General features: G+C 34.9%; 5 protein-coding genes across 10 annotated transcripts in view; 2 read left to right on the top strand and 3 right to left on the bottom strand.

Annotated features, from left to right (window-relative positions):
• The first annotated feature begins 11,908 nt into the window (after positions 1–11,908).
• On the top strand, positions 11,909–21,160 carry LOC128244947 (valacyclovir hydrolase-like). 2 transcript variants are annotated; one of them, XM_052963114.1, is made up of 8 exons: positions 11,909–12,078; positions 13,698–13,754; positions 13,989–14,089; positions 15,171–15,337; positions 16,309–16,462; positions 18,548–18,679; positions 18,967–19,090; positions 20,441–21,160. In XM_052963114.1, the coding sequence occupies exons 1-8, from the start codon at positions 11,981–11,983 to the stop codon at positions 20,529–20,531; spliced, it is 924 nt and encodes a 307-aa protein (XP_052819074.1). In that variant the 5' UTR covers positions 11,909–11,980; the 3' UTR covers positions 20,532–21,160. The 2 variants fall into 2 exon arrangements, with proteins under 2 accessions (XP_052819074.1, XP_052819075.1); XM_052963115.1 differs by lacking the exon at positions 18,548–18,679 and adding an exon at positions 18,363–18,494.
• A 2,910-nt stretch (positions 21,161–24,070) lies between these two features.
• LOC128243679 (coactosin-like protein) lies at positions 24,071–32,377 on the bottom strand. The gene is made up of 4 exons (XM_052961578.1): positions 32,161–32,377; positions 29,334–29,419; positions 25,774–25,931; positions 24,071–24,978 (listed from the first exon to the last, which is right to left on the bottom strand). Exons 1-4 carry the CDS (start codon positions 32,235–32,237, stop codon positions 24,868–24,870), a joined length of 432 nt encoding a protein of 143 aa, XP_052817538.1. The 5' UTR covers positions 32,238–32,377; the 3' UTR covers positions 24,071–24,867.
• Positions 32,378–34,380: 2,003 nt separating this feature from the next.
• Positions 34,381–47,093, bottom strand: LOC128244950 (probable aminopeptidase NPEPL1). Its single transcript, XM_052963117.1, has 13 exons — positions 46,999–47,093; positions 45,583–45,754; positions 44,658–44,840; positions 44,083–44,337; positions 43,320–43,401; positions 41,525–41,667; positions 40,681–40,758; positions 39,925–40,025; positions 38,868–38,922; positions 37,928–38,009; positions 37,302–37,465; positions 35,902–36,012; positions 34,381–35,637 (listed from the first exon to the last, which is right to left on the bottom strand). Exons 2-13 carry the CDS (start codon positions 45,727–45,729, stop codon positions 35,464–35,466), a joined length of 1,575 nt encoding a protein of 524 aa, XP_052819077.1. The 5' UTR covers positions 45,730–45,754; positions 46,999–47,093; the 3' UTR covers positions 34,381–35,463.
• Positions 47,094–48,211: 1,118 nt separating this feature from the next.
• Positions 48,212–54,794, top strand: LOC128243612 (uncharacterized). Its single transcript, XM_052961486.1, has 6 exons — positions 48,212–48,301; positions 49,262–49,460; positions 50,097–50,268; positions 51,558–51,681; positions 52,117–52,245; positions 53,402–54,794. Exons 1-6 carry the CDS (start codon positions 48,273–48,275, stop codon positions 53,766–53,768), a joined length of 1,020 nt encoding a protein of 339 aa, XP_052817446.1. The 5' UTR covers positions 48,212–48,272; the 3' UTR covers positions 53,769–54,794.
• An 8,078-nt stretch (positions 54,795–62,872) lies between these two features.
• Positions 62,873–67,829, bottom strand: part of LOC128244894 (uncharacterized) — an 11,755-nt gene continuing 6,798 nt past the window's right edge. For all 5 annotated transcript variants that reach the window (XM_052963011.1, XM_052963010.1, XM_052963012.1 and 2 more), the window contains 4 exons: positions 67,599–67,705; positions 64,803–64,916; positions 64,391–64,558; positions 62,873–64,191 (listed from right to left, as the gene is read on the bottom strand). In XM_052963011.1, the coding sequence (XP_052818971.1) occupies positions 63,584–64,191; positions 64,391–64,558; positions 64,803–64,916; positions 67,599–67,698 (990 nt within the window). In that variant the 5' untranslated portion in view covers positions 67,699–67,705 and the 3' untranslated portion in view covers positions 62,873–63,583. The remainder of the gene's footprint in view (positions 64,192–64,390; positions 64,559–64,802; positions 64,917–67,598; positions 67,706–67,829) is intronic.

Raw genomic sequence — 67,829 nt, 5'->3', positions numbered from 1 at the left:
AACTTATACAATTCTGTATGAGTTTTAAGCTATGTTTAAGTGCTTTTGTGGCTAGCATTATACTTTTAGACACAATTTTAACTGAAATCCTCTTAAACTTGGTGAGAATTTTGCTAGGTAAACATTTATGTTTTCTTACTCGTAATGTTCATAATAAATCATAAACAAATATATTCAAATGAGCGCCTTTATCAATATCTTTGTTTTAAAAAGTGATCTTTATTCGGTCTGCGACATGTTTCTTAGGCTAATGCAACTGTTATAAAATAAGCCAAGTCGTTCCCATGGTGCCAAATCTATACTTCGCTTATCTGAAACACAGATATGGGACATTGCAGTCACTGCATGTATGTCCATTCATATTCTTCATGGTAGAATGTTATTTACGTCATGAAACTTATTTTGATGATATATATATATATATATACGCAATTATATGTGATTCGATCGAGTGTTTGCACTAGCGGATCCAGTGCCAAACTTTGCTTGTAGCCCCTGGATCAGGAACCGAGGAAAATAGGCGCTTAACGTACAGGCGTTAATAAAACCTAACTGTCCTATTTTTATCGGTCCCTAGACCACATGCCATAATTAAGCTGCGCAGCCCATGGTCTAGCTGTTTCCGTGAAATGGCATAATAACAAATTCAATACATTTTACATTTGTTTAGAAACTAAACTTGTTGCAAACCGTACTCTTGATAGAAAAATTCTGAATATTCGAAAGAAGCTTGGTCAATATCTACATGTACCTAGTAATTTTAACGCAAATCCGTTTGATCGAAATATGCAGTTACTAGTTACTACAGTTCCACGTACCCACCACAGCAACCATTTTTGCAGACGTTTACGTTTCTTATGCAATTACCATGTAGTATGCATTTGACAGGGTCATAGGAATGGTTATGTCAGCGATAACAAATTTATGACCTGTGACCTGCTGACTTCTTTTCAACGATAGACCTTGACATTGACAGATGCAATTCGTATCTTACGGATGCTCAAGATCTAAAGAACGATAAAACAATGTTGGCAATTACCTTGACATTTATTTACATGCAAAGTGATGACTTCTGATCAAATGATAACGAAAACAAAACAAGTATAGCAATAAATAAAATCGATTTATACTGACACGTGTTATGTATGGCAATGAAACACACTAATGAAAGAAAATCAAACAAATGTTATTGTCGAGAGAAAATGATATTATCGTTAAGCTTAAGTTAATCCCGACCGTTAATGTCTTGCACACCAGGGATTTTAGAGGGGATCTCTGTGCACACTACCATCTTTCACAGTTTTATAAGTCCGCCGTCTCCGAAGCAAACAAACGAAGTTATTATTGAAGAAACAGTTTCGACACAATGCAAGCCTTACAGATGTTGTGACGGTAGTATTTTCACAATAACGCTTTAAATATTGTCAATAAAAAAGTATACTGTTTTAACAGATCATCAAGATACTTTCTTGTTTTCTTCCTCTGCAATACTGTCTTCCAAAAACCCGCTGTCCAGACTTATTTCAGTCCCGTTTAAATCCGTATCCTTCTCTGCTTTCCGTGTCTCCAAACGAACTTCGAAGTGTTTTCCATACGTAAAATCTACGAGATCGGCACTATCCTGACTTGTGTTGTCAAATGTTACATCAGAACTATCCTGTAGGACATTTCCAACTATGACACCGTTTTGTTCATGAACACTCACATTCACAGCTATCGCACTAACGTTCAGTTCACTTACTTCATGGTCATCTTCATCATCGTAGAGCGAGAAATCAAAATCAGAATAATCCAGTTCGGAGTCAGAAAGGTCATATTCTTCGTCGTCATAATAGATCGAGTCATCCTCATCTTCTTCCATTTCAAACCGTTCATGCTCCTGCTGTATTTTTTTTCGTAACTCCACTATATGGTCCGCTTTTTTGCTGGCGTACGCATAATACATGTTCCTTATGCCTTCCATCACAGCAATTCGCACGCGCAACGTATATCTCATGGCTCGTGCATGCTCTTTCATGGCGAAATCGTACCGCACTTGAAGGTCCGAAAGCTGTCTGTTGAGAACAATTATTTGATTGCAAGCTTTTCGGAAACATTTTTCTGCTTCTGTAATTTGCTCGAGCAAACTTTCGAATAATTCGGACATACTTAAGAAGCTTATTTGTGTCTTTAGGTCAAAACTGTATTCCGGTTGTTTCAACAGTGACGGTCACACGAATGATTTAAATGTGCCTGTCATCTTCAGTATCTTTAAGCAATAACCAATCACACATTTTCAAATTTCCGTCTTTTCCCGTGAACCAATCAAAGCGCTCGGTATCCTTTTGAACATTTTCGCGTGGCGATGAACGCCTGCGGGGATGTTTTATCGCAGAAAGACACCATAGGTATTTATGGTCTTTACGCCTTAGTGTCAAAGGGATTTTGAAAATCTTGGCTTGGCATATGTTTTCCTGCGAATGAAGTGTTTAAGTACGCACTTCAATAGTGGACAAGTTGGCACTCTTGATCTTATAACAAATGGCACATGTGCTTATATTTGAAAACTTATTCAGAGAACCAGTATCCCGATGGCACGTAGACCTTTTCAGACGTCACTAAAAATGCTACATCCCGTTGCGAATCCATTTCGACTATAAAAAAAAATCAGAGAAAAGAAAAAAAACTTAGACATTATTTTTAATCGTTTGAATAGTACAGGTTTTATCTATGAATATGATTAACGTACTGTCTAAATCGTTGAACAGTACAAATGCAATGCTATTATAATTCTTGGGGTATTAAAACGCAAATATTTTTAGTCAATTACAGTATATCAGGATGATATAGGTTTGATTTTGTTATAAACTTTTATTTACCGTTGTTTCGGTACAGGATAATGATTATTTAAAAAACATTTTAAAATAGTTAACTGTATAAAACATGTGTAAATTTATGTTACATTTTTTTTAATTAAACTGAAATATCATTAACTAAAATAACATAATTTGTTCTTTTACAATTAAAAACATAGAGAAACGAGCAAAAGTATTGCATGAATGGTAAGGGGAGAAAAAAATACACAAGATATGAAAAGTTCAATCCTTTATCTTAAAAAAAATATATGACTAAATAGCTAATGAAAATCAGGAAAAGAGTTCCGCGACGCGTCAAACGGAATAAGTTCTTTTAGCATGAAAATATTACAACAAAATGTCCATAATTCCGAACTTAAAAAATCCATAACTTTACTTTCAGTTAAGATATTTTCACAATTTAAACAGTTCTGTAAATGTTTTTAAACTCTTTCTGTATGTGTTATTTTCTGACATGTAAATTAACTTTAAAAAAAGTCTGATGTTGCTATAATTAAAATGGAATATAATACAATTTACTCTACGATACTGTTGTAAAATATATATAATTATTTACATATTTTAGTTTAATTATTTGGAATAGATTTTATTAATAATTGAAACCATTGATTTACAATGTGTTGATCGGAACAATGAAATCATAGATTCAATAAACTTTCTTCCTTGTCATAAATTACGTAAACTGTAGACTTTTATTTAAAACGATTAAACAATTAATACCAGTTAATGGCCCATAAATGTTCAAAAGGGCCATGACTAATTTATGACCATTGCACATTTATTGTATTTAACAACAACCCTGGGGTAAAACACCTTTTTCTATGTGCGTGTGACATCTTTGAAAGCGCCTCAACAATTCAGCGTTGATAGGTTTTAATTTGAAACATTATCAAATATCCTGAGGAGAAATTGTGTGAATGTTGTAACAAGATATACAAGATATATACAAATTGATGTTAATCTATCATCCTTATCTCGGAGGAGACGCCTATCATCTAAAATGTAAATACTAGACAGATAATAGCGCAAACCCGTTACTTCCGGGGTTTTATAATAAATACCGGATAACAGAGGATTCCTTTAATGCAATTGCGAAAATGCCACCATATGTTGAAGCCACGGAGCCGAAATTCAATATTAAATGATTATGCATCTCTTTGAAAAGCATCTATAAACGAGTCCACGTAGTCATATTTACATGTACCTTGTCATTTTTACCTTTTGAAACACACACACACACACACACACACACGCACGCACGCACGCACGCACGCACGCACGCACGCACGCACACACACACACACAACAACATCATGTAGATGTACGACCAAACTCGCTTTAACCTTTGAATTTATATCTCTTTCTGTTTCCCCCCTCCTCCCCCCCCCCCTTCTCTCTCTCTTTCTCTCTCTCTCTCTCTCTCTCTCTCTCTCTCTCTCTCTCTCTCTCTCTCTCTCTCTCTCGTTTTAAATTTGTATTATATGATCATAAGTGTACGATTCTTAATACTACATTAAATTAAAAAGCAAACAATGTATAGCCTGTGATATCAATAATTAGCACTCTCTCCTTTTCTTTTTTGAAAACAACAACAACAACAACAAGAACTCACAAAGTCAATGACGTCATTACAACAGATTGAAAGTTTGGACACGTATCAGGATCAAGCGTTTCGATGATCGAGATACGGCATCCCCTGCACATTGAATCTATATAGGGAACGCCTCATTAAATGGAAGTCAGTCAATGGTCAATGCCATAACACTATGCTGGACATAAGCTGAACTTGTTGTGGCGTTGGAGTGTAAGTTGGTCACTACGTAGTAGGTATAACAACAGATATAAAGAGGTGTCGTCATTCAAAATGTTCTTTCTCGATCCAAAGAACGGTATAAACGATTAAAAATCATGCGCAAATAGAACACGTTTTTATGCAAAATCAATAAAGTGCATACCACTTTCGTTTTTATATACATTTATAAAACGTATTTTGGCGGGAAATTTTAAATACTTGAAAACGGTCATGAGGACGGGGACAGTCCGATGATTTGATTCATCAGATGTACTTGGAGTGTACTAGTAATTTTGACAAGCCAGTTTCGCATGGTCAACTAAACAGATCATACATTTTTTTAGAAGATTATACTGTTTGATCACGTTACATGATGATACATACACATGCTAGTCCTGAAACAAATTTAGGCCAAAAAGACTAAGAAACATATGTTGCTATACTTAACTTATTTAAAAATCTCATAAAATACTTGTATACTAACATAATCGTTTAAAATAATAAGGTTATCTTAATATCAAGTAAATAATTAAAAAAGATTTTTTAAAACATTAAGCCATATCATTACTTAATGGATATTATTTATATGCAAATTTGAAGAATAAAGAACTTTGGATTTATTCAATTGATATACTATTGGGACCTCTAGTATTAGTATGCAAATAGCTGATTTAGTTATATGCTACAATTTCATTCATGAAACAAGTATGAACTACACTGCGTCGCATAGTAACACACTTGATAAGACAGAACCAGTTTGACTGGCTGATGACTTTTCTCAACGGACTTTCTTATCTTCCTGGTTGGCACACACAACGCAGAATGGACGCAAATAGACATCAATGGGAACGGCTTTGTCCTACTTATTTGACATGTTTGCACATCCCTTCTGTATTTGCCGGCACGTGCACGTCTAGATGGGGGTGCGGACTCCATATAATGTCGTTAATGTTATGAATTTAGATTATTATTTATTTATGTATGAGTTTAGACGTAGAGATGTGGCCAGTAGATATATACCTTCAAGCAATATTGCTTTGATACGTTAAATAAAAGTTCCTATGTATACAGGTAAACAACTGAAAAATACTAAAGAATATGAAGTACATAGATAACATTTAGCCGAAAATCTCTTTGCATCCACTTCGAATTCTGACAGGTAGATATGCGAAATATTTTGTTGTTTTCACAACAGTAATGCACCAGTCAATTGTAACCACGCCCCCCCCCCCCAGGTCCGGAGAATAGCGGGGACTTTGACTTACGGTCCAGCCAACCCCGGGTAAAATCTCCGTCCTGCGGGGACGTACTGATGGTCAAATCCCCGCCAAATGCCCCCGCACCCCAGGGAGCCTAGGTAAGGCAAATTCCCCGCTATATTTTGCGCGAAGACAAAACCACCGCATTCACCCGGCACTTCGGGGCCACCTAAAAGGTAAAAACACGGCCCATATTCCCAGCTATCCCCGGACCTGGGGGGGGGGGGGGGCGTGGTTACAATTGACTGGTGCATTATACTGTAGATATTGAAGATAAATTCCACAGTGTTCCATTTATTTTTGAATATATCCCAGTTAAGTTGATCTTAGAAGAAATATATAAAACTTTATCATTGTGTGTACAATGTGTTTCATTTATTGAAATGAAATGAAAATAATGGAATAATTAAACTTCCATTTTATGGAAGAAATATACCTCAGTGACATTTGATTGATAGATGCTTTAGTTCAACCTCAAATTCATATCATTTTGAATTACTCCTGTATGTTGTTGCCTAATAGTATACTACAGTAAACACGTTTGAATGGTATATGTTATACGACAGTTTAAAATGTCATACCATTGTATGCACGTTGAACAAAATATATGAAAGTATGTATATGTCTTGTAGATGATGTACGTTGTACAAGCCTTAAAGTAACACTCTTATTCAAAATCAGTCCATACAAACAAACATTTTGACTTATAAACCTTTTACTACTTACTAAATAATGCATTTATGGAAAATATTAATTACTGATAACAAGATCGTAACCGTGTATTTAATAGCAGAACACGCAAAAAATATTAAATAATTGGTGAGTGTTAAAAGATTTACTGTGATCTACTATCATCCCTTAAGGTAAAAATACCGTGTTTTCTGCACATTTCTTACAAATTAAACTTAGTATCCTTCATAAGAACCATTGTTTTCGACATTTATTAATCCTTTTTCGTATATTAAAATAATTGAATTAATTTTGGTCAATCTGATTTGGGAGTAAGAGTGCATCTTTATTAAAATGACTTATGTTCATTCATCGCAGGTCTCGCGGCGTTTTGGGTCGAAATTTACTATTTTGGCGAATACCCAATTTCTCCTTTGAATTCTAAAATTTGTTTAACGGGAGCAAGCCATAATGCAGCCATTAATGGGCGCTGACAGACCTTTATAAATTCAAAAAGAAGAAGAAAAAGAAGGTACATATGAAGCCTCAAACTATGAATGATTGATTGGCTATAGAAATGGAGCCTCCACCCCCCCACCCACCCCCCCCCCCCCCTCCCCCGACGGATGAATTGCCTGTTTTGAAATAGATAGATATCTTAGTCGATTTTAGTCGTAATTTAAAGTTTGATAAGTATTTGTGAAAAATAAACTTTATTAGCCAGTATTAAAAATGAATACCCAATTAAAGAAAAAACAATACTATTTTGACACTTATGATACAGATTTCAGATTAATGAACGGTTACGACTGAAAACCTTTAACAATAATCATCATCACGAAAGTGCTTTCTGATTCTTAACTCATTACCAATATAACGACATTGCAAATGTCTTGTAAAAAATGCAGTAAATGAACATTGCTCTAAAATAAGAAAATTTACTTAACTGTTTTATGCCTACCAGTAATAGATTACCTTAAGTCAAATATTACAAAGTATGTTTTGTTATAAAATAAATATAAATAGAAAATGAAATTTAAATTTATTTATCACGCTTTTCTGTAAAAAGAGTTGAAATTGAAATAAGGCCTTAGTCATAAAGCAACTTAAATGTTTTACTTAGTAGAATATTGCCTTTTTCTAAGCCTTATTTAAACAAAACTTATAATGATTGTACACTTTGTAAAATAAAAAAATAAAGATATAAAAGAAAATGGTCTAAATGCTAAAGTAATAGACATAATTTCGATGGAAGATAGATGTGATTTAAAATAATTGTTGCCAAAAATTAAGACAAAGGAACTGAGTTGAACCGGCTCACTGTCTGATATAACAATTGTTGAGAACTTTATTTTTGAGCAAGTTGATGTCAGTCCAAATGAAGTATTTGACAAAAACATTGCACAATTGTTAACCTCTTCTAATATGGCTGTAAACCGCTCTTCTAAAGATACAGTTGTAAACAGGCTCCAACCTTATAGAGTTCTGTAAAAGCAACTTTTATCTTTTAATAATGAATGGAGGAGCATTTATTTTCTGATAAAAAATGTTGGTAGTTTTACTTGTAAGAATGCTTCTGTGGTAGATTATATTATTGCCTCTAAAGAATGTCTTAAACTGTTTAGTCACTATGAATTTGCTGACTTTTGTCCATTGTTTTCAGACATTCACTGCCCTATTATTTTTTATTGTAAGACACTACTTGTCGAAGAATACGTCACTGGCAAAATGACAAGTGTGAAGAATTTGTAACAAACCTAGATGTGCAGAAAATAAACGATATTATAAATGTTCTTGATAGTAGCAATACTTTATTTGATAAGGTAAAAATAAATGAGGTTGTTTCAAAAATAGGAGATGTACTTACATCGTCTGCAAAAAATACTTTTGCCACTTACGACAAAGATACTAAGAAACCGATAAAGAAATACATAAAGAAAAAATGGTTTGATTACAACTGTAATAATGCCCGTAAAGAATTTCACAATAGTTAACAAAATTATACGTCTTGCAAAGCGGATATAAATAAACAACGTATGTTAAATGCTAGCAAATCATATATAAAGCAAACTATTAAAACTTCTGTTGAAAATTATAAACGTAAATTCAAGAAAGAAATTAGAAACATGCAGAGTAAATCTCCAAAAGATTATTGGAAATATGTAAATAGTTTAAATAACAAATCTCCAAATGCATCTGTTGACGAAGAAGTGTTTTTTGAATTTCTTTAATAATTTGAACGCTACAAATAGCGAAAATGTTGAAGAACCTATTGCAGACTTCCCAGATGTTGATGTATTACATAGTTTAGATAACAGCATTACCAAATCAGAAGTTACAAAAGCTATTGATAAGTTGAAAAATAATAAAGCCTGTGGTCAAGATCAAATAGCAAATGAATACATTAAATCAACGCGTCATATTTTTTATTGATGTCTATGTTAAATTGTTCAATGTTGTGTTGCAAACTGGTATTCTACCTGAATCTTGGCTTGTTGGTGTTATACTACCGATCTATAAAAATAAAGGAGACATGATGTCCCCGGAAAACTACATACCAATTACAATCTTAAGCTGCCTTGGTAAACTATTTACTGCAGTATTAAATGCTAGGCTTACATCTTTCATTGAAGACATGAGTTGTTGTTAAAAAATCAAGCTGGCTTTCGAAAAAATCATAGCACTATTGACAATATATTTATTTTGCATTTATTGTTAAAATATTGCAAGCATAAGAAAACCAAACCATTCTGTGCATTTATTGATTTTAGAAAGGCGTTCGATTCTGTATGGAGAGCTGGGCAAAACTAGTTAAATATAATATAAATGGGAAATTGTTCAATATCATAAAAAAATATGTATAATAACATTAAATCATGTTTACTGTTGAATAATAACACAACAGAATATTTTCAATGTTGCAGCGGTGTCAGACAAGGCGAAAATTTATCTCCTATACTGTTTTCTTTGTTTTTAAATGATTTAGAGCATTATGTGCTAAGTAAAAGCAACTCATGTATTGATATAACTGAGGTTGACCTTGATATATACTTGAAAATAGTAGTATTATTGTATGTAGATGATACAGTACTGTTTGCTAAATCAGAAAATGAGCTTATTTCTTTAATGAATAATTTTGCTGATTACTGCGATAGATGGAAGCTTGATATTAATGTTGAAAAGACAAAAGTTTTAGTATTTGGTGACAGACCAAGACGCAATAGAAATATCTTTGTTAATAACAAACAATTTGAAGTTGTAGACGCTTTCAAATATCTTGGAGTAACTTTTTCAAAAAATAGAAGGCTAACAAACTGTAAAAACATGTTGTGGAGCAGGCTAGAAAAGCTTTATTTTGCCTTTATGTGAAGATTAGAAACTTATGTCTACCATTAGATTGCCAAATTAAGTTATTTGACAATACGGTTGCACCTATGTACTCTATGCTTGTGAAGTTTGGGGCTATGGTGACCTTAATTTAATAGAAAAGGTGCACACTGATTTTATGAAGCATATTTTGAATGTTAAAAAAGCACCCCTCATATAATGCTTTATGGTGATCTTGGCCGATACCCTTTAAGTATTATGACTAAGAAACGCATAGTAGTATTTTGGTTTAAACTGACCCATAACCATTACAATATGTCATCCATTTTGTATAAATTTCTATTGAAAGATTTTACCGCTCATGAACATTATTATGGATGGTTGAGTAATGTCAAAGCTATTCTTGATGAATGTGGTTTCAGCTATATATGGCAGAACCAAGATTATACTGCTTCAAAGCAATCTTTGTTAAATCTAGTCGAGACTTGTTTAAAAGACCAGTTCAAACAAGCCTGGAATAGTGATGTCTTTAACTCCTCCAAATGTACCAATTACAGAATTTACAAAATTGAATTGGAACTTGAAAAATGTTATCTTAATGTAAATGAGAACCTTGTCCAATCTTTAATTAATTTTAGACTTTGTAATAATCATTTACCAATTGAAAAAGGAAGATGGCTCGGCATAGACAAAAATGATAGAAATGTCAATTGTGTACTCTAAATGAAATTGGTGATGAATTCCACTATCTTTTACTGTGCCCATATTTTGTTAATGATAGGAAAAGATACTTACCTTATGTAAACATGCATAACACTAATATTTTTACTTTCAAAAATATTATGTGTGAAAATGATCTTTTGAAGCTGAATAACCTGAGCAAATTTGTCAAAATTATATGTCAAGCTTTTAAAACCCCACCTGGCAACCCTTAACCAACATTACTTTATTTCTCGAATTTTAGCATCCACTGTCCTTATAAATAGTTCTATCTGTTGTACTCAATCTTTTGTTTGAACCTATTTAGTATTTAGTACTACATTACTAACTATACAGCCTGGTTAATATATATTATTGTTCTTTTACATGTGTATATACAACATTTTGTATTATTCATGTTGATGACCTCAAAACACATATTTGTATTATGTGATGAGAGTAAATAAAATCTGAAACTGAAACTGGAATTTTTCATTGAAGCACAGCCAGAAAATTGGAAACATTACTTTGTTTCAAATGCTAAATCCTTGAGTTAATGACGTTTTCTCAATTTGACACCGTTCATTCAACTAAGAGCGAATTTACGACGGATCTCGGTGTGTTAGCAACATCAGGCCCTAATTTCTCGAAACTTCGTAAGGTTAACAGGCTTAAGTAGCTTATTTCATTAAGCCAAAATTCATACTTATGATTTTGATGAGTGAAAAACGGTTGATTGTAATTATCATAAAGCCAAATCCTATTTTATTTCTAAAATATCTTAAAGAAGTCATTCAACCACAAATGTTATAAAAACAAAAATAGTGGGCTTAGCTTAATCCTGCTATCATGAAGAGATTTAAGAAGTTTCGAGAAATTTCGGCCAGGAGAAATGTATAAGTATCATCGAAACTCAACAGCATTATTTTAACTTTAAAAGATTTAATTATTTACTGCGTAATTTACTTTCACCTGCGCGAACACCTCGACTACTAAAAGATGCGACTACATTGGCGGAACCACAGTCGGTCCTGGGGTGTGCGTCTAGCAGGGATGATTTCATAACTCACAAGAGACCACGGGGCGGTCAGACTAGTCAGCCATTTTAAAAAATAGGACGGAAACATCATCAGCAGTGGCTTTTCAATGTGGACATCAGCCATTTAATATAGAGCGGAAACACCACCAGCAGTGGCCGTAAACCATCGCCCTTTCAATATGGACATCAGCCACAACTAGCCGAGGAGTTCCGATTGCCACAATGAGAAATAGTAGAGTTTAACCTGAATATCGATGATAAAGTTAACCGAGCAGACTAGACTGTATGTCAAGGCCACTTGCGGCTGTAGAATGCAAGGTTAGCATTAATTTTATGCAAAATGCTCGCCAATTCAACCAAACGTTTTGGGCAAAGTTTAACAAAATGTTTTCACACGAGTTGTGCACAAAACATCACCAGGGAGTCTCGAGATCCAAGGTACAGTATGTCAAACGTAGAAACTTTAATTGAACGATCTTGGGTCAAGGCCGTTTGTGTTTATAAACAAACTATTTTATGTCAATTTACTTTTTGGGATTTTGATTGGTATTTTTTGAACTGACGAGAAGGGGGTGGTTTTGGGACTCACAGCAATCGTTTGAAACAGGTTTAAAATTACGAAAACTGTACTGTAGATCATACAAATTATTTCAACTACTTCGAAAATTATTATTTTGACTACTGTACTTTTGATTTTACCTTTAATTACCTTGATACATGAATCAAATCACATATCATTATTTTTTCACAATGAGTGAGCAATATTGAAACTATTTATTTCAATTAAACCATCCGTAATTATTTTAATTCAGTAAACACCGTATTTTTTAAACACCGTCTCGGTGGCCTAGTGGTTAGCGTCCGCCTATGGAGCGGGAGGTCGTGGGTTTGATCCCTGGCCCCGTCATATCAAAAGACGTTAAAAATTGGATAAGTAGCTCCCTTGCCTGGCGCTCGGCATTTAAAGGGTAGTGCTTGGAAAAGTGGTGTACTCAGTACTGGTTTAACCCAGGAAAGTTGTACCCCGTGTATCGGTGCTTTACACCGAGCACGTAAAAGAACCAAGGGGTCTCTTCGAAAAAGAGCTAGGGTATCGCACCAGGACTTCCTTGTATCCCACCACTGTCTCTTCAGCGTGCTGTCCCTTCAGCAAAAACAAAGGACTCCGTTGGAAATAAGTGCTTGCACTTTCACGGGTTATCCTTGACCGCAAGGTCTAAAGAAATACATACATACATACATACAAAGGACCATTTAGTTTGTCTTTGTTTACATACATTAGCAATTAATGACCAGGCCGTTTCTGAATTATATTTTCATAACAAATTTTTCTTTTGGCCATTGAGGGAGATGGTCGCCTCTCTTGCCACCATAGCTCTGGTACCTTTTGAATAATGAAAATTGATGTTGAATCAAGCAAAGGACTGCTTTCAGTTGTGTTTGGAAAAAAGACATGTTCTGTTAAACTGTAAAATTATGGCAATTACCATAACCAGTAAAATGTTACATGTATACACACATCTCTCAGTATGAAGCATTGGTAAAAATGCGGAGGAACCAAAATTGAATTTTATACAATGGTTAAGCGTAAATGAGCATCATAGCATTTAGATGATTTTTGTACTACACAGACTCGATAACAAAGCTATTGTAACGGTCTGCTGTAGGCGGTGGATGTGCGTTCATATCAACGTAATGGTCCACTGTAGGCGGCGGATGTGGGTTCATAGTATAACATTCTGTTAAAGACGGAAGTACGTTCATAGGACGTATGTTTACTTGGTTGGTAATATGCAAATTAGTAAAGCCTGGGATCCGTGTGGATTGAGAATTTACTGTATATAAAGACCAGTGGACCCATTCAGGGTCGAGCATGCTTTTCTTTGAAGGGATCTGTTGGTGTTTCTTGACGTCGCTCGTTACAATGTTTTTTCTTCAATAGAAATGATAAAAACTCTGAAATATTGAATAAAAAAAAAGCAAACATACCATGCGTGTGTTGAGGATATATGTTTGAACATATTTTTTTATAAAGTTTTCGGGTTTTACTGTTTCAGATTTTTTACACTTTATCAACATGCAAAGTCACGTCTGTTGGATGACCAGAGGAAAAGGTAAGCATGCAGCTCAAAAAGTTTCTCTTGGAATAGGCCCTGTACCAGAAAGGAACAGGACTGGAAAGGACCCGTTCCAAAAACGTACCTGAGTGAATACTACATTCATGTTAAAATATACATCTCATTATTTTAAGGAGTTTTTCACAGTTTCATAATATGAATTTGATATTTGATAGTTTCTCTTCAATTAATTAAGAAATAGATTATATTGGTAGCTGAATTATTTTGCAGCGGAGTGCTTTCACACAAGATGGAAGTCAACAGAGTGAGACTTCACTTTGAAATGACTGGAGATGGCGACCACTATGTCATACTTCTGCCTGGAGCGCTAGGTAAATTGTAAGCTGATCATTCGTCTCTCATTGCTTCTACCATCTCCCCTGTTCTAATGAACTAAAACTCATTTATTTTTAATCTCTCTGCTTTTATGATCTTCGATGTAATGAATTAAAATTCTTTTATTATGCCCCCGAAGGTGGGCATATTAAAATCGCACCGTCTATCCGTCCGTCCGTCCGTGTGTCCGGCTCAATTACTCGTGTCCGGGCTGTAACTTTCCCTTTCATGGACAGATTTTAAAATAACTTGCCACATGTGTTAGACATACCAAGACAACATGTTGCGTGCAAGACCTGGTCCCTACCTCTATGGTCAAGGTTACACTTAGTGTTTATTCACAATAGAGTGCTGCATATAAGGACATAGAGTATAGGTTGTCGTGTCCGGGCTGTAACTTTCCTTGTATGGACAGATTTTAAAATAACTTGCCACATGTGTTCCACATACCAAGATGATGTGTCGCATGCAAGACCCTTGTCCCTACCTCTAAGGTCAAGGTCACAGTTAGTGTTTATTCACAATAGAGTGCTGCATATATGGACATAGAGTATAGGTTGTCGTGTCCGGGCTGTAACTTTTCCTTGTATGGACAGATTCAAATAACTTGCCACATGTGTTCAACATACCAAGACGACATGTCGCGTACAAGACCCATGTCCCTACCTCTAAGGTGAAAGATACACTTAGTGTTTATTCACAATGGAATGCTGCTTATAAGGACATAACAGTGAAGGTTGTCAAGTATGGGTGGTATTTTTTTATGTTCAGAGGCAATTTAAAATAACTTGCCATATGTATTTGACACGTAAAGGCAAGATCAACTTTTCATGTACTGACCTTGTTCATAGAGGGGGCGTTCTTCACATACTGTTTATACAGCTCTTGTTTTTTATGTTCTTAATTTTGTTGTAGTTCCTTTAGCAGCATCAAAGTTTCCTGGCAATTTGCTTAGTGACTAGTCCAACAACATTTCCTCTTTGAAGTCATTTTTTTCAAAGTATTTTCCATGTTCCCAATTCTTCCCTTACGTAGTTTTCAGTTGGGCCAACTGACATATATTTCAAACCTTTGCAGGTTCAACAAGAACTGATTTCAGTCATCAATTGCAAAATTTTAACAAGACTGACTTCACGTTGATAGCCATCGACCCACGGGGCTATGGACAGAGTATTCCACCGAATCGTGACTGGCCCTTGGAGTTTCTTCAGAGAGATGCAGACGATGCTTTTGAGTTGATCAAGGTGTGGAATTAAAATATTATATGGTCATCTATAGATTATTATATGTAGTGTCACATGTTGCAATTCAAAAAAGAGATGTACATACCTTGACATCAGTGATTTTTCTTGGTGCAGTTTACTGCATCCTTTAAGCTGTTTCCTCTTTGCATACAAGTGTCCATTCCCCCCCCCCCCCCCCCCCCCCCCCCAAAGAATCTTATTTCTTCCCTAATTGGTAAACGCAGTTTCCCTAAATGAATAAAAAAATCACTATTTCTAGAAATACAAACAAGATCTTTACAAGACCAGCTCTAATACAGTAAAGTGTATGCATAAAAGAAGTCAAAACATGTCTAAATGCTACAATATCAACTATTTTATCATGGTTTTGTGTTTTTCCAAAGTCGATTTGTGTCCAGTTATTGCACAGGGGGTGACTCACCTGTATATAGCTGATGAATAATTGACTTACAGTAAAAAAAAAATGAAAATATTGTTCATTTCCATCTTCGTAGTGATTTTACAGACAATTTGATTCTGTATAAATTTCTTTACACATTTTATAAATGCCTCAGAACTTCTGTAATAGGAAGTTCAGAAGTTTATTGCTCCCTGGAAATGGGATGAACCTTAGAAAATCAGGCCATGGAAGTACAGAAACTACATTTTAATTAAAACTTCCAAAGGTGAAAGCTAAGAGAGTTAAGAAAATCAAAACCTCAGGTGTTAATCTTACATGTTCAATAAGTCTTGAATAAAAATTAATTGTTTAAGTACTATTTTGTGGAGTTATCATGTTCATGTTGCACATTATTTTATATTTTTTTTCTGTAGAGAAATCTTCATAGTTCCAGAGTCTCTAACACCCAGAATTGATGGCATGGAAATTTGAGTAGAAGGAATTCAAGTAACTTCATACTTCTGGTTTCAAATTGGTAATGGTAGCCTTGATTTTTGTGTATTTATAACCACACTTTTTTATCTGTGAGCAGAAGCTGGGGGTAGAGAAAGTGTCGATCCTGGGTTGGTCTGACGGGGGAATATCAGGGATGATTGCAGCGGCTCGCTACCCACAAATGGTCAACAAACTTGTTGTCTGGGGATCAAACGCCTACATCACAAAGAAAGATATGGATGTGTACAATGGTAAACTGTTTATGATTATGGTTATATAGTAGTTACTAATCGTAATACATGTATATCAAATCCGGATTATGAAAACAGTTATAAGCTGATATGAGTCACTTTCAAGTCCATTCACTGACAGTAGAAACCAATACTGAGCCAGTATTCTTCATAAAAGTTTTACTTAAGTCATTTTGCTAAGTTAAGAATCTCTCTGGTCATAAGATATATATATATATATATTTTGAAACACATTAAATTCATTTTATGTACATGCCTTCATGTTTACCTTGTACTTTTCTTTAAATTTGACTACAAAGGTTTCGGAAATTGATCTAAGTTAAGAAATTACTTAAGATGTATTATGAATACCAGCTCTAGCCCCAATGTCTTTAAAAATCTCAAGCTAATAGGCTTCAGAATCTCATTTCATGGAGCCAGATTACTTCATTTGTTTAAACTTATTTATTTTAAAACGATTGTGAAACAAGTTATTGCAACATTATATTAATCACTCTTTGTTAGCACGATGTTACACGAGAGTTTTTTTTTCGTCAGACAAAGTTATGCAGAGTTATGGCCCTTGACTTATTAAAAAAAGCTGTTGACGGAAAAAAATTCTCGGTCCTGGGATAACTAAAAAAGTATCCAAGCTAGGTTAATGAAACTTAGTATGTGGAAAGAGGGCAATATGGAGATTATGCCAGTTAGTTTAATTTTTTTCTTCAGATAAGGTAAAGCAGAGTTATTTCCCTTGACATTAATAAATATAGCCAATTTGGTCCTGTGATAACTCAAAAAGTATCAAAGCTAGGTTCATGAAACTCAGTATGTGGATAGAGGGCAATACGTCAAAAGTAGACATGGGTGATCTGGTAGATTTTACGGCTAAAAATGTTGCATTTTGATGGATAAAGTTTACCATTAGTTCACTATCACATGGGCTTTGGTGACTTAAACAACTTTGATTTATTGGTAGGATTTGTTAAACTTTTCATGGATATTCTCTTGAGACACGCTCTTCCTTTTCACAAGGCTTTAAACTGGAAGGGGACACTTCTATCATTTTAATTAAGAATTAAAATATTGAATTATATTGACAGCAGATTTTAATAATTTTTAGACTTTCAAATATTGACTCTTGTTTCAATCTACTTTTATTATTTGATTGATAATACCAACAAAGATTATGTATTTTTAGTTAAAAATAGATCCCAGTCAGGGAAGGGTTTTATACGATACAAAAACAAACGCATGTTGATTGGTGAAAGTTGACATGTTGACTTGTTTAGTTAAAGTTTTCACTCATAATCTTTATATGATTTTAAATATAAATGTTGACCCTTTATTGACTTAAAAATATTTACAATCTTCTTGGGAAGGTAGGATAGGTCACCATGAAAATATGTTAGGTACTGAAGGCTATCTGTACAGACAGGTCAAAATACTACTGGCTTATCTGTCCAACGAGGTCATCCGGGGACATTTGTATCGTTTCTGTGCTTCTGTGACATCTCTTGCTTTGTTTACATTTGTAATCCCGTTCAATTAAAATATAGCTACACAAGACAAGAGGTTGTATCTGAAAATGATCATTTATTTTTTAGCAAACCAGTTGTAATTGCACTTACAACCATTTTGCACAGTTAACTTTGTGTTAATAAAGATTGAGATAGGATGTAACTCCAATATGTTGATAACATCATGATTATTTCACATTGTTTGTGCAAACACTAATTAAGATTGATGAAATAAAAGTGATAACACTTGAATTAAATTCAAAAGAAAATGAAAAAAATATGTTTGAACTTCAATTGCAACTTTACAATTTTATTTTCATTTAGAGAAAAAAAGTAATCAGGTTTTGCCTTCTTCAGAAAAAAAACACTTACATATCTTGGAATTGAAAATTTAATTCTAGGTATCAAAGATATTTCGAACTGGAACGAGCGGACAAGGTCACCATTCCTGGCGATTTACGGGGAGAGGTATTTTAGGGAGCAATGGCATAACTGGGTGGAAGCCGTGGAAAATTACCTTGACAAGAGAAATGGTACGGGTGTGCTGTAGTGGTAGACTTAGCATACATAGTGGTCTTAATTTCAGGTATTAAGGACATCTCAAACTGGAGTGAGAAAATGAGATCACCCTTCCTTGCTTTGTATGGGGAGAAATATTTCCGAGAACAGTGGCAAAATTGGGTTGATGCTTTCCAGAATTATTACGACAGCAGAAATGGTACGTTGAATACTTCCTAGGCAGTATGCTTTATACGGTCTATTATATTTCTAAATCTTATTTGAATGGCTTTTTGGTGAATAGTCATCGCTATTTGACAAAGGTCAGCCTAGTGAACTGTTGCCTTTGTCATTCAAGGTATTAATTAGTTGCAAATTGGTGTTGGAGAATGTGAATTTTCCACGTTTCTAGTGCATGAACTAAATTCTGTTATTCAAAACAATGTGAATGTTTAAACTGTGGATATTCTCATTTTTATGTACTTTCTATACCATCTTATATTTCAGGTGATATTTGCATTCAAGAGGTTGAGAAAATAAAAGCAAAGACCCTGATAGTGCACGGTCTGAAGGACCCACTTGTGCCTTTAGAACACCCAGACTTCCTGCATCAAACCATTAAAGGATCCAGGTAGGCGGTATGCATAGCATGGCATTGTCACAGAATCATGTCGGCTCTCTAACTTGTTATCCAACCTTTCCTAACCTAAGAACAACGTTTATGGGCATTATATGCAGACATTGTTCAATCAACAGCCAGATTTACTTTGTCCTCTCTCTAACTTGAGTACCGATATGTCTTATTCCATCTTTACCAAAAAAGGTTACACTGTTAAAGGGCATAATATGACGCCTGATTACGGGCGATTGCTGTCTGCAGAATCAAATCTGTAGTTACGACCCTTGATTTGGCAATACTTAACCAATGTCACATTGTTTGCTCTCTAACTTAAGCATTTGTTAGCCAATGTTCTCTACAGTCTTTGATTAATTAAGGATGAAATATCGTGAACAATATGGTCAAAAGCCATATGAACATGATTCACTCTGGAGTTATAGCCCTTGAAATGTCAAAATTTGACCTTATTCATCTTGTTCCCTCTAAGTCAAGCAATTCTTATCCAATTCTGTATAAATGTGGGGACGACAATGGGAATGATATCTCACTTTTGTCGGAACCACAATGCAATATTTTTTGCAGAGTGATGGTCAATAAATTGTCAAAACTTATCAAAATTTAATATGTCTGCTCACTTAAGCATTTCCTATCCAAACCTTACAAAATTTGGTCACAATGTTTACATGCATAGTATCTAATTTGATTTCTATCACCCTTTTCATGCTGATTTTACAACCCTGTAATTGTCAAACTCACTATTTCCTCCCTTATTCAATCATGGCAATGAACATAGACATAAAATATGTATATGCATTGAAGTTTTATTGCCTGCCAGATTGCAACATTGGAATTTGAGCTTTTGGCCTTGATTTTTCAAAAATGACCATCTCTATACATATATATTAGTGTAACATAGTATGTTAAAATTTGTTTGAACTATGTGATACACATCACTTTAGTAATATCAGCCCATAGATAATAAATGTTTGAATATTTTCCATTCCTAAAATTTGTAGCTCCAAGCAAGTGGCATATTCAGTTTGTGGTATTCTAGTTTTTAACTTATTATAAAAGTGCACATCATGTCAGTTATCTTAAGCAATCTCTTCAATTGTGTCTCATGCAATATATGGACGATGTCGGTAGTGATTTGAGAATTTGTGCCATGTGTTTGAAGTTAATGGGCTAAAATGATTGAAACAGTTATATTATATTTTGATAAACTCACTGCTTTAAACAAAGTCTAAAATGGCAGGTGTATGTTCAATAAACCACTGAAAAGCATAAAATAAAGTAAGCGGATTTAAGCATAACATAAAGTAAGCTACTTTTCCTAAAAGCTATAATGTAATTATGTTTCAGGTTGTACATCATGCCAGAAGGGAAACACAACCTTCACCAGAAATATCACAGGGAATTTAACTTCCTAGTGGAGCATTTTCTTAAACAGTAGACTCCCTTTGTTAAAGTCCTGCTATTGAAAATTGTAAATGACTTTGTGTTTTAAGTGCCCAGAAGACTTCATTAACATATTCATAATATTAACAACAAATAATACTTCAAAGTATTTAAATTCCCTTTCCTTGTAGACGTTCCTCCATTGACGACTTGAATGTTGTATCAGAATTTAAGTGCTAAAAATATTTTTCTAAACTAAAGTGCTTTAATTTATGTTCCTTTAATCTCATGTTTTTTATGTTCAATATATTCATTTACACACATTAATTTATGCAAGTATTTATTGTTTAAAAGATGCTACTGTAGCCTATGTTTCCTGTAGCAGATAGCCATAGTAAGTTCAACATGTACATTATTCTGAAATAGAATTTGAAAAATGTAAAAAATGTTTTCTCCTTGTGCAATGGTGTTCGATTATTTCTGCCTGTTTATATAACTTTTGAAGTTTTTTTAACTTTTACTAAACGCCAACTGTATTGGTTTTATGAAAAAAGTTTGTAAAATTGAAGGAAAGCTGAGGAGTTCAGTAATTAATTAATAAAAAGATTTAGATTGTTTTAGTGTACAATTTTACTGTGTCATGTAATAGATTGAACTTTCTTAAAAATAAAGTTATTTTGATAATTTACAAAAATTATTATTTGTTGCGACCAATCAAAAAAGAGGAGGGAGTTTACTTCCGGTTCCGTTAATAATGATGTGGTCAGACCATGAAACAATTGTTATAATAATTGTGTGACCCTTACTATACCAGCTATATATGTGTTATATAGATTCCATGTCCCGCCACAATATATTATGTCACATGTTGCTCAAAAGTATTGCATCTACACTCATGAAATTTTATAGCAATATAGCTCAGCATTTTTGGGACATTTTACTTTGTCTAACAAGAGTTATGGTGCTTTAATAATAATCTTAACACATGAAACTTCAAAGCAAGTTTGGTCAGCAAGGGAAATTGTGCAACTGCGATTTTATGTGACATGTACCTTCCAAAATATTGCAATAACACACATGGAACTTCATAGAAGAACTGGTCAGCATGATAAATTGTGCACCTGCAAATTCAATCATATCTCAAAAATGCTATTGCTTTGACTTAAAAATTGGTCTAAAAATGTTAAGAAAATAGAAACCTGATGATCAGTTTTATAATTCACATGTCCAAAGCACGACATTAAACCATTCCTGTGTCCAGGTGGCGTCTACAGGTTCACAACCACCATTTAAAATCATGCTTAAATCCCATTACCAACAACTGTCACAAGGTACGCCCGGCGAAATAACTCACTGTTGTTGTTGTTTTTTAATTATTGCAATTTAAGCATGGCGACATGCATGGTTATCGAACCTGGTCGAGATATGCCGCCCACACACATATTGTCCAAGTTTCGAAATGATCGACAAAAGCTCCTCCAGATACAGCGCGGACATCGGGTTTGTGTAATTTAATTAAGTGAATTGGGCATCACGGTTGGTTTTCATACCTGGCCGAGATATTCTGTCATAAACATATTATAAAGCTTGATGATGGTCGCACAACAGCTCTTGGGAGTAACAGCACGGACAACATACAGTTTGTTTTATTTAAGCAATTTAAGGATCATTACTCTAAAATGGACGACATGTCTGGTTATCGAACCTGGCCGAGATATTCTGTCCATACACATACTATCCAAATTTGGTGATGATCGGACAAAATCTGATATAGTTACAACGTGGACAACATACAGTTTGTGTAATATAACTAACTCAAGGGTCATAACTCAAAAATGTTTGGGGCTACATGGCTGGTTATAGAATCTTACCGAGATGTTCTGCCCATGCACATTTTGTCCTTAGTTTGATGATGACCGGACACATTCATATTGGTACAGCGCGGACAACATACAGTTTGTGTGATTGAAGCAATTCAAGAGCCATAACTCTAGAGTGACTGGCGCATCATTATCGCGCATGACCGAGATATTCGGAACAAACTCCATATATCTAAGCTTGATGATGGTCGGACACAGCTTCTCGACTAACAGCGACATGGCTGGTGATCAAGCCAGGTCGAGATATACCGCCTATACACATTGTCCATATTTGGTAATTGTACACAACTCATAGAACTAGCGCGCTGACAAGACTTAGTTTGAGAAATTGAAGCAATTTTAAGCATTTAGTTCTGAAGTGACATGAGCGAAATTGCTGAAACTAGTCGATATATTCTTCCCAAACGCATGTTGTCATAGTTTGGTGATGCTCGGAGATGTTTTTCGAGTTAGAACGTGAGCAGCTCAATGAACGCCGCCCGCCGCAAGTGAATCCATTATCAACAATTCGTTGGGACGGTGACTGCATCTGTCGCCCGCATCCCATTATTTCGCAATTTAAACGGAAGCGGTATTTCATGTGGTCGCGAACAGAATACAGAACACCATTGTAAATGTAGAAATAACACCTGGTCGTGAAGAAGTCTTTTATTTCAATAGCCACAATTTTTATCACATTTATAGCTACAAATGTTTGACAAACTTGCTTTATTTTGGTGTTAAAAAAAAACAAATTGAACAAAGATAGTTCATTCTCCGTTGCTTTTTGAAACTGTTTTCAAGCACTCTACATCACTTGTTTTGACAGAGAGAAAAGTTTTTGCCCATTTTTTGTATCATTTTTAAGTCAAACCCTGTACGCGAACATATGGAATAGACCAAACAGCATTAAAATGGTTCGATTTAACTTACAGGGACAGCGGATGCGTACAGCGTGCACATGGAATACCGGCCTAAGACGGGCGTATAATAACTGGAACATTGTCTCAAAATCCAAATATACTTAATTTAAAGTGCACAAAATATACACATTGTAATCTGAGAGCCCATGACGTTATAGTTACGAACATGAATAGTAAGCTTGTCATTGGCCAGCTCTTTGCGTATATTGTAAGAAAATGTCAAGGTTACTGATGGCTATAACTTTTGTCACTGTCATCTACAGACCGCTGTTAAGAAGGACAATGCAAATTAGCAAATACCAGGGTAATATATAAGTCGGGGCAACACGGAGGACATAGTAGAAACCTTGCTCATGACCCGAATACCCTTTGTCAGTGTCACTATCGGCTCCACGGGGGGGGGGGGGCACTTTCACATTTTTACTTGGGGGAATACCCACAAACCCCCCTGCAAACATTATAACATTATAAGCCAAATAGAGTTCGGATCAGAGGGACGTGCGCAAGTCAAAAGGTATTACGCACCTAAATTACACCCCCTCTAACGTCGAATCCTGGACCCGCCCCTGAGTGTGGTATAAAAAGTTTGTTTTAACACTTGTTATGACCACTTGTTGATAGGATGTCTCTTGTCCCTATGTACTTAAACTTATATATACTGCCTGGTGTGAGGAATGTTATCAAGAAATACCATTTCCTGTTCACTTGGAGTATAAACAGTTGTGCGTCTCAAGGTAAGTGTGATCTGAAAAAGGCTAAGTGGCTTTTTCGTTTGCTTTGTCGACACTTCAGATATATTACTACTTCAAAACTAAACAAAATATTTATTAATCAGCATTTAAGATACAAATAGATACAGTTTTGTCCATAACTTATTGGCTATGTACACAGGATGATATTGTTGAAGTGTTTACTGAAACATCACAACAGAGAGTAATAAGGTAAACCATCCATCATACATACAAACAATGCTAATGTTTCATTTTACAATTGCATAATATTAAGTGTCAAAAGGTTTTCATGGACAGCCTTTTTATACAGACAGAATGTCATTTGAGAAACAAATTTTTAAAATTGCTTTATAATCATAGTGAAAATTTATTTTATTACCTCCCTTTAATATATCATATCTTAATATAAGCGTCAATATCGTGTTATTCAAAAATGATATTCAGGCAAAAATGACATAATGGTTAATCAATATAAATTAAACATAGCAATACTTTCCATGTTAATATCTAAAATGTACTACTAGTAACACATATTTGCATCCTAATGATGAATGGCTTACCTTAACAGGCTGGAATGTTTACAGAGACGTTTAAATATACATGTATAATATGTCATGAAGTCAGTTTGTGAAATTTTACAACATACCAAAACGCTTGTAGTTGTATTCAAGTTGCTGTTATTGTTCTTCATTTTTTTTTTATTAAAATAACATCAAAATCATTCATATATTGCACACATTTTCACAGATAACAGTTTTCAAAAACTCAGCATTTTTCATGAACAAAGTCGAGTGTCGAATCGTTGTTGTGGAATTCCATGTAATCGATGAAATGACAATGAACAACTTATAAAACTAAGGGTCTAAGGTCTAGAAACATTATGATCTCCCTGTGCCGTAGTTGGCCCCACCAGCTCGGATCATCTCTTCTCGGATTTTCTCGTATTTTACGTCGTGAAGATCGTCAAATAACATCTCGACGGCAAAGTTCTGGAAAAGAAATGCCTGAGATGAGTCTAGCTGCCGGAAATATGTTTCCACAAACCTTTGTACTATTCAGTACAGTTTATACATGGTTATTTCACAACGGAAGACGTTAAAAGCATCGTCGGATACGTCCGATTCACAAATGCCCTATGCTTCTTTGTGCTCCGTGGGCGATTTGGCTAAGTAATCATGAATCATTAAACAGGCAGTTTCATTGGTTTCGCAAAGAATCCTCTAAGGTAATCTGACTGTCATATATGCACAGAGACTCATACTAGTATTTTATCGTAGAAATATATTCACTCCTATGCACAGGGTGCAGAAGGTAGAAAATTCAGCTCTCTATATGCTTATCAAATAATCCTCACCATGAGCCAATTTCTGACCACTGTGCGCAAGAGTGTATTCAGGCGAAAGCTCGAATAGTAAATTAATCACTACAAATAATTTAAACTGCTACCTGGACCACTCGCCTGCGAAGACAACTGATATAACCTGGTTATTGGAGAGTATTTAATAACAGCATGCGATATTGGAAGACGAGTTGTTTCCCCTGCTTCATGCACCCTCATATATACCAGATTTTGTCAATTTTCCCACGGTATGTATGACGTATAAGGAAAGAAAGTACCGTGATTAACGACGGTGGTTTTGAATGTCGTATTTATTAATGAAAGAATAATACAATTATATCTCGCGTCTTTATATTTTACTACCTGTAATATAAGTACACATTCCCAAAAACCATAAAATGTACTTTTTTTCGAGATTGATATACATGTAAGAAAAAAATCTTACCAAGAAGACTTGTTTAACAAATGCCTTCTCTGTGCTCATTTTGGCCTTCTTCATGGCGGAAACGCGAGGGCCGACCCACATTATCAGTGCAAATTTCATTCGCTTGCTCATTTCATCACCAGTCTGGACTCGCAGAAACGCGTACACCCGTTCATCCTCTGGAAATAAGAAAACAACGATCTGTAAAACACAAGCATACCCATTCTAACCTGGCCGAGGAAATCGAGATTACCTTTTTGTGCTATGTATATATTGGGCCAATAGGGCCCAGTAACCATTTTGGCCTGGCCTAATTCGACCTACTATTGAACTTGTTGGATGTTTTAGGGAAAATATATACATTAAAACTAAGAAAAGAAGGCCGAATTGGACGATTGGGCCGAAATGAATCGGATTCTTCCGCAACCCATGTATTTCAGTTCACAATTTGCAGTTTGTGCTCATATCACGGATGTTATAAAGCACTTAAAAGTGAGTGTTTTTAACTAACGAGCAGTTGTGTGACATATGTTATCCTTTTATCAAATGTTGAAAGGATGTGGGGAACGTACTGCAAGTATTACTTATGAATTTCATACATACATGTACAAGTTAATGGTAACGTATATAGGCGGTTTATATGGCCAATCATGACGATCTTAATAGTTGAGGATTAAGAGTATAAATACAGCAAAAATACATTTAATACAGTGTTAAAAACTGTTTGTTTGAGGTTACCCGACCTACCCTATGTGTTTTCCCCGACCCTAACCCTTTTTATTGCATTGAGAGATAATTTTTATCATTTGTTTGATTGTTTCGTTTAAATGTTTAAAATGAAGCTTGAAACAGACATATCATTTATACCGCCTTTAAAATTTTATATTTGCTGTCACGAATCTATTACTAGTCGTTAGACTGAACGTTTCTCCCTATGGGCTAACTTTTGTAACGCCCCGCGCGATGTCGCGGTGTTTTTTCTCCCATTTGCGCTTTGATCTATACATAAGGAGGATGAATTAACATGTTGAGGATAATTTTAAAACTTGTATTGTTATACACTGAATTCAAATGAAGAACAAAGCCATTCGAGATATTTTCCTAACTCAGATTTCATCAAGAACGGTTTCATTAGGGCATACTCATATAATAATATTTCGGGTATTTAACAAATTTGTTCATGCTGAAAGTTAATTTAAAATTTAATATTTTGAAATATTTAAAAAAAAATAGTACATATAATTGTCCTTTCCAGTAGGAGGTCATAACCGGCACTTTTCAAATAATGCAAAATATATATGTACGTTATTTCTGTTAGCAAGTAGTAAATGAAAGTGCCTTTCTTAAAGAATATGTAACGAGATTAAAAGATCAACATCTACAATTATGGAGTCAAACTTGTTCTGAAAATATGAAACTTAATAAATTTTACATGTATATAAAATCGTGTTTAAAAGCAGAATTATATGTGAACTGTGTTACAGTTGATAAATTTCGTAAATGTTTAGCAAATTTTAGATGTTCATCGCATCGCCTTGCTATCGAAACAGGCAGGCATACCGGAATTGATAGGGACCATAGATTGTGTTTATATTGTAAAAATGTTGTTGAGGATGAATATCATTTTGTTATCAAATGTCCATTGTATAGAGATATAAGAGAAGTGTATATACCATCTAAGTATTATGTTTACCCTAGTCTTCACAAGTTCCATATTAATAGCTACAAAAAATGAAGAAATTTTGCAAAAAAATGCTATGTATTTGTATTATGCAGACAAAATTAAAGACAGTGTATCAATAGTTGATTAACATGTATGATGCCATATTAACAACTAATATTTTGTGAATTCTATGCTTGGTCAACTCCACGTTGTTTATATGTATTTATGTATGCATATCTGTATATGGGCCGGAGGCCTTCATACAATAAATATTTGAATTTGAATTTGAATCTTTTATGTATTGTTCGCGTTGGCGTACTGTTACGCATGCGTGAACGGAAACTATTATTTGAATGTTTTAAATTGCATCATTTAATTTTATTTCATGCTCAAAAGTAGTGCTTTATATTTACTAATGTAAACGAAACCGCGGCACTTAAATAAAATGCACAATTTATTGAGTGCATTGCAATTTCGATCACATTTGATAGCAGATTTTTTTTTATTTCAATTGCAACTGATAATTGTGTATTGTATAAGTTTTGATAACAAGAAATACAATAATTACTATTTATTAACAATACGACCACTATCATTTGATAAAGCCCGGGGCAGTGAAATTGGCCCAGACTGGACTCAATTATACCGATATATGTGTCCATTTATCGACGAAACCTCACATTATGATAATGACTCCGCTCTTCAAACAGGACAGGTGGACACACGTCTATGTATGATGATGATACTTGAATAATACGATGACCATTTCTGATTTGTCATCCTCTAATTTTCTTTTGCTGATGATTATATACATACTTAATGTTTTATTTTATAAAAGGAGATATTCTCACAAAACGCCGGGAAAATTGTTTAGTTCGGACTCTGTATTGGATTGTTATCAGAACTGTTTTAAATGTATATAGGCTTGCTTCTATGACGTACCATATTCTACAGAAGTAATTTCGTGTGCGTTGGATATACTCATCAAGAATAGACTCTCTAACAGACCTAAACCCATGTTCCACGCCCTGTCCTGTATTATCTTTTTAAGTTATTTCGTGCAGAGCTAAACATCTTCGCCGATGTTAAACCTTCAAAATGGATAGGAGTGCTCCTTACGAGTTTGCCTTACAATACCGGGGCCTAACCCCGCTACCCTGTCGCCCGATGAAGTCAATCACATAAGTAATTGGGACTGCTTTACCTCTTCGAATGACTTTTGTACAAACCCCATCCATGTCACCATTTTGAGTCGTCCGCACACACAACGGAGGCTGCAATACCTCTGCGAATGACTATTTACAGACCCCCATCCATGTCGCCCTTTTGAGTCGCCCGCACACACAATGGAGGCTGCAATACTCCTGCGAATGACTTTTTACAGACCTCCCCATCCATGTCGCCCGTTTGAGTCGCCCGCCCACACAATACGGCTGCAATACTCCTGCGAATTACTAATTTACGGACCCCCATCCATGTCGCCCGTTTGAGTCACCACCCACACAACGGAGGCTGCAATACCTCTGCAAATGGTTATTTACAGACCCCCATCCATGTCGCCCTTTTGAGACGCCCGCACACACAATGGAAGCTGCAATACCACTGCGAATGACGATTTTACAGACCCACATCCATGTTTTCCCGTTGGGTTGTCCGTACACCAACGGAGGCTGCAATACCTCAGCGAATGACTTTTTTACGGACTCCATACATGTCGCCCTTATGAGTCGTCCCCACACACAATGGAGGCTGCAATACTCCTGCGAATAACTATTTTACAGACCCCCATCCATGTCTTCCCTTTGAGTCATCCGTACAACAACGGAGGCTGCAATACCTCTGATTATGACTTTTTCACAGACCCCACCCTCCTCAACCTGACTCTTCAATTTTAGAACCCATGCTACGTTTCACGTACCTCCAAATTTGGCTTTCAGCTCATCAAACTCCTCGCCCATGCTGTCCAAACTGAGCGTGTTGGATTCATCGTACTTCAAACAGCACCTGGAATTAGAATTGTACACTTCACATTATGACCACATTTTATTTCATTAATAAGTACTATTCATTTTTTCTGGAACCTTTCAAAAAATGACAGTTTAATATTGAATGGACTTCTTTGATTCGTTTTACTGTTTTGAGAGTAAACCGCGAATAACAGACTTTTAACACTATTAATAAAACTCTTGTTCTAGGAATCAATCTTTTCACGGTGGAACGTTGGCATAGAAGTGACATGTGTGTTTTTGTTTGTCGTGGCCACGACTTACTACTTTATTCCGTAGACTTAGTCAGTCGTTGTCACGTCTTATAGATAACTAAGTAGTAGGAACGTGTAAGTCGTGAACCACGGCATAAACAAAGTCGTGGCCACGAGATAACTAAGTCGTGGCCACGAGATAACAAAGTCTTGGCCACGAGATAACAAAGTCGTGGTCACGAGGTAACTAAGTCGTGGCCATGAGACAACTAAGTCGTGGCCGCGAGATAACTAGGTCGTGATCACGTGATAACTAAGTCTTGGCCACTAGATAACTAAGTCGGGGCCATGAGACAACTAAGTCGTGACCGCGAGATAACTAAGTCGTGATCACGAGATAACTAAGTCGTGGCCATGACACAACTAAGTCGTGGGCCATGAGATAACTAAGTCGTGATCACGAGATAACTAAGTCGTGTCCATGAGACAACTAAGTCGTGGCCATGAGATAACTAAGTCGTGGACATGAGATAACTAAGTCGTGGCCATGTGATAACTAAGTCGTGGACATGAGATAACTAAGTCGTGGACATGAGATAACTAAGTAGTGGCCATGAGGTAACTAAGGCGTGACTACTAGACAACTCAGTCGTAGGGAACGAGTTAGTAGCTAGGTCGCGGCCACGAACAAAATCACATATGTCACCACTATATTGTTCCATGCCTTTGTGGTGCAACTTGTTACGAATTAGTTGTGCATAACATAAGTCAAACCGTTAATATTAATTCTTTGTAGCTAACAAGCACATATTTAGGAATGGAACAATTCGTCACATGATATAATTGACTTATTATTAATATTATCGGTAATTGCAAAACAAGTCTACATAACAGGGTCAGTGGCGGCCAATACCCCCTGCTAAGTGCTAGACTCTTTTGTTATAATTGTTCGTCGGTGCATTTTGATGTCATAATGCTTAAGGCAACAATTAAATTAGCATTTCTGTTAAAATGTTTTGGTTCGTCCCTTTGTACATTTAACCAGCCGAGATTTTGTCAAAACAAAAAAATAAAAATTACAAAAAATAATGCTAAACTAGAACGGTAACAACGTCTGGAGTCTATATATATATATATATATATATATATATATATATATATATATATATATATATATATATATATATATATATGTACTTTTTGATTTGGGGAGGGGTGGGGAACACATCAAAAAGTCTCCCAAAGCTTGCGCCCCCTAGTTTCAAATCCTGGATCCGCCCCTGCACTAACGTAGTTAAATATGTATCTGTTGTAATGTGTAACGGTTATGTACATATATGCATTCCATATACATAGTTTTACGTACATGATTTATGTATTCATTCATTGTTGCGGTGATATGAAAGGTTCGAATTTCAACTGCAGTACAAGTCAATGTTGTCAATGGTTTATGGAAATAGTGTTACCATGGACACTTAGTCAGATACATTGTATATACTTGTAAGTAAAATCGCAGGGGTGGATCCAGAATTAGGCTTTCAAGGGGGCGTACCTTAGGTTCGCGCATAATTGGTCATGCGCCCTTCTCACATAAACAAAATATATATAGTACTATATAACTATTGAAAGGGGGTTCGGCCCAAGAAATGTATGGGTTTTTTTAGGTTTAAATGGTGCATTTTGTTTTATTTTATTACCTTATATAACCGATAATGACATAGAAAAGATAACTTAGGAAAGATAAAAGAAATGTTGTGTCAGGCTAATGAGTGTAACGCTCATAATTAATATTATCGCATATGCCACCGTTTGTTCAGACGAACATTTAAATTACTTTTGGAGTGGTGTTTCTGGTATAGTGTCCGTAAACTTTAACATGTTTTATATCACAACGTTTGTTTTCATGCAGCAATTAAGATTGTACTGTTTCTAATGTTTTCTTCCTTGATCAAAGCATTTGCTTTTTTCTTTACTTATTACTTCTCCTTATCCCACAAGATTATCTTCAACCAAGCATAAACAAGACATAATGATAAAGTCAAGAAATTGTTTCCTTATGAAGTACCCGTCTGAGTGAACCATTTGAAACGTATTATAAACTTAAGCGATTAAAACGAACTTTTAAGTGGCGTTATTAGCCAACATAAATGGACAGACAGACGGTTATTTGTGTTTAAGATTACGCATAATCATAAAATGTTACAAGTACTAATGTCAATACATATGTCAGTCAAAACAAACATATTTTGTCTTGTTAGTCAAATATTTAATATAACTAATAACTAATCACATTTTACATGAATGTGAGTATAATTAATATGTATACTACTACTAAAACTATCGTATCAGTGGGCGTATACCTCACGTGATCAAATGTCGATCCTTTATGTAGATACTTAATAAAATACAAGAATAAAACAAAATAATAAATTTCATTTAAAACATATTCGAAAAACAGTCATGACTCAATAAACAACCTTAATCTGCAACCTATGTAAAATTCGTCTACAAAAAAATGATTCATTTCCTCTATTCAAATTCTTACCAGTTAGTTGCCGTTTCGTCATTTCTAACATCGTTGTACGCCTCAAGTATTTGCTCTTTATCATTCATCTTCGCCATGATTTCTTCTTAAAAATATGAACACACTATAAATCACAAAGAACTAATAAGTTTCTAATCCGTGTTCAAACCGTTTCGAAATTATTTTATAAATGTCCACCCATCAACTTTCACTTCCGACTACTTCGATCGCGTCATCCGATTGTGAGAGCGTACTTAATTGAGGGTCGACTTAAAAGCTATGGCTTCATTGGTTTATAATGGACTCGATCGCTACTTCGGTTGAATAGAGTTGTATTGTCGCATTTAATTTTGCATTGCGTCGATGTAACCGATATAACGATGATAATACCAAACAAAGCTTCCAGTATATAAACCAAGCTAACAAAAACGTGAACAAATGAACTACCTTGTATTAAAATAAAATAACAAGAGGGCAAAGCTGGCCCAATATCGCTCATCTGATTTGACTAAGGGCTCTAATAAATCAACGTTAAATCGTACGCCTCCCGCTCGTACGCCGCAGGTGAAACAATGTCAAAGTTTTTCATATAGTTAAAAGTAGCCCCCCCCCCTTGCAGCCATGTTTTTTTTAAGATTCAACATGGGATGAAGGAATACGAAAGCGGGTCACCTAAGGATCATTTCTTTGAAAATTATTTTGAAATCGTACCAGCGGATTCTGAGAAGATGATTTTCAAAGTTTACCATATAGACAAGTGAAAAGTAGCCCACCGCCTGGTGGCCATTTTTTTACGAATCAACACAGGGTGACGGAATTTGATACCGGGTGACCTTAGGAGCATTCCCGTGAAATCATGTTAAAATCGGGCCAGCAGTTTCCGGTTTTTCCTTTCTGCTGCCATGGCAACCAAAGTTCTGCATGGAAACTCTTTTACCGAAGGAATCTGGAAAATGATCACACAAGGGACATTCCTGTGAAGTTTGGTTGAAATTGTCCCTTTGGTTAAGAATATGTAATTTGCACTAAAATGTTTACGACCGACTTTCACTCAATCACCATAGCTAACGCTGAGCCCTTTGTGTTCAGACGAGCTAAAACTGATATCCTCAATATAACTTGTATGAAGTTCCTGAGTCCAAGCGTTCTTTAGTTATCGAGCCAGATGAAGTGTGACGTACGTACTGATGACAACAACTTGTTTTTCACCTGAATGTCACTGTCACCGTGAACTACTGACCTCCAAATAATTAGGGGTCATCTACTAATCAAGACCAACTAGCAAACCAAGAATGACGTTCCTAGGCCCAAGCGATCTTTTGTCATTCAGCGGAAACAGTTATTTTACCTTGTTGTCACAATGGCCTTTGACCTATTAGCGAGAACATCAATAGGGGTTATCTACTTGTCATGAACGACTGGCATACCGGAGTGCAAGCGTTGTTAAGAGGAAACAGTTTTGTTTTCTAACCTCTCGGTCACCGCGACCTATACCGCGACTTTGACCTACAGATCCCAAAATCAATAGGGGTCAACAACTAGTCCTGACCAACTGACATACCAAGTATTAAGTTCCTTGGTGCAAGCGTTCTTTAGTTATTCAACGGGTAACCGTTTTATCATCTCAAGGTATCTTTGACCTTGGCCGTTTGATCCCAAAATCAATAGGGTTCATCAACTAGTCATGACCAACTAGCATACCAAGTATTAAGTTCCTTGGTGCAAGCGTTCTTTAGTTATTCAACGGGTAACCGTTTTATCATCTCAAGGTATCTTTGACCTTGGCCGTTTGATCCCAAAATCAATAGGGTTCATCAACTAGTCATGACCAACTAGCATACCAAGTATTAAGTTCCTTGGTCCAAGCGTTTAGTTATTCAACGAGTAACGGTTTTATCATCTCAAAGTATCAATGACCTTGAACATTTGTCCTACTGATCCCAAAATCCATAGGGGTCATCAACTAGTCATGAACAACTGGCATACCAAGTATGAAGGTCTGGGATGCAAGATTTCTAAAGTTGTCGAGGGGAAATCATTTTTCATCTTAAGTTCACTGCCAACATATTGTTTTTTACCTCAAGGCCTAAATTTCTAAAGAATAATTACCAAGTGCCTGAAACATTTTGAGTGCAAACATTTCAAAAATTGGTAGGATAGTACCTATAACAAATCCTTTAATACTACCATTCTATTCCCAGAATAGTACAACCATCTGCTGAGAAAAAAAACAATTTGAGGGATGATTCGAACTTTATTAAGTGGTCATTGACAGGGGATATTACTGAAGCAGTGAGTTATATGGCATGGAATCAAATACTGATTATGTGAATATAACTAATGAACATGAATACAGTTAGAATTACAAGTGCATGTGAAGATATTGCACTTTAATGGGTGTTCATCAAATTCATTTTGTACACACAAAAAATAAAACTTGTCAATCATTTTCTAGATTTAAGAACATCAATCATTCAATGATTTCTAATTAAATACACAAAGATGGGTCAGATTATGTCAAAATGTAGGTTACTTTTCATTGGTGTTTAATCGTCCATTATAATTTTCAAGTACAATGCAAATTTGTTTCCAGGAAATAAATTCTTTAGTATACAAGACAACATTAAAAATGTTGACTACTCTGAAAAGCAACTCTGTCAAAACCTCCAAGAGCATTAATTAATTTATGTATTATAAATCTGATATTCTATCTTGCAACATAAATAATTAACTTCAACTTGAACAATAAAAAATTGCAGTTTATGATTAACTAAAATAATATTCAGATCTCGTGTTAATTAGATGATTAACAAACAATTAAACTACACATTATTAAATTGAAACATCAATAAATCTTACACTGCCGTGACTTGAAACATTTTACAAAGTAATTTCATTTCCATAGCTGTTAATAGAAAAACAGAGAAAAACACAAAAGTAAATAGTATTAAAATGAAGTATGAAAATATAGAAATAATCACAGACTGGTATCATTTGTTGAGACAAAACAATCATGTTTGTGTCACGTGCAAAGTTACACCATTTATTTGTTCAATTACGAATACATTATTATATATTTTGTACAGGTGTGAAAAAAAAATCAATATGAAAACTGACTAATAAAGTACATCAACCACAAAGACTTCAGTAACATTTGTCTTGATGATAATTTGATTATATGATTAAATCTGATCTGTATAAATTTTTTTATGTGAAATATAGGTCACAATCAAATAAATTAAAGGCTTCAGTCCACAATCATTATGGCTACAGTCCACCATCATTTCAGCAACAGTTCACCAACATAGTGGCTACAGTCCAGTATCATTCTGGCTGCAGTTTGACCTTCTTTAGCGAGGGGACATCATCCTCGACCTCCATACACTCTCGCTCCCAGATAACACCTGGCGGGGCCAGCCCCTGGAGCAGGGGGTTTGAAGACTTTGCACCAAAGAGGATGTTTAGCAGGGCTGGTCCATAGCCTGTAGCCCTGTCTCCCTGAATAGGAATAATGGGAAACTTTAAACAACTTTCTGGTAACAATTAGGCATTTGCTCACCTATTCAATCATACTAATTTCTATTTCCTTAAATAGAGAACATAATTTCATGTTCTCATTAAATGTTCAAGGACAGTGTGAACCAAACTGCAAACGTTCGCCGCAAACATGTTTACTGAACGCACTGCAGGTTTCACAACAATTCCTTTCTTCATATCAACTAAGATGACCACTTAAGAAAGAGTTCTAGAGCAATCACTCACGATATGTGCTGGTGCTGCCATGTCAACATGAAGCCACACTCCAGGAAAGTCAAAGCCCAGGTGGGAACCAATGAAGAGACCTGCACAGGACACCTGTGCATTGCCACGATCCTGAAATAATACCACAATATCGTTGTGAGTTACCGAAGAATCAAATGTTTTAGTATTGCAGCTCCAGGGGGTGCACATATTCTGAATCTGCAACGGTTTAAGTGAAGTTTTGAAGTCTGATATGCAAGATGGCGGCAAAACAATGACAAAATAGGATTTTCGGAACCAGTATTCACCTGGTAAGAAGTATAAAGTATATATATTTAAAACATCATGACGCGCATTCGGCTCTACAATTACCATGCCTCCCTCAGCTTTTCATTATATGCTTCTAGGTTACGGAATATAAAAGTTCTGGAGGAAAACCTTCGACCAGTCTGTTGTTTACAAATGTGGAAAGCGAAAAATTGATACTTTTAAGGACGTTTAAACTCCAAAAACACATTTTATTGCAATGGTTTCTCCTTTAACATTATTAAAATGTGGTATCTTAATTTCCTGACAAATCTTTGCTGTACAAAAGCCTTCATGGTAATTTTTTTGGTTTAACCACCTAAATGTGTGATGATAACAGTTCAACCACCTTTTGGCATCTGAGCTGAAAGAACGAAAACAAACTGTGTGGCAAATGAAACTTGTGACAAACGTTCCATAATATTATACTACCACGTGTTGAATACTTTCTATAAAAGATATGTTTTAAAGCGATTTATTTGTCTATTGTTTACTGTCGATATAAATAAAATGTGTATTTCATTTTAAGTTACTTTTAAATAGTGTAAGGTTACCACTGTAAATTACTGTTGCTTTTTTATAGAACGTTTCAAATGAAAACATTTAAGTCGCGTTCATATGAAGTACCACAGGACATCGTAGCAATACACAAGTTTTCATCAAATACATGTATACATTTTTTAAATGCATCTTTATGTAAGTAAGATTATAAACATACTTGATATAAAATGGAGCAACACAAATATCCATTTGACCATTATTAAAAATAGTGGAAAATTATTTTACTTTATGTAATTAATTCTAGCTCTCAGTTCCATTTCCTTGCTTGGAACCAGTACTTCCGTACTATTTTGATAGAACAAGATATTGTTGCCTTGATAGGCTCGAGCTCAAGAACCCTTTCATGAGAGGCAGGCCTCCATACCAACAGATCACTCTCAACCTCTGTTGGTCTAGCACATCAAGGAATGCCTGTAAGACTATAGTCATTGTGTGAATTTATAGAAGGACTTACTACAGTTTTGCATGCATCCCTAGAGTCATGAAGTTTTCAAGCTAAAAATTACCACCCAAATGCTTAAAACACTCTATATTCTGTTGACAAAACTACGTACGGCAACAGAGTTCTTCATGTCAGCCACTGTACTGCTGAATTCTGGGAAGTGAAGCTCCGGTGAGTAAGGCACCGGATGCACGAGATCTCCAGACACCTGTCCAGCCTTCACACATGCCTGCTCCCAGTCCTCGTTGTTAGCCACAAGACCTGCGTGGTACTTGCCTGCATGGTTATAAGGGGAAAGAGAAATGTTATACATATATTGTGCAGTATGACCAGGTTTCACTGAATCAGCAAACAAATTATATTTATTCATAGAAAGACCAAAATTTTACACAAGTCAGTAACTGACATCATTTCATACTAATGTTTCAGCTCAATTTTGAAGACAGCTATAAGATGGTATTGATGACTTTCAAATTTCAAGAGGCAAAGAGAAAGTACCATGGTTCTTCTTAGATGAGAGGTGGAGACCTTACTCACTAGACCACTCTCACTCTTAAAGGTTAAGAAATACGTCAATTTTACGATGTCTCATATAAACTGATATCCATCGAAACATGTACTGTACTCAATGTCATTATTTCATAATGGTATACAGTAAGTACAGAAATATTGCTTTTTCTTTTTCCAAGGGTACCCAAAGCTCATTGTAGTAAAATTTGAAGGATATTATCCACTCACCACACGCTATTCCCTGTGCACCAGTCAGGGTTGCCATGTCAACCACAATATCTGCCTTTAAGTCCTTCGATGCAAAGGCTACCTGTATTTAATAAGTAAAAATAATGACTACAATTTTTGTTTGCTAAGCACTTATGAAGATCTGCCTGCGTCCATTGTCTGCATTATGGCTTGACCCAACCATGAAGCCTTCATCATCATGACTTTAACTATTTTATAAATGGCATAAGTGACATGAGATAGAAATGACTACAATTCCAGTCAAATCCAGATATAAGAAAATTTGAAGAAACAGAGCTAGGAACAAGGAGGTGCATTGAGATAACCCAGCTATTGTATATAGACCTCTTGCATCTTCAACCCCCTTGATACAATGTGATACAACTTGCCTGGCGTTGAACCATTACTGAGTGCCATCCCACCATATGGCATTTTCCCAGTATAACTTTTTAATGTACATCCCCAGGTAAGGGAGCTACTGGTACCATAATTTAACTTCTTTCAGTATGACACGGCCAGAGTTTGAACCTGTGACCTTCCGCTCCTGAAGCTAACACTCAACCACTAATCACTAGGCCATAGGGGCGGTCAGTGTACACAGACTGATATGTTATATGTTAAATTACAAAATGTGTTATCCATAGTATCTATAGAATGGCTAGAATGTAGAATGTTATAATTATTTTCCTTGTCAAATACATGTATATTGTTAACAAAAGCAAAATACCTAGTCTTTAAAAAAATATTATTCTGTATGAATCATTGTAATCGTGAAATTATTTACATTAAAGAAGAATAGTATACTTATCATGATGTATAATTTAAACGGCAGTCATCATTTTCATTAATATTTGCAATTTCATCACTGCTACTTCATAGGTTTGTAAACAGATACTGATAGTAATTATATTACAAGGAAAATCTACTGAGTATAACTTACCCCATCTCCTAGAACCAGACGTCCCTCAGCATCTGTATTGTTGATTTCTACAGTTCTGAAAATTCCTTTGTACATGTAGGTTCACTATAGTTTATACAAATTAATTTTTAGTTCAGTTGTAAAGACAGCTAGATGCTGATGTGAATCACCCTTGAGTCCTTATTCCAGGGTGGAAACCAGTACTGGTGTCGTTTTTATTGAAAGGCCAAGAGGAAACATGCCCCTGGTACCTCTTGGGTGCAAGGTGGAAACCTTAAAAATTGACAAAATATGTCATTTATGTCTGATTTTATGTGAAATTTCGAGCAACTGGTTTACTGGTAACTTTATATATGATGTACTTTTCTTTATTCATTTTTCATATTAGTAACAAGTAACCAAATACCTTTCAAATAATACCAAAATTGTAAGGGGTCAGCAGGCATCAAAATTTAACATTAAGGTTAATGGAAGAATCAGAGAACTAGCTTATTTATGGGTCTGATTCCTTTTTTAAAGTGTAAAGTAAAGCAAGTGTGACGTGGAGTGAATGCCAGGCAAGGGATTAACTTATAGTATACAATTATCTGATCCAGACTAATGGGCTAATTTCACATTGGCACATGACCACTGGTAAAAATATAACAAAGTTGCATACGATTATCTTCAATGGTTATTAATATAGCCAATTTTAAGCTTTTCAGTGACTTTTCTATGGTGCATTACTTGACAGTTAATTTAGCCGGAGTTATCGGCCTTGCTATACACTTGTCAATATCTTCCTTTGCAATATGTGGACCAAGTTTCAATAAATATCTTGAATCAGATAGGAGTTAAAGCCAAAGTTAACACATGATAACAATGCCGCCTATGCCACCACCAACACTTTGTCACAACCACAATACAGTCAAAACCTGGTCATATGGCCACCTGTTTTAATTGGCCACCTGTATTATCTGGCCTCTCCAAATTCCTAGATTTTTTTCTTCTTCCAAAAACAAAATATAAGGAACTATTAAGTAATAACAAACACAAATTGAGCAACCTTATTTGCACACAATGAACTATGATTGCTTACTTTCCTGAGTAAAGTGTAATGATATCATCAGGGCGGAGGGCTTTCGGCCCGACAGCATTCTCAGCCAAGCAGAATAAGACGTGCAAGTTCTCTGTAAAACCCTGTAAATATAGACAGAAAGAAGTATGTTTTAACATACACAAGCATCATTACACGAGGGTGACCTGAACGACAAACTATAGTACATGTTTCCTATTAAATACAACGGAAAATACAAGGACAAGCCAAGTAACCGAATATTTAACAATATTCAGAGCACAACTTCCAAGGCCTTACAGACACTTAATGGGAAACTCACTATGTCAAAATACAACAAGAACAGATAACATATGTATAAAGATATCTTTTTGTTTTCAATTTTTTTTTCCTCCAAATTTTTTATATACATTTTCCGGTGAAAAACAAAATCATGTAAAACAGAAAAAAGGTACAAATATGTTTATTTTACCCCATTGACAGACTATTTGTATACAGTTTTATAACTAAATTTCTTGATCACAAGCAATGCTATAATAGCTTATAACTCCCTCAGTTACAAGTTGGACATTTTACTGTTTCTCCATTCATGTCTTTATGTCATATTAGGAGGAGAACAATATAACCAATTTTGTAGGGAAAATATGATTTTGGGGGGAAAAACAGACTTTTTTGCCTGTAAATGGCACCAAACTTCAGGTTAAAGACACATTGTTTGGAAAGACGAAGATATGAGTTATCATCTTCTAACTATTCATTAAACATGTATTTCAACCATACCATCTTAACAGCAAGGTAGAAGGCTCCCAACATTGCTGCAGCCCCACCACAGTCTGTCTTCATGGTACACATCCCCACCTGAAATGAAATATTTGAGAATTTGAATGTAGAGTACTATGAATACAATTTAATTTGATGACTGGTTTATTTGTCCTGTAGGTAAATACAGTAAGTGATTAACTACAGAATTTCTTATGGAATACCTTGCGGCAAGGTGCGGAAGAAAAGCGCTGTTCATTAGTACCAAATAAAAGCCCTCCTTACCTAAGCAATGCTTTGATTTTAAAGTGATTTTGTTCATGAATAGATTAAGACATAGTTTTTACTATTAATTTTATATGCAGATTTTCTACCCAATGACCAAAATCAAGATTGTTCTCTCTATGTAAGAAATATTATAATTATGATGAAAATATTAATATGATAATATGAATAACTTATTCCTAAAGCAAAATGGTCGCATCTTGAATTATAAGGAATGGTATCAGAAAGGTGTTAAGTTTTGAACACATTAACGATTATAGAACCAATTCCTGGTACAGATTTGACGAACTCGGATTTCTGCATGAAATTAATGAACAAGATTTCCTAGATAACCGAACATTTGTGAGTTCTATACCAGCCTCATTAAAAACAAAACTTGATGAAACTATCAACAAAACACCACAAGATAAATAAACTGACAAACTACTAAAATTGAAACAGACGCATAAGTTCCATTATACATTACAGCAGAGATAATCTTAAACCACCATCTGAAGCTAAATGGCGACACTTCCAAAAATGTTTCAAAATTTGGATACAGGCAAAACTATAGAACTACAATATACAGGTCTCTTCACACCTTGGATTTGATGCAAAGGCCACCAGTGTCAAAAACGATGCCCTTGCCGACCCAAGCAACAGTTTTCTGGGCACCATCTGGGGTGTGGCTCAGGTAACATAGGGCTGGGGCATGCTCCGCTGCCTTACCAACATTGTATATACCTGCAGAAACAATAGACAATCTCTGTGAGATATTTCAGTAAGAAAATTACCCCGTAATAATGATGAATTTTATTCATTTTATTTATTTCAGTTAGCTATGTTTAAATGAGTAAGATACGACTGTTTAAAAGCAAGCAATTTACAATTAATCCATTCACTCTATGGAAACCTTCTTTCCAGCTAAATATTATTATTTGTCCTTTAAAGTTCAATGAATGGGAAACAATTTCTTGTGCTTATGAGGAGAGTACATGATACATGCTGGTATCAATACTTATAAGTGTTGTGAATCAGACCAACTTTTTACTAGGAATCCAAACAATCAATGTTTGGTTAACAATTGTTTTAATTCATACATGTATAAACACCTCTTATTTTGCAAAACGGCTATTGTAAAACATTTACTATAGATATCTTATGCATTATATACCATAAAATGAGGGTAAATATATTTGAAACTGAATTCTTGGGAATTTATTAGTGTTTAAAAAAAAAAGATATGGAGACGAATCGTTGTTAAAATTGAGAAAAACAGCCTTGCAGGTAATTTTAATAATCTATTACCGTAAATGACTGGGTATTAGACACAATTTTTTCCCTCAGAATTTGATGTTAAAAATGCCTGCGTATAATACCCAGTAACAATTTTTTTAACTTTTTTTCTGAGGCCGATTTCAAGCCGAGAGTTTGTTTAGTTTTATGTAGAAAGGAATGTTACTCACGTCATATTGATCGAGTATATACAAGTTAAAACGGCAGATGAAGATCAGGATACGGTATATCGTAAGACGTTAATAATTTAAACAATTAAAGTTTTTCAATATAATTTTGAATAATAAAATGAATTGAACAATAATTAAACATGCAAATAAAAAGCAAAGTTTCGCACTGTCAAAATATTTTTTGTCAGTTGTATGATAAGGTGTGAAAAAATTTTGTTCTGTTTAACATACCAATACTACAAATTGATGTGACAATGGTCTTGTTTTCTTCACACATTTATGCGAACTTTATTGTTTTCTGAAGGTGTTTACATTTTGAGAACAAACCCGTACAATATAAGGTTTATGCATAACTTAACTTCATTCTCGACAGGTTATCGTTTATGATATACTGTCAAAAAGAAATCTTACATATTTTCATAAAAGGCACCTTTCAGTGCTATCCTAAAACAAATCGTCACAATCAGTTCTTTTAAGTGCCTTTCCTAACATAAAACGAATTAAAATGAAACACATTTTGCATTATCATTGTATGGTTTTAAAGATAACCATCGCCATTTTCACGAAAAAAATATTTTTTGTCACTGTCAACAAACATGGTGGCCGAAATTGACAGACATTTTTGACATATTTTCTATGCGTCCTTTAACCCAAAACATAGATTAAACGTTTTTTTCTCAGATTTTTCACGGATTGTTTTGTCTGCGTCTAATATCCCCTATCGTCTTATACCCAGTCATTTACGGTACGCCAAAATCACTATCAATCGATGAAAAATTTGACCTTTTTAATCATAATCAATCATTGGAACAACACTTATGTACATGATACAATTTGTGATGTTAGGATACATCAAAATGATGGAAATGTCTCCATCAGTAATGTAGCTCATTTCAATGAAACAGCTTCCATGTATGAACTGATCCTCACCTCCAAGCCCCATGTCAAGGCACTCTTCTCCCTGGATCACACGAGGCACTATACCCAAATCCTTCCCCACTGCACGCACTTCCTGGTAAACAAACATTTACATCATTAGTTATGTAATGTTTGAGTTTTTTATTTAAGTAAATCTCATGAACCGCCCAATAATTTTTTCTGACATATTAAAGCAGTAAGTAGTATTCGTTCCTTAAATAACATTGTTATCCTTTAACAAATCTTTTCAAATTTTGAATTCCCATTTTGATCATGATTTAATCAACTACAGCTGATATTTGGATTGTTACATTTCGTGTAGCTAGCATAAAGATCATATTGCACAACATCGATGGTTAAGTGAAATGTTGTCCATTTAGCGCAGTGGTTAGTGCACTCACTTCTCTCCAAGGCAATCAAGGTTTGATTCCCCGCCTGGGCACAAGTTAGTTTGGTTAGTGGTCATCAAGCTGGACAAATGGGTTTTCTCCGGGCACTCCAGTTTCACCCACTTCACAAGACCACATTCTCATGCAACATCGAGCCAATGAGAGTGACTTCATATAAGTTTTTAATAACTTTCACAATGATTGTAAAATATATAATGTTTAAACTAACGTTTAAACTAAGTGAAATGTATCTTTACACATGCAAAGCATATTGAACAATCAAACTAAATAATTTTTAGTACCACAACAAAATATCGAACAAGCGATTGAACAATAAGTTAGTTGATAAGATGGTTACTCGGACGGTGAGACTTCAATACTGGTACCTCAATGAAAGTGTCCGTGTGCATGTCAGCACATGGCATGTCCACAATCTTGGCTGTCAGTCTCACACCATGAGCCAAAGCTTCTAGACAACTCAGATCGGAGTTACTGAGAGGCTTGTTATCCTCCCCAACAAGGAGGAACTCAACAGTTACGGTTCGTCCTATGCTGGGCGCAGTACTCTTGGCATTGAACAGTGGCAGCGTACGAGCCATTGCTCCGGTGAGAGCAAATATGTCTCTCTTCTCACAAACAACCTGTGTTAAACAGAGAACATAAAATACAACTACAAATTAAAATACAATTTGTATATTAAAAGACTAATTTAGAAGTTCAGACATGTGTAATCTTAAGTTGTATTTGTATGTCTGTAATCTAATAATATTTCATATAAGCAGATTTCAAGCCAAACTATTACTTACACAAATGATTAGGCCTTCAAAATCAATTCCACTTAAGATTTAACGAAAGTAAGAACATGAGATGCACTTTACAGTATATTATTTAAAGAAAACTTCTACAGTATAAAGAAGCCACGCTAATATTTGACCATAGAAAATGTAAGTTAAACACCCACCACAACAAATTCATCACCGCCTGCATAACACGACTTGACAAGTTTATATAAGGAGTGAGATCGGGAAGGTGTATTGTGCCTGCTACACTTGATGGGCAGAGATGCTACCGTGGCGTTGTTCAGCCACATGGAACATGAGTCTGTCGGAGATGGATGGAGGCTGCTCACTGCTGCTTGGAATGTCTGGAATAAAAACATAGGAAACAATGTAAAATGTTTTCAATACATTCCAATTTATTCAAAATTCAAAGTCAGGCCTTTTAAAACCATATAGCAGTGTTCTCAATGAGAACTGGCTGCTGGCTAAAATTTAAAATGGTTTAAAATGGCAATTGGGTTGGTTCAAATTTGATAAATTAGTGAATCTTAAGTAGAATAAGTAGAAGCTGGTCGGTTACATTACTATTTGAGATGTTCAACCCAAACTTATTTTTAATAGGAGAATAATGATTTTGTAATTGTGAAAATAAGACACAATTTAGTACCATTTGGAATATTGAGCATCAGAAGTCAGAGCATCATGTCACTTATTATAATTAATAATTTTGTAAACAAGAACACTTCTTATTTATTAGCCATGCAGTTTTACAAACACAATACTTAAAGTTTGTTCAAATGAACTAATTAAAACACATAATATGAAGAGAAAAAAATGTTGCCTTAATTGCACTCCTGAAGCAGGGAAATTTCTCAAAATGCCTATGCTCCTGGAAGACCCAGCATTGAAATCCCTTCAAAAAAAATCTGTTCATGTCTGATTCAACGGCCTGTGAGTGTCAAAATCCTGCCTGTCAAGTACCACCGGGTGTCTTAAGTCCCCATTATAAGTATGCCCTCCATCTCCCCATCCCGCCTGCCTCTGGAGGGGTAAAAATTTAATAGATGCATAAAAAGTTCAGGACTGGAAATTTCAAGCAATCTGTACCTCTTCATTCACTCTTGGCTGCAGCTTACAAGAGACATGTTCATATTTCAGGGTCTTCAGGTGTTTCAGTTGCCCGACAATCAACACAGCATTGTTCTTTGGGTCGGAAGTGGACAGGTTCCCTGAGAATTTCAGGTTGGCAGCCATGGTGTTGCCTTTCAGTCAGAATCACCTAGAAGGCAAAACAACAATTAAGGCCATAAGAAATGATGCTGTGGTTCCTGTTACAAATTGATAACAGGCTAGGTATGTAGGGAAAACATTTTATCTTGAAAACTTATTCAATTGTGTACAAAGTGAATATTGTTGTTTTGTTATCAAATTAAGTACACATTTTGACATGTTGCCAGGAAAGTAACACAATACAGATTAACTGTATGACCTTGTACAAAAAATGTAAAATGGTTTATCCTATAATAATAACAAATTATCATTTTTTATACTCATATCTTTTTACTTTTACCAAAAAATCTAATATGGGTTGGAAAACAAAAATAAGGTCAGTCAGGTCACTGTAACAACACAGGGTTCAAATTTAGACTCACATACTTGCAAAATGCACACAACATTTGCAAATTGCGAGTGACTTTTATTCAAGCTCGCAAAATTCTGCGAGTGACTTTTTCTAGAGGACAAAATGTTAAAAACAAAAGTAGAATAAACATGAATTTAACTCCGCTACGTAGTGGAGTGTAAATAGCTTATAAATGGAATGTTTACACTACCAGTATTTTTATCTAGGCTAAGAACAGACTGATCACAAAACTGACAAATAAAATACCCCAAAACCGTTTGAAATGTCATGGGTAAGAACCAGGCAGGCCAGTCATTTTCATCAAATAGAGTTCTGTGCTAGTTTTTCGGCTTTCATGGGCTGGAGACCGACACTAGCACACTTACATGTATCAGAACAAGTCTACTAGCATAAGGCCTAGGTAGTCCGTATAATCAGCTTTGAACAGAGTCATTCACAATTTTGGATTTTGGTGACTCTTAAGTGGAAAAAACATGAAAGTCCAAACGTTAAAAAAATTCAAGAGGCTGTGGGCCTGAACCCCAAATGACTCTCTTTACGTATCTCATAATGTTAATTTTCTGTACACAAAGGTTACTGAACATCTAGTAAATACATGTAAATTAGCTTTTATAAATACAATTGATGAAAAGCATAGTTTGATGACAACTATATTTTTTCCAGCGTTGCCTAAAACTGTTTGGTGTTCCTAAAAATGTGTTCGTGAACACTTCCATTATTTATACCAGTAGAACCTGCAATTTAATGGTGGTGTGTAACCTACATATCTGACTTCCCCGTACCGGCTACAAATTGTAAAGAAGCATTTCTAGTTATTTTCTGATAGAGCTTGATTAGTGTGATATGTAGATACAAATTGGTTTGTAACAAATTAAGCTTACGTGCAAGTGGTGTGCTGTTATCTTTCGAAATGGAAAAATGACTTGAGAGGCGAGAGATCTATAATGGTATAGTAAATAGAAATCACCGTATATGTAAGACGAGCGTATATTTCTACACACCATACTTAGGCTTGCATATTTTGTGTTTTTTATCATGATTAAAATTAAGTCTTCCGGGGCTGGTGACAATAGTATACACTTATGAACGAAAAAGGTGCAAAGTAGCTCTTACCAGGGTATCATTCTGTCCGTGCACTATACCCCACAGTCTTAAACGAATAAAACTCACCGAGGTCGACGTCCGTTTTTTGTATATTTGTATATATGCCTCTAGATGATATAAGATAAACAACTATATATGGCTACTGTACCTCATATTTTTTATTTAAATCAAATAGCTCCATATAGTACAGTTGTTAAGTTTATTGATAAAAAAATATATATACATGTATATATATGTAATGCCATACGAAACAAAAATCATTTACATTTTACCACATCAAATTGCTGTTTCATCCTTAGGATTAAACTCATTTTTGTTTTCTTCAGAAAATGCAGAAAAAAATGTTTTAATTTGTTTTAAGCAACTACTCCCTTTTTCCGCATGTTAAAACAGGTATTTAAAATGAATATTGTGTGGGGTATTTTATATGGCATGCACACTTAGAATGGGGATTTTTTTTGTAATTGTTCATAAATATCATAAGAACGACGGAAATACAAACCAGGTCTGTGTAGATATTAATAAGAATAGTTAGAGCACTGTTTTTGCATGCGCCCACTCCTGTTTGCCGAAGCTAGAATGATTTAGTGGCCAATTTGATAGTTTTTTTTTTTTTGTAAAATATTCTCCCTTTCGTCGCCTTTGTTACTGACAACTTCTTCATTTCCTATCCGATTTCCGATTGATTGTTTTGCGAGTGAGCGTACTGAATAAAGAACTTTAAATAGCGTACCACGCACCCCACGTCTTGAGAACCGTGAGAACTCATTAAGCTCCTGAATTCCACATACCACAAATGGGAATTTCTCTTTGTAACCATGTACGGTCATTTTTTGTTGCCCCTTATCCCAGCATACCATTCACTACTTATGAACGGAAAGGGGACGTGGCCGCTGCGTTGACTTGAGCTATGCTTTGATTTGGGCGTGCTTACGCAAAAAAATGAGTCGATAACATTTTACCCTGCGCGTGCGCAAATATCAATTTCCTGGTAACTGTAAACAACGGGCACCTGCTATCAATTAAAAGTAAAACCTACAATCCAGTAAAAATGCCGAAGAAGAAAAGTGGAAAGAAAAAGTGTGACATTCAATAAATTTATAAAAAACACCCATAACACTATTAATTCGATGCGATTATTTTATACATTACGCTGTGGTTGTGTTTTATAATTGAAGTAATATATTTTCGCGATCACAACAAACACATATCACAATTATAAGGAAACTTCACAAGTTTGATGAAATAAATGGAATAAATGCAGACATTGAAGATTGTTTTTTGGATCATGTTTTATCTTTATTAATTTATTTTGTTCAACAATTACCTTGTTATTATATAGTGTGTGTTAGAAAGAACCATCTGTCTGGTTAGCTCATTTGGCACTGCTTTAGTGTTCCGGCGGTCGTGGATTCGAACCCAACACCAGATCAGGCACACTTTTCCTCCCAAGTTTGCTTTAGTTAAAAGTGGTGCAAATAAAGTAAAATGAAACATTCCGACTCATGAACCTGATAATAAACTTTTTCAACAGTTTGAAACTGTTACTCAGAACCAAGTTTCATAGCCGATTTGATGCTACTCTCTTCTACTCTTTTGGCATAAAAGCTCCTATTTTATTTCTTTTTTTTTTTTTGGATACTGCTTGAAAGTCTTAAAGTCATATTTTCTTGGCTATATGTATATGTGTGTGAGAAAGTGAAATGTCTGAAATTCAGACCAGGTTGTGTTGAGTTTAAGTTTGGATATGAATTTGTCTTGGAATATTGATAATGAAGTCTAAGAAGCTAAGACTTCCCGCAAACCAACAGAGGCTGGAATCAACACATACTTCCAATATCTACTATTTTTAAAGAGAGTGCCAGTTGTAACAATTAGCCACCATGAATTTTGAGTCAAGAAGAAGATGAGAACCAAAATTGACTGTATTGGTTAAATGTTTTAACATCATAGTTACACCATTTTTGTTGTTGTAATTCAATTTAAGGTCAAAGGACACATCATACATGGTATTAATTTTCTATTGTTCATGTGTTTCAGAAAGAAATCTGCCAAGTCTTTAAAGGAAGACAAACATGCAAACTCACCTTCCCCAGATCCCGGAACTCTTGTTGCCGCTGACGGCACAGACGGAGGGATATCAGGATTGCTTAATGCTGAGTCCCCTGATCCTAAGGGCAAGAAAAAAAGGAAAGGCAAGGGAAAAAAGAAGAAATTGACAAAGTCTGAAAAGGATCTTGTAAGTACATTGTTTGGAAGACAAAAAAGACAGTGATTAGCAGTAAAAAGGTTTATGACCTGAATTAAGTTTATGAATTTTTATGTGTTTAACACAGTGGTCATTTCAGTATACTACCAGAGAGACAAATTCTCTGTCTTTAATATATCGTCACCTAAGTGAAAGAACTCAATATCTGCTTCTATTTCAATATGCAATTATTGAGTTATTTGAACCAACGACCGAGGTGAAGGTTTAAAAATTATTTGAATTAATTATAGATAATCAAATATTGTTGAAAATCGATTGCTTGCAACCAATGTTGCCAGTAATCAATTCCATTGTTTTGAAATACATAATTACCATGTGTATATGGAAGTTTATTGGTTTTGAAGGAATATTTTATTCACAAATAAATACAGCACAACATTAGCTTTTGTTTACCGTGTTATTAATGTTTAATGACTGTCAAGTCCAGCAGTCACATGTAAATGCAGTGTTATTAATTAAAAGCCATATTAATATTCTGTTTACAAATAATTTTGATTTGTTGATTTTGATTACATAATCAAGCATGGATCAAAATGGCTTGTCTGACGATTGATAATAAATTTGTACTGATTTTCAATTCCCTTAATTATAGTAATACTTATACAGAGTAGGCTTGAAAAGGCCTGTGACAAGATGAGAGCAGAAAAAGACCCATTTCATGACTTCATCAATACGATGGACCGTTGGCTTGTAAACAACCATAAAAGTATCATCCGCTACTTCCACAAGTTTGATGAAGACGGGGAAGGCATTTTGACTTACGAGGATTTTAAGTCTGGTACGTTTACAACAACATTGTATGTTTGAAGGTTTTTTCACTGTTAAGCTGTTTTGACTATAATATAACAGCTGTAGATAGTCTACAATGTAGACTCTACATGAATAACCTGTTCTGTTTGGTTATGCTACATATGGTTATGATAAATTGAATATGTGGCATAATAGTTAAAGCTTTTATGTTTTTCTTCTGAAAACAGATGGTAAATGCTGATGACCTTAGTTTAGTCAGCATCAGGGGACCCAATAGTGACCCCTTGAAGTTTTAAGCAAAATGGCCATGGTGAATTTTTGGAAGCCTCTTAAAATAGACACAAGGAGTCAATTGTATACGCTTAGTCCTAAGGTTATCTTGAGTCTAATTTGCACATTTCAATGATTTAATTGGTTAGTTGTAGTATTTTCATAAATATTAAATGATGAATCAAAACCAAAAATATTAAAAAGTTAAATGTGGTACTACATGTAGGTTCTTCGCACCAACCAGACATATACATGGTATAGTGTATGCATTATTCATCAGTATGGCTGTAAAGCAGAGTTAAAATAAGTATATTTCACTCATTGTGAAGTTGCCACAGGAACACGTTGATGTAATCTCATTCACAAGCATACAACAAAATGTCAGAAATTAAAATTTTAATTTTAAAAATTTATTAACTAAGTGTAACAGCTTCCGTTCAAGGAAGTTTAGCTGTACATGTAGGTTACTCCCTGAAAATGGGCTAAAACTTCCAATATTGCATGCTTGGAAGTACAGAAACTTCCAACATTTCAATTAAAACTTCCAAAGATGAATGGTTGGGTGTTTAGGACATCAAATTCTGTTGTCAGTGTTATGATTATGGCCACACTTTCAAATTAATAGTTTGAATAGACTGCTGTGGAATTGGCAATTTAAGGTGCAAATAAGTTTATATTTTGTCATAATTGTTGTTCAATAATAAAAATATAATTAGTGTTGGAAATAATTCAACTTCCATGTTTGGGAGAAAAACTTTCAAAAGTGTTGGAAAGGGATGTCCCTTTTGATTTTTTAATGAAAGCCCAGGGCTCCCTGTAACCTAAATACATCCAACTATTGAACCTATTTGTATTTTGATGTATCAAGTAACAACCACTGTGGCTCAAATTTTGGAAATTAAATGTTATTATTGATAATAAATGTGTTGTGAGCATGCTTGAATGAAGTAATTGTTCATCATGGATTGACTGTATGCAGTGAGTTCAAGTAATAACAACCAGGAATATAATTAGATTACCCTGCTACGGATAACTTTATATTTTCAGGCATGCTAGATATGCTATGTCCATGCACAAATGTGCAGCTTCATATGCTGTGTAAACTACTGGACCATGAAAACACAGGCGACATTGACTTCACACAGTTTTCAAAGGGATTAAAGTACATAAGGTAAACTCTTACATTAGCCTATAGACACTGGTTGGATTTAATTATGTGAAACATCATTACATAGTTTGGGCTTTTGACAGGCAAAACTGTTTGAAACAGTTCCATGGAGTTTATGGAGACAATGTTCATAATTTTGTCGGCCCCATTTAGGTATAAGTTTTTAGGTTGTGCTAGCCATCAGTCTGTCGTATACATGTAGATGGATGGATGTCTCAAAGTTCTGTGTAAAATCTTAAAACTGCTGGGGGTTTACAAGCTTCTTGGCTTTCTAATGTTTATTTAAATCTTCCATACTTGTATTGCAGGCTATCTTTAGTATACTCACTTTTTTTTTACACTGTTGTGTAACTATGGTTACCTGTTAAAATGAGCAATCTAAAAAGGTTCTACAACACAGAGTTTGACTGTTAAATAACCATGGTAACCTGTTTTCAGGGAGTTGGAGGATTTGGAAAGGGAGGAAGAGGAGGCAGACAAGATTCTCATTCTGTCTGAGCGCACCTTCGAGAAATGCAAATGCTGCAAAATGTCCATCTGTGGTCCGTACCAAGTCAAATACCCCAAGTAAGTTGCTCTTCATTTGAGGGCGATACATAACATGATCCCGAGAAATAGCTGCTGTACTGTGATTATAAAGTTATGCGACAACTTTTCTGGACAGAAAATTTTGGCCAACATTTGAAGAACTAATTCAAGAGAATATCTTTTTCTAAAAGTCATAATTTAAGATATTCAGTGATTATCAAAGAAAAAGTTCACAGTTGTTGACATTGTTGTCATCTTCATGAATGTATTTATGTGTTGGCCTTATCATGAAAACTGTTAAAGATATACAAATGAACTTGGTACACAAATGTTCCAATATTACATTATGCACACGCTTTAATAGCAAATTGCACAATGCTGGCTAACTGGTTGAATTATGCCCGTTGATAAACTGAGCAGTACGGTTAGGCATATAGATAATAGGCGATAAACTGAGCAGTACGGTTAGGCATATAGATAATAGGCGATAAACTGAGCAGTACGGTTAGGCATATAGATAATAGGCATTTGCATATGGTGCTCTTGGTTACCCTTTTTTGCCCTTAAAGGTTATATACCACTTATTCATGTTTTTCAATATAGCATTCAGTGCTAAAAATGGCTGTTTTTTCCATGCTGGCAGAGCAATGGTTGACCATTAAACCATCCTGAGCCATACAATTTAGCCTTAAAAAACCTACCTACTAGTATACCAATAGTTTTTTTAGTGATGTGAATGCAAATGGACCATAGTACCTCCATGGGCATTGAGTTTGAGGAATGCACTATTGATTATAATTTATTCTAAAGTACTGCAGCTATGAAACTGCTTAACTTCTTGAGTTGGGCAGTTAGTTGATTGGACAATACTTATCTTAAAGTTTCTATTAACCGATCAAATAATTGAAATTTACAAGCTGACCTAAAGATAACATGTGTACAACTTATCCAAGTTTAATTAAATTGGCTGATGAAGACCAATCATTTATCTGAAGCTATATTTGTAAACCTTAATAAACAAAATACCACAGAGAATAACTAGTGTAACATACAACTGCGAAACATAAATTGTCTTTGGTGTCATTATCTTTTTATTTGGACAAGGTGTACACTTATTTTCATCATATGAGCAATTGTCTGTAAAACTTTATTGATACACTGTTTGGTTTTAGTTTGCATTTTTGACTCTTTTCAGATACATAGATTTGGATTTACGACTAGTCACGTTCAATGACATTAAAAAACACCCCGGTCACATTTTTGTACGAGTTCATTCGCATATTCCTGTGTCGTCACTGCAAGAACTTATAGTAGAAATGACGGGAATAATGTCCACCAAACTTTCCATATTTTTCGACAAGTCGCGAAGTCGGGAGGCGATGTTGCCTTTAGAGCAGACCCTACAGGACCTCGGATTTGAAGGCGATACCTACGATGATCCTGAAGAATTAACACTATACTATGATTATAAAGTTGAGTTTATTGACTGCCCACTACTCTTGTGTGACTATTACTTTGGGCAGAAAATTGAGCCCAATATTGGGAAAATGGTAATAGGTTAGAAAGAAAGATAAACTAGTGGAAAGAGTAATTTTTTTAAATAATTCTTTTGTCTATAAAATTGTCATGAGAAATTTGGTGAGTTCATACTGATAACCTCATATGATTTACACATCAGTTAAATTGTGATAAAGAGGGTGTTTCCTTATATCATGTGAAACGTTTTTCAAAAAACCAAATCATAAACAAAAGCTGATATTACTCTTATTATTGCCATCTCGGTGGCTTTGTTCGAACACACAGTTACTTTATTCCGCTAGTATAGTTAAGTGGTTACCGTGCTGTGTTGCCTGCAAAGCATGGAAGACACGTAGGGTTTACTTTGTCCAGCGCCATTTTTTGTTCGTCCCTGTCGTCGTTATACTTTCTTTTTTTGATCGCTTACTTTTGAATGACTAGGTGTGTAGTTTTTAAACTTGGTATGCATATTGGTCATGGTCAAAACAAGGCTCCCATTTTTATAGAGTTAATAGGTCAAAGTCATTGTGACCTTGACTAGATGAATTACGTGCGTGTTTGTATCCGATCGCTAACTATGAACGACTAGTCTTCAAACAAGGTATGCACATTGTTCATGGTCAGAAGATAACCCTTTTTATTTTTGGGGCAACATGTCAAAGGTCATGGTCTTGTGACTTTTACTAGAACAATATGGACGCTTCTGACGGGCAACGCATCCGATTCTTGGCTTTCTTATGTTTATTTAAATCTTCCATGCTTGTATTGCAGGCTATCTTTTGTATACTCACTCTTTTTTACACAGTAGATTGTTTGTTAGAATGTACATGGATACTTTAGATGGGTTGCGATGTGTCATAAGATTAAAATTTGTATAATTGTCATTCCGATCCTGTGATATGTTATCTTGAACTTGTATGCAAATGTTCCCATCAGTGTTGTCCTATTTATTTAATTATCTATGTATATTATTCATGCAACGTTCAAAATGTTTTGTTTGAAATATATATGTTTACCAACTTTTTTAAAGATTTATTTATACAGAGTTTACGTGTATTATTAAATAATAAAAAGTATCTGTTTTGTTTTAATACTGATAATTACTATATGGCTCTTGAAAATGACTATGACGTATAAACGACAAAAGCATACACATACTGACATAGTTGATATATTTTATTTTGCCATTTCTTTAGATTTTGAAATTGCGCGATAAATGTTATACCATGGAAATCAGCACAAAAGTGTGCGTTACGTTGACCAATGTACATGTATTAATTAATGAACATTCATTGAGCAGATTGTCATTAGTGAAAAAATATAAATATCAATAAATGAACAAAAGGGCCGATGAAACCTCAAATTATCATACCCAATCAAATATGTCCAAGATTAATTGACCTCATTGTAAGACGTTTAAAAAAAATCAAGTTGACACCGAGATGGACGTAGTTTAAAAATGTTGACCTTAGTACTTTTTGGCCTTTTTGATCGACTTTTGGTTCCTATACCTTACACAATGAATGCTGTGATGAAACACTGACTTGAACGTTGAAAGACAATTGGTCACATAATGAAATAGTGCATTAATTCCTGACGAACAAGAATGCATTGCAAAAAAAAGAGATGACCTTGTCCCATTTAATTTTAGAAAGCTAAAATCCCCTTTAAACGGCTTGCTCCAATTTAAAGGAGAACATTTTCATTTCGCTATTTTTGATTTTGGAATAAACATGCTGGATAATAGGGCTAGTTTTCTTAATGAATTATTTATGCTAAAATAGATTTTAACATCTATATATCGAACTAACGGTGAAAGTTGTGGATAAGATGGTATTCGGGTGGAATTTTATATAAAATAATAATACACAAGTTGATATTGCACCGTTCCTATGACATTTATTTAATCAAAAACTGCGGACGGGTAATTTTATTGTCACAACACTATATATGCCTGGTTCTAAAGATATATCTGGAAATTATAGAGGAATCTCAATCACCTACACATTATGCTTATTGTTGGTGTTAATTATAAAATAAGTGTACAGTTATCAAAACAATAATAGGTCGTGTTTCTCTGTTTGTTTTCTTGTTAATTTCTGTGAAGCTTTTAGTCAAGTTAACCATGCACAGTTGTTTGCAAGGTTGTAGGCTGCAGGTCTACAAACTTAAGTGCTGCGAACAAAAATCGGGTATTATGAAATCTACTTTTTGACACAACACGTTGATAAAATTATTTGGTCGAAGTTACAAAATTGGACGTATGGTGTAAGGAGGTTTAAATAAGTGCGAATTGAAAGACTACTTTATTATGTCTCTCCCAATGAATGGGGGGCATATTGCTTTTGTCAGTCCGTCACTCCTCATTTCCGTTCAAAAAACGCGAGAACGCTAAGGCCTTGGAACTTTATACTTGGTATGCAGGTTGGTCATGACCAGAATATCTGCTATTTCCATTTAAATTGTTTAAAGGCGAATATTAAACAATGAAAAATAAGGAAAGATGAATGATATAGATTAGTAACGACAAATTATTCCCCATTATTCAACCATGACTTCGCATTATTCCAAAGCGCTTCATCATGTATTACAACTAAGAGTTAGGAAAAGAATATTGTTAATAAAATGTATCATTATCATGTCAAATATTGTGTTTAATTTGCATGTACATCCTATTTTGTTCAAACAGAGTACTATATTATTCAGACTGGTGTTGAAAGTTAATCTGAAGCAGTGAAATCATTGATTGTGTGTGAGGTGTTCTCAACATCTGTCAAAATAAAGAAGTGAAAATCCCCATGAAAAGTTGTAAATTTCATCAAAAACGGAATTTCACTATACTGTCAGTTTAACAACCGAACAGTCACGGACGTGTGGATAAAATATTAATAAAACAATCCATCAACTGGATATGGCATTGAGAAACCACCAGGTTGAAATTGATGGCGATGTGTGGAAGACTTATATGGTAGGACATTTTGGCTTTTAAGAATATGTGAAGGTGCCTTTCGAACCTAGTAAATACCCTGCGAACAACCATAGCCTTATGTGCGGATGTAAACATGTGTATTTTAAATAGACATGTTTACATCCGCACATAAGGCTACAGCATCTATCTCGACGACTGAACAGTTTTGGTCGGTACTTATGAACATGCATTGCACAGATTGATGCAGTACTCACAAAAATGGAATTATGAGTGGCAATGGACAAAACATACCAGTGCTTACCATTCGGACATAACACCGACCCTGCAGTCCAAAAGCAAGTAAAATCTTATGTTAGCCTTCCACTTAAATATAAAATCCGAGACAAAAACAGCCGACTTTGTTAGAATATCGGAACACATTGTTTGTTGTACAAGTATACATGAAGAACCAGAAACACAGATGGACGTGTCACCAGGTCTACACTGATATTTTGGAACTCCTACTCGAGAAAGAACATTAGCACTTCTGAATGAGACCAAGAATAGCAACGGCAGGTGTGGCCGATGCCTTACGCGAACGTCTTCGATGAACAAACGACCGTCCCCTGTAAGCTATACTTGTTTGCCTCACTGATATCACCCTGTTACCGTGACCCATTTTCAGATAGAAGGTTAACATTTGTTCTAAAATTAATAACTTACAAACGATTGACATTAAACCTTTACTTACGACAGGTGTCATTTGCAAGTACGCACGAGCTATCAGGGCATATCTATTTCTGGCCGTAAAGGCGGAAACACTCTCAAACATCTGGTCCCAAGACATCTATATCTCGTCTGGAAAGCATGAATTTACATTAATCATCACGCCGGCTTTAGGTAGAGATGTAGATATACGAGTATCGGGCATGAAATTAACTATGATGTGTCCAAATCAAAATTGTGATATGAAATACATACGTCTTCCATCTTATAGTTAATACTTTCCGATGACATTTTTTTCGTAAAATGCACCTCATTCCATATTTTTATTTCAACCATTTTTCTTTTCATGATGAATATAACAAATAAATTATAATACACAAGTTTTATTACCACAGAATATATTCACACTATTACTGTCACTTAACCAGTATATACAGGCGGCAATACTAGCATTGATGCTCAACAGGCCATAATGGTAATCCTTTGAAACTGCTTAAAGCGCACTAAACATCACTTGCCATGTCAACGCTGTCTCTTTGCTGAAACATTACTTCACGTGAAGTCAAGTTTTTTTGTTTGTTTTTTTAAATACCTCAAAATTGAAATTGTTTGATATAAAAAAGATGAATTTATTTTTGCGCATCATAGCCTCTGAAGTTTCATTTATGTCACAAGAAAGACGTAAGGTAGCTTGAAAATATGTGGGATGTGTATCCAATGCAAGGCAATTTATTTAAAAGCATTTATTATTACTTAAAGTGAAAGAAGAGAATGTGACATAAAGTTGAGCGGCCAAAATTCCACAACAAGTCCAACCAAAAAGGCGAGGATGTACGGAATGCCGTTAGGGCCATCGCTTGTGAATGTGTTGATCTGATAGGCGATACTCGATAGTACGATGATGAAAACGCGAAATCACGAAACTACGGTGGTGAAACGTCAACAGTACGATGATGAAAACGCGATAGTACACTTTTGAAAATCGATCTAAATATTGATGCGGCCCGCATCTGGACAAGATAAATATAAAATTATGTCATTTTACCTACCTTGCAAGTTTAGGATTACGGCAACCTTTTCACGCTTTTGGTGCTTTTTCACAACTTCATACATTTTTACCATAATTATTGCTTGATTTGCCATTATTACTTCTTTTAAAGTAACTCGCTTATGGTTTGAAAAAAACACTTTTTTACAAAATAAAGTTCGGCAAATCATAGAGTGTTAAAACTAAAATACCAAAAGCTGGAACATTATTTGATTGTTCAAACATATTCAGTTCACACTAGAACTCTTCCAAGATTGTTTCAAAATGTTGCCTTTCGGGAAATTCCTTATCAATAAAAACTATATAATCAAGACATTTTGTTCGTGCGTTAAAATCACCAAAGAATAATGGATAATTATATTGATTAGACAATTTATCTAGTATATCAGAAAAGGGATCTTCATTTAAATATGGTGTTTTTTTAGGTGCAATGTAAACAACACCACATAAAAACCCGAACCTGTCTTTACTAGGTTCTTACTTATAGAAAACCATGTAATGCTAATATACAATCAGTTTTTAACATCGTAATATATTTGAAAATATTCTTTTTGACAATAAGTGCAATTCCATCGGATTTGCGTGAATTAATGACAATCTCTTTTCTATGATTAGTAAATATATAGAGGATATTTGTTTATTTAAGTCTAAGATCTATTTTTATTTCACGAGTGTCATAGAAAAACATATTTTCACGAGTGTCGAAGCCACCAGTGAATATTTTTTTTATGATCACGAGTCAAATTAAATACGTTCTTACACTGAAATAAGCAAATTTTCTGTTTCTTTTATGCTTATTTTCCGAATTTTATAGTATTTTAATATATTTTCTTAATAACCCCCTTTTTTTGAAAAGGGTGTTATTTACGCCGCCACCCCTGGGGCGCCCCTCACGCAAAATTAGACTATTCATAGCTGGTGACGTGGCTGTCAATTTTCTATTTCCGGTTTGTTGAGAAAAGGACCCTCTGATATTCTTTTTTTATAGTTTATTATTACGCTCGTTTTTTAGTGCAAAAATGTTACGAACAGTAATCAATGAAGTTTTATTTGTGCATCTATGTTCCAAAAGATTACGAAAACACTTTTTTAAGCGGGGCACGAATACATAACCAACTTACTACGCCGCCATTTATTGAATGAAAATTTGAAAGGTCGAATATGTTAGCAAATCAATTGCGGATACTCATTGGATATTAAACATTTTTCTTAGTTTTAGAGTGTGTTTCATGATACATGGTAATTCAGCCATCTTACAGTCAGAGACCAGTCTGTTTTGCTTGAAGACTGGTCGATTTCCAGGTAATGGTGAGGACCACGCTAGTTTGTTGACAAATTTTGAGGGGTCGATGGGGTAAAAAAAATCAGTTAATCTGTTTATTGTTGTGTTAATTTTCGGGACGCTCGTATAAGGTATTACAATGACAAACAGTTCAAAATACATTTGAACGATGATGTAACATTCTTTTTATGTTCGAACAGTTGTTTTCGCCTGTAATATGTTTGGTATTAACGAAATTGTTCGAACATTCTGCTTCAAGATCCCGAAAACGTTTGAAAAACGGAATAACCATTTTTCTAATAAACGGTTGTTAATTTCCAAATACATGTATATTTTTTTTTACTTTTTCAACATTTCTTTGAATTTTAAATATTGTATTTGCCAACATTTTATGGTCCAAAGTGAAGTGTTCTGTTTCAATCAAGGGGAAGTAACTACAATGAATTATAAAAGTAGTTCTAAAATTGATATTTTCACTCCTTATTTTGCAGTGAAAATATCAGATTGATATTTTCCCTGTTGTTATTTCACTGGTAAAACACCATATTTCATCGAAAGGCATGAAATAAATCTTAATCATTGATAGCTTAAAATAAGCATAATCCTCAATGTGCGTTTCTTGTAATATTATAATGTCATATTGAATTATTAAATCATTGAATTCTAAATTCCTTCATCTGTAGTGACACAAGATATGAATCTGACAGGGATGCCGCGATTTTGTATTGCATGTAAAAGTGCATGTCATTTATTCCATAAACTTACGGTTTACGGTAAATTAATTAATCCAGATCATAATGAAAATCACCTTAAGGCCTGCATTTTTTACCAACTCCCTGAAAATTGCTATGAGATGAGTTTTCTTTCACTTTTTTTTTTATTAATTTTGGAATTTTTGGGAAATGTTTGATAATTTTACAAAGTATTAAATTAAATATCATTTATTCTGTGGCAGTCATTTTATTTTCTACAAAATTGGAACATTTTGGCATTTAATCTTGTTTAGATAGTATTTGACTTGAAAAATGGGACTTTTTGAAAGTAAGGACAGCGAAGTTTACTTGAAACACACTACCTTAATATATTTGGAGAAGGTGTTATATTATTTCTCCTAATAAATATCTTGAAATATTCGAACCACATTATTTTCTGCAACTTGACGACGCCCCTTTCAGCTGTAGCGTAACAATACCACACAGCAATCCAGATCACAAGCGTTTATATCCCTGGCACATGCGTTTTTATTTATGAGATATTTTGGTAATTAATACTAAATCATATACATTGGGATCAACCACCAAGAACGATATTTCTCATGTGGAAATAAAATCTCAATTTGGAACTAAATCCTTCTCAACTATTGCAATGGAAACATGGAATTGTATCACTACTTGTATTAGAAACATTGTTTCTTCGGCAGGATTTTAGCAAAAATAACTTATTTTCACGTTAACATAATATTATCTTATTATGTTACTATTTGGCTTTACTTTTTATTTTATTTTTAAATTAAATTTTGAGGGTGTGTCTGTCTTGTGTTGATCAATAAAGTGCATTATATATGAGGGTGTGTCTGTCTTGTGTTGATCAATAAAGTGCATTATATATGAGGGTGTGTCTGTCTTGTGTTGATCAATAAAGTGCATTATATATGAGGGAGTGTCTGTCTTGTGTTGATCAATAAAGTGCATTATATATGAGGGTGTGTCTGTCTTGTGTTGATCAATAAAGTGCATTATATATGAGGGTGTGTCTGTCTTGTGTTGATCAATAAAGTGCATTATATATGAGGGCGTGTCTGTCTTGTGTTGATCAATAAAGTGCATTATATATGAGGGTGTGTCTGTCTTGTGTTGATCAATAAAGTGCATTATATATGAGGGTGTGTCTGTCTTGTGTTGATCAATAAAGTGCATTATATATGAGGGTGTGTCTGTCTTGTGTTGATCAATAAAGTGCATTATATATGAGGGTGTGTCTGTCTTGTGTTGATCAATAAAGTGCATTATATATGAGGGCGTGTCTGTCTTGTGTTGATCAATAAAGTGCATTATATATGAGGGCGTGTCTGTCTTGTGTTGATCAATAAAGTGCACTATATATGAGGGTGTGTCTGTCTTGTGTTGATCAATAAAGTGCATTATATATGAGGGCGTGTCTGTCTTGTGTTGATCAATAAAGTGCATTATATATGAGGGTGTGTCTGTCTTGTGTTGATCAATAAAGTGCATTATATATGAGGGTGTGTCTGTTTTGTGTTGATCAATAAAGTGCATTATATATGAGGGTGTGTCTGTCTTGTGTTGATCAATAAAGTGCATTATATATGAGGGTGTGTCTGTCTTGTGTTGATCAATAAAGTGCATTATATATGAGGGTGTGTCTGTTTTGTGTTGATCAATAAAGTGCATTATATATGAGGGTGTGTCTGTCTTGTGTTGATCAATAAAGTGCATTATATATGAGGGTGTGTCTGTTTTGTGTTGATCAATAAAGTGCATTATATATGAGGGTGTGTCTGTCTTGTGTTGATCAATAAAGTGCATTATATATGATTAGTATTATACGTTTGCAATTTTGCTGTTTATCGACAAGTTGTTTTTGTTGTTGTAGAAGACCACATTGTAAAAAGGATATCTCTGTAACCATATTATGTCTTAATGTGTCATATTCTTTAAATGAATTATTATTATTATTATTATTATTATTATTTTTATTATTATTATTATTACAATTATTATTATTTAATGTCTCTTTTTTAGAATGCAACAATATTATTACGGAACTTTCATAGAGATATTTTATTATCACTTGTGTTCGTAAATGTATTTTGACCAATGGGATGGAAATATATTTTGGTTTTTCAGCAGTCAGCTGTTACGCTGTTCGTTTACTGAGTATTTTCATACTCTGGGATAAATGTGGCAGATAGAAATTAATTTGTACTTTAACAAGCAACTGTTCTTACATACACGCTTAATACCGTAGTATACACATACTTTACAATACTTTACTGTTTTATATTTTGTCAAAAGGTCCGTTGTCCTTGTTTTTTTTTCGGTGACTAGCTTCACGTGAGCCATTGAGTTCAGGTGAGTTGAGGTTATTTTAAACATATTTTATTCGACATGCTATTGTATGCAAAAACATTAAATGACATCCGAAAGATAGATACGGTTTTAAATAAACATGGTATTTGAAAGTGTATAGATTGAACACCATTTGGAAAGCCGCGCAAATAATGGGTAGAACAATTGTTATATTGTCCATTTATTTGTCGATTTTGACAATATGAACATATGAAGGCACAGACTGAACATAAACACAGACATAGAGCCGTTTCCATCTTGAAGAGAAGCATTGTTGATTGTATTGAATGTTTGCATCATAACGGAATTAATTACAACACATTTACATTCGTTTGTCACAATAATTGAATGCTATTACAATACAAATAAATGGACATCACAGACGTTTTAAAGTTCGCATTATAATAGTGTATACAAACGCGGTAGGAGACGAAAGTCAAATATACACATACATGGATATCAGACGTCAATGCATATATAAATTTGAATTAATGGACAAAACAACACCATAATAATTATGACACGAAATGACTATATACATAATATACAAACTCGACACGGCAACACCACAGTCAAATATGTAAATGTTGGACATGTATATGATCTATCGTTTCCTTAATGCTGTACATATGCTAAACTGTTATAAATCAGATTGTTCTTTCAAGGAATGGCACGAACATTTTTTAACATTTAGTGTCAAACGTATTGCAAGACATAAAGGCATTATTTGACATCAATCATATCTCTAAAAGTAAACATGTATGATAAGACAATGCTCATGACGGCAATATATAAAATGTCTAAGACTAGAGTTTAACATCTATTATACTGTCCATGGAGATGTTTTTCATGTTTGGTAATGACATATGCCTAGCACCTTGTCTTGGAGTTGATGAACACAGAACATCGCTAGCAAATTTGCAGGAGAATTTTTCTGGATCCGTGTCAAAAGTCAAATTTCCGGGGTTGATGCTTTTCCCAGAGCAATGTTTGTAACTGTTTATTACATATAGCCGGTCTTTCTCAGCCTTATCAGTGAAAAGTATTTCATTGCAGTTAGTATACTTTAATCTTGGTTTGAAAGTATACTTCCCCAATCCGGTTATTTTTGGTGATATTTCATTGCGGTCAAGGTCATATATTTCCGCATTTTCACCAATGGCAAGATTTGCGTTCTGAATATCTTTATCGTCGCTGTTGTTTCTGGACACACTGGACGCTGGATGATTACCGTTTTGAGTTGTAAAGAATCCATTTCTTTTTGGCACTGGTTTGTAGATGGAATAGTCCCTTTCAATTTCTTCTGTAGAATCGCACTTCCGGTAGTAAGTTTTAGCCCGTACCGGAAGTCGGTCGCTGTCATCTCGGCTGTCCGACGATTCCGAAATGTAGCACTTCCGTAATGGTTCAGTCGCTGTAAAAATATGAATAACGCAAAAATATTAAAACCATGTTTTATACCATTCGTTTTCAATTCCTTTATATTTTGTCGAGGTCAGATGAAGCCTGTCGTTTTGAAATAATGGTCGAGAAAATATCATATTCAATTACAACGTACAAAGCCTATTAACTGGTCAAACTGTTAACTAATTAATGTGAATGGCTCAGCCCACCTGACTTTGACTCGCCGGATTTGTGCCTTCCGGTTCTCCTGGCAACGAAGATCACAAACATGGCTGCCACGGCGACACAGAATAACACGCATAGCGTGGAGATCGTTACCACGGCCGCCATTGAGATTCCTGATCCGCTTCCGGTCTGCATTGCCTCCGTGGAGGAATCTGTTGTGTTTGTAAAATTATTCATGATTCGGAAAGGTTGGTTAAATTTTATGTGCATTTTCCAACTCAGCATGTTCTATAATTATGTGCAAATCATACGGTAAAGTTTACTCAGAGAATGGTTTTTCCCGTTTTTAGATATACTCTAGTGATTTCATGAAACAGAAGTATTTAAACAACTGCGCTACCAGAACAATAATATATTTTTGAAAGGTATTTAGCTGACACGGACATATATACGCACTTGGACAGTCGATCTCATCCTCCGCCTCAGAGCAATCCGGGATTCCGTCGCACCAGTAGAAGCGAGGGATACAGTACTCATCCAGACATTGGAAGTCATCGCTCACCAGACATGCTGAGGGGATATTAAATTATTTCAAAATTAAGGAGGGTGCCTGATATAGAGATCGAAGTAGCGAAAAGTAATTTCCCATTATTCAGACCATGAACTTACATATTCCAAAAGACACTCATTCTGCTTACAACTTCGATCACGGATATAATGGCATACACAAAAAGTATAAGGGACGTGCCCAATACTGTGTATTAATTCCAAGTGCGAGTAATTCTAACAGAGCGATGAATTACTGTAATATTGTGTGAAGTAGTGAAAGAAGTTTAATGCATGCAGATTGTGTGAGAAGATCAGTAACTGGAATTATAAAGAAGTTATAAGAATGAACGTCGAAATTTGTACTTGTTAAGTGAGATAATTAAGAGATGAGGATGTGACTTCACTAATGTCAGTAAGTTAAACAATATATCATTCAAGTGAATAGATAATCCGAAATGTAACATCAAGTGATATGATTGGGCTTCTGGCAATATTTGAATATGCCGGTCGGGCTGAGTTACAGCCCTGCGACCTACCGAAGGCTAATTGGGATGTAAACACGAGTATATAATGTACAGCATCTACCTCAGCGACTGGATGAAATTAAAAAAGCTCACCCTTCCCAAAGAATGCAAACTTATACTCCCATTAGAATAAAACGTTATTTTGTTCAACAAAAAGGAATTAATACAATCACATCAAACTAACTTCCAGAAAGTTTATGATTGGCCCTCATCTAGAAATGTGGAAATAGTAGTGGCAATTGACTCAACAGTAACATGGAACATTTAAGCAGTTAAAGCAAAAATCGTCTCCAATATCATGACTTTACATTAGGCCATACTGTGTTGTTTGTGTCTCTTTTTGTTAAACGTCGACCTAAGTTCGAGAAACCCAGCTACTTATTCAAAAAGAAAAGAGAAAAAGGCAATTTGAAAGAAAAACAACAACACCAATACGATCATTTCAGTTGTTTTAACGATTAAAACATCATACAAACAAAACAAACATCATATTTCGACATTGTCAGAACAATTTGAGCATACGGTATCTTTCGAAGTAAAGGGATGCTTGAATCTCGTGCCATGTGCCAAGAATGATGAGGAAGCTTCGTTCGAGTCAATATGCAGTCAGGGGAGTCGGAAGCAGATTGACATTGGGGCTGCAGATGGGATTGGTTTTGGGGTTGGAATTTACCAAATTGAATACAAAATGGCACATTTTAAAATCTCTTTTCAATGATTATAAGAATACAATTCTAGATAGAAAAAATGGCAGTAATGTTTCACTTTTTATTTATGTAATAAATTACTAATTACTAGGGATGGCAACGAGTAGTAAAATTAATACTCGAGTACTCGGACGATCGTTCGATCGAGTACTCGGTACTCGATTACTCGGAAAAATTGAATATGTGTTCGCGAAGACAAGATTGTGTATACATGTATCGTTAATGATGTATATTGTGCGTTGGTCGTATTATTGGTCATTTTCATCTTTAAAGTAAACTTCCATTAGGTATTTTAATAAAAAATGATATAAAAAGAAAGCAGGCTTTTAATTTGTCTTATTCGTTTCATTTTATACAAGTATGCAGTGCAGAAATCATTCGGAACTCCTCGGCCATTTTTTTCAAAAACAACCTCGGATGTATTTGGACGGTTTACATACTCGAAAAGTGGTACGTTTAAGTCCGCTGCAAATAGATCGCGTAATAATCTTATTTAGCAGTTAAACTTTATGACTTTACTCTTGGGAACCTTAATTATGTTTGCAATAAAACACTTTACTGGCCATCAATTTAAACTGAGATCAATAAATACAACTCTTAAACACTACATTTAATTAATGATATTATTAAAAAAATTGTATTGATTTGGTACTCGAGTACTCGGACGTTCGATCGAGTAATCGGGTACTCGTTGCCATCCCTACTAATAACTAAGTGCCAGGAAGTAGCACCTTTTTTGAAAAACATAATTTATTGTGATTTCGCCCCTAAACATTTGTGAGGAATAACAATCATTGTTTTTATACAATGTCCTGTATACTCGAACATCAGAGATACACTCATTCATGACAGGTCAGAAATTACAGAAGAAACGTTGAATTCATTCTCAATGGAAAAACCGTCTTCGACCACGAGAACAACTGCAGAATCATTACTTTTGTTAAGAATTGCATTAAGGATTCAAACGCTTTTGAGTATCTAAACTGTCCCCTTCTCCTGCTGTCGTACGTTAAAACTGAATGCTAAGTACAGGATGTGGTCCACAATGACCTCTTTATTTAAGACTGAGAAATGTATGGTAACGCTAGAAATGACATTTTTTACCAATATTTACTAGCAAGTCCACAGGGAAGACGGAGGTTTAGAACAGTTTGTGAGGTCGGAAACACAGGTGAATAGTGACACTGAATTTCTACCCAACTATTTCCGACACCAAGGTCGAGAAAGAACACTGACACTTCTGGAGGACTAGGTCAAACATATCTTACGACATCAATAAATGAGAAGGCCGGTGGCGCGTATACTTTCGGCAAAAATCTTTCGTGAACAATCGAGCGTCGCTGGTCAGAATTACCTTTTTATAACACGGTTGCCATCCTGTAACCTTGCCCTATATTCACATGGAAGGTTAACATTTGTAGTTATCCTCAAATTAACAAGCGACATACTTTTATCTTAAAATCTTTACTTACGACAGGTGTCATTCGCGTGTATGCACGTGCTATCAGGGCATATCTTGTACTGGCCGTAAAGTCGGAAACACTCTCGAACATCTGGTCCCAAGACATCCATATCACGTCTGGAAAACATGAATTTACATCATCACGTATGTATGTATACTTTCCGATTAAATCTTGTTTGGCAAACATATTCCGTCCTAAAAAGATCAACGAAAACAATGAAAGTTTCTATAAAAACAATGT

This window comes from Mya arenaria, chromosome 8, assembly GCF_026914265.1.
Source record: "Mya arenaria isolate MELC-2E11 chromosome 8, ASM2691426v1".
Classification (NCBI taxonomy): Eukaryota; Metazoa; Mollusca; class Bivalvia; order Myida; family Myidae; genus Mya; species Mya arenaria.
This window is presented reverse-complemented; position numbering and strand designations above follow the sequence as displayed.

Bases quoted from the DNA above. Each gene is read 5' to 3' on its own strand.
- LOC128243612 (XM_052961486.1), top strand. From the start codon at position 48,273: ATGCCGAAGAAGAAAAGTGGAAAGAAAAA. The intron at 50,269-51,557 runs GTACGTTTACAA...TTATATTTTCAG, and splicing joins TTACGAGGATTTTAAGTCTG to GCATGCTAGATATGCTATGT. The intron at 51,682-52,116 runs GTAAACTCTTAC...ACCTGTTTTCAG, and splicing joins AAGGGATTAAAGTACATAAG to GGAGTTGGAGGATTTGGAAA.
- LOC128244950 (XM_052963117.1), bottom strand. From the start codon at position 45,729: ATGGCTGCCAACCTGAAATTCTCAGGGAACCTGTCCACTTCCGACCCA. The intron at 38,923-39,924 runs GTAAGCAATCAT...AGGAATTTTCAG, and splicing joins ATTACACTTTACTCAGGAAA to AACTGTAGAAATCAACAATA. The intron at 38,010-38,867 runs GTAAGTTATACT...TATTAAATACAG, and splicing joins GTCTGGTTCTAGGAGATGGG to GTAGCCTTTGCATCGAAGGA.
- LOC128244947 (XM_052963114.1), top strand. From the start codon at position 11,981: ATGCTCGCCAATTCAACCAAACGTTTTGGGCAAAGTTTAACAAAATGT. The intron at 12,079-13,697 runs GTACAGTATGTC...TTACTGTTTCAG, and splicing joins AGGGAGTCTCGAGATCCAAG to ATTTTTTACACTTTATCAAC. The intron at 18,680-18,966 runs GTACGTTGAATA...CTTATATTTCAG, and splicing joins TTATTACGACAGCAGAAATG to GTGATATTTGCATTCAAGAG.
- LOC128243679 (XM_052961578.1), bottom strand. From the start codon at position 32,237: ATGGCGAAGATGAATGATAAAGAGCAAATACTTGAGGCGTACAACGAT. The intron at 29,420-32,160 runs GTAAGAATTTGA...TTCTAATTCCAG, and splicing joins GACGAAACGGCAACTAACTG to GTGCTGTTTGAAGTACGATG. The intron at 24,979-25,773 runs GTAAGATTTTTT...TTTCTTTTCCAG, and splicing joins TTGTTAAACAAGTCTTCTTG to AACTTTGCCGTCGAGATGTT.